The 71,056-nt window shown below is 38.2% G+C and overlaps 7 protein-coding genes and 1 long non-coding RNA gene across 13 annotated transcripts in view; 5 read left to right on the top strand and 3 right to left on the bottom strand.

Annotated features, from left to right (window-relative positions):
* LOC102710419 (adenine phosphoribosyltransferase 3-like) overlaps window positions 1–5,321 on the top strand; it is a 14,599-nt gene extending 9,278 nt beyond the window's left edge. Inside the window, exon 5 of one of the 3 annotated variants that reach the window (XM_015839499.2) lies at window positions 4,882–5,321. In XM_015839499.2, the coding sequence (XP_015694985.2) occupies window positions 4,882–4,938 (57 nt within the window). In that variant the 3' untranslated portion in view covers window positions 4,939–5,321. The remainder of the gene's footprint in view (window positions 1–4,881) is intronic. The other 2 variants (XM_015839498.2, XM_006657639.3) reach the window with 2 other exon arrangements.
* A 1,371-nt stretch (window positions 5,322–6,692) lies between these two features.
* Window positions 6,693–10,622, bottom strand: LOC102719031 (spindle and kinetochore-associated protein 1 homolog). Its single transcript, XM_040526241.1, has 9 exons — window positions 10,399–10,622; window positions 10,178–10,302; window positions 9,588–9,703; window positions 9,421–9,514; window positions 9,253–9,314; window positions 8,327–8,432; window positions 7,935–7,964; window positions 7,748–7,861; window positions 6,693–7,185 (listed from the first exon to the last, which is right to left on the bottom strand). Exons 1-9 carry the CDS (start codon window positions 10,502–10,504, stop codon window positions 7,108–7,110), a joined length of 831 nt encoding a protein of 276 aa, XP_040382175.1. The 5' UTR covers window positions 10,505–10,622; the 3' UTR covers window positions 6,693–7,107.
* A 5,086-nt stretch (window positions 10,623–15,708) lies between these two features.
* LOC102718757 (E3 ubiquitin protein ligase RIN2-like) lies at window positions 15,709–24,318 on the top strand. Its single transcript, XM_006658496.3, has 12 exons — window positions 15,709–16,143; window positions 17,374–17,451; window positions 18,353–18,439; window positions 18,509–18,630; window positions 19,006–19,102; window positions 19,325–19,430; window positions 19,979–20,136; window positions 20,234–20,371; window positions 20,458–20,525; window positions 21,156–21,365; window positions 23,484–23,844; window positions 23,931–24,318. The coding sequence occupies exons 1-12, from the start codon at window positions 15,934–15,936 to the stop codon at window positions 23,988–23,990; spliced, it is 1,695 nt and encodes a 564-aa protein (XP_006658559.3). The 5' UTR covers window positions 15,709–15,933; the 3' UTR covers window positions 23,991–24,318.
* A 706-nt stretch (window positions 24,319–25,024) lies between these two features.
* On the bottom strand, window positions 25,025–26,199 carry LOC102710135 (actin-depolymerizing factor 9). The gene is made up of 3 exons (XM_015839409.2): window positions 26,096–26,199; window positions 25,697–25,962; window positions 25,025–25,619 (listed from the first exon to the last, which is right to left on the bottom strand). Exons 1-3 carry the CDS (start codon window positions 26,096–26,098, stop codon window positions 25,469–25,471), a joined length of 420 nt encoding a protein of 139 aa, XP_015694895.1. The 5' UTR covers window positions 26,099–26,199; the 3' UTR covers window positions 25,025–25,468.
* A 217-nt stretch (window positions 26,200–26,416) lies between these two features.
* LOC107304587 lies at window positions 26,417–27,424 on the top strand. 2 transcript variants are annotated; one of them, XR_001550654.1, is made up of 3 exons: window positions 26,417–26,556; window positions 26,671–26,763; window positions 27,053–27,424. It is a non-coding gene; the product is annotated as an uncharacterized LOC107304587 (long non-coding RNA). The 2 variants fall into 2 exon arrangements; XR_001550655.1 differs by having other exon boundaries at window positions 27,049–27,424.
* A 17,285-nt stretch (window positions 27,425–44,709) lies between these two features.
* On the top strand, window positions 44,710–50,214 carry LOC102709856 (FT-interacting protein 3-like). The gene is made up of 2 exons (XM_006657637.3): window positions 44,710–45,158; window positions 46,959–50,214. Exon 2 carries the CDS (start codon window positions 47,006–47,008, stop codon window positions 50,045–50,047), a length of 3,042 nt encoding a protein of 1,013 aa, XP_006657700.1. The 5' UTR covers window positions 44,710–45,158; window positions 46,959–47,005; the 3' UTR covers window positions 50,048–50,214.
* Window positions 50,215–56,142: 5,928 nt separating this feature from the next.
* Window positions 56,143–58,484, bottom strand: LOC102709576 (predicted GPI-anchored protein 58). 2 transcript variants are annotated; one of them, XM_015839477.2, is made up of 6 exons: window positions 58,167–58,484; window positions 57,976–58,042; window positions 57,561–57,609; window positions 57,276–57,320; window positions 57,030–57,134; window positions 56,143–56,435 (listed from the first exon to the last, which is right to left on the bottom strand). In XM_015839477.2, exons 1-5 carry the CDS (start codon window positions 58,401–58,403, stop codon window positions 57,068–57,070), a joined length of 465 nt encoding a protein of 154 aa, XP_015694963.1. In that variant the 5' UTR covers window positions 58,404–58,484; the 3' UTR covers window positions 56,143–56,435; window positions 57,030–57,067. The 2 variants fall into 2 exon arrangements, with proteins under 2 accessions (XP_015694963.1, XP_006657699.1); XM_006657636.3 differs by having other exon boundaries at window positions 56,149–56,486; window positions 58,167–58,477.
* Window positions 58,485–61,659: 3,175 nt separating this feature from the next.
* On the top strand, window positions 61,660–70,745 carry LOC102709291 (putative disease resistance protein RGA3). Of its 2 annotated transcripts, XM_040526021.1 has the most exons (3): window positions 61,660–61,950; window positions 65,922–66,228; window positions 67,562–70,745. In XM_040526021.1, exons 2-3 carry the CDS (start codon window positions 65,944–65,946, stop codon window positions 70,505–70,507), a joined length of 3,231 nt encoding a protein of 1,076 aa, XP_040381955.1. In that variant the 5' UTR covers window positions 61,660–61,950; window positions 65,922–65,943; the 3' UTR covers window positions 70,508–70,745. The 2 variants fall into 2 exon arrangements, with proteins under 2 accessions (XP_040381955.1, XP_006657698.1); XM_006657635.3 differs by lacking the exon at window positions 61,660–61,950 and having other exon boundaries at window positions 65,890–66,228.
* Window positions 70,746–71,056: the final 311 nt, after the last annotated feature.

Raw genomic sequence — 71,056 nt, 5'->3', positions numbered from 1 at the left:
TTAACCATTTTTCAATAATATAGTTCTTTTTAACGTCTGCTAAGAAAAAAGTTACGACCTATTACAACAACAGAGTCGCATTGAATTATAAAATCATAGCTAGATTGAAAAAATATATTAACCATTAAAGCACCGATGTTGAGACATCTATTATTAAACGACTTACATCGGCGGTTGATGAGCCATATTTCTATGCAATAGCTTGCAAGATTTTGTCCCCCTCAATTAAGAAATAAAATCTCTATCTAAATCCAATTGTACGTTCGATCGTCATGTCGATTGCGTGTCGCTCGTATCACCGCTAGCGACTGACTTTGAACCAAAGTAGAAGATAACGGTAGACTAATTAATTAAGCTGTAAAACAGTAGTTCATCCGAATCTTACCACGGCCGCGTTCGGTAGCCGCGCTGCTAACCGAGATTTATCTCTTTTTTCCGTACACATGTTTCTCAAACAACTAAACGGTATATTTTTTAAGAAAATTTTCTATAAAAAATATTTTAAAAACCATATTGATCTATTTTATAATTTTTATAATTAATAATTAATTAATCATATACTTAATATATCGCTACGTTTTCCACGCTACGCCGAACACGACCTACCACTACTCTGTACTACCAAGCCGTCGAAGCTAATCCCCCGGATGATCGCCACAAGGAAACGCGGGGTAGGTCACCACCTAACACACGCACAACCCACGATGCCACCATCTCAACGTGTGATACCCTGCGCGTAGGGTGGACTGAAAGCTCGTGGCTCGTTACCTCGCTCGACTCGTAACAAACTCGGCTCGACTCGACTCGCCTCGTTTCATTTTTCTAATGAGCCGAGCTAGCATTTTAGCTCGTTAGAGATAACGAGCCAGCTCAAGCTAGCTCGTGAGCTGCTCGCGAGCCTAACGAGCCAGACCAAATACATGTAATTCGTCGGCGTTTATTGATTCCACCCCGGAATGTATGTGTTCAGTACTTCATAGGTTCACTATGTGATTTGTTGGTTTAAACTTTAATATTTAGATACAATTTCATATGATTTGTATATTTGAACTAAAAATTTGCTTGTATAATTTATTGAAAGATTCTTTAGATTCATTCTTCATCCATGGCTCACGAGCCTAACGAGTCAGCTCGAGCTTTGTAACGAGCCATGCCAAGCTGGGTTTTTAGCTTGTTACGATAACGAACTGAGCTTGCTTGTTATCCACCCCTACCCGTACGCTAAGGTTTCGCTTGCACCATGACCTGTGCCCAACATACAGCCAGAGAGAGCATCTACCATGCACCACCCAAAAAAAACTGAAGGCATAACCAAGCTCGGTATTTTGCTTGAAACAAAGTGGCCCCCTTGCTGCCCCTTAGCTAGGCGTTTTATGGCCAAGCAAAGGCTGCCTGCAAAACAACGAGGTTGGAGGACGCTCTCTCTCTAGTGGAGAGGATGGAATGCACATTTTTATTTTTTTTTCTGATATTTTCTATTTACCTAGGAGCACATGAGAACCAACCCTAAAAAAAAGTTGAGCTGAAGCGGACAAACTATATGACCCGTAGACTTTTTAAAGTTCTATCAAATGGATTTTCGAAGCTTATCGCCTAAACAATACAATCTTGCAAGTAGAATTTCATGATCTGATTGCACCAAAACCAACAAAGCGGGGAGGGAGAAACGGATGTAACTTTTTCTACAAATGTCCGTGGGTATAAATTTTTCCCCAATCTAAATCCGTATGTAAAAATTCTCGTCGTTTTAACAAAGGATACTCGAATCATGATTTTATGCCTCTCAGGTGGTTTTGCAGGTGCCCCCTACTTAGGCTTAAAACGTATCTACTAGGCGGCAAGGGCCACCTACAAAATAGCCCGACCCCCAAACACTCTAGGCTGGCTTTGTACATTTGCAGGCGGCCCTTTGCCAAAGGATAAAACACCAAGCTATATGGTGGTAAGGGGACCACCTACAAATATGCCACCATCGGTCTGACGGTCGTCACCCTTTCTAGTAAATGTTTGCCACGTCAGATTTCACACTTAGCTAGTGGGCATTTTCTATTTCGTGCCCACGAGCTGAGCGTTGGAGGCTAGATTTGTGATATTTTAAAACAAAACCTATTGTTGAAAGTTTTTAATAAAGTAACATATATATAAAACAAAAAAAATTCCGATAGTAAACTACTCTCGGCTTGTTCAAGGTTGTTCGCATGGCCGGTCCCGCATTCGATCCCAGGGATCAATGCCGAGCCTCACCATGAGGGAACTTTAGTTTTATATCTTTACCTATATTTGGTGCATTTATAGTCTCTAGTATTTATCAAAATAAGTTTATTTTCATCTCTTTACCTACATTTGGTTAGTAAGTTGGGTAGTTTACCCCTTGCACCCACCCAATAATAGTATTTTCATATTAATAAAGGATACTTTTATCTTAGTCCAACTACTAATTTGAATCTTAAAAATGAATTTATTCTCTTGACGAAGAGAGTAAATTTAAATGTTAGCGTGGCACAATAAATTTCATAAATTAAGCATTCCCCAATTAAAATTATCTTATCATCAGCTGCCGCCACTCTCAAAGATGGTTAATTAGTCCATCTAATACATCTTTCATGACGACCTAATTTACCCTACCTAGTTTTAAATTACTTGTTTCTTTCAAAAATATGCTTCTTGTTTTCCTAAGTCAAACATTTGTATTTATGACCATCAATTTCTAAAGATTGGTATATTTAACAACATGCAAAATATATATTACAAAAGTATTTCTCGTGTAAATCTAAAAGCACAGATCATATGATGTTAAAGTATAGGAATTTTTAGAAATTAATGATCAAAAGATAGAAATATACAGTCATGAGCATAAGAGACATGAGGTCTAACAAAAGACACAAGTTTTCATCAACTTTGGATGGAGATTTACTAATAAAAATAATGTATAAACTAAATGTATCGATCTCATTTTCAGTTAGTGTGCTTCAAACTTGTTTTCATGTCATCTTTTAGTTTTACCTTCTTTAAGTAAAGCCCTGTCTATCCATTATCTTAAAACACCGTCATCTTTTGAAGATTACGAAAGAATGCAAGGAGTTGATTGTTTGGTTTTTAAATAAAAAAACTAACTGATTTATTTGCAAATAAAAAATAATTTGTAAATAAAATTTTATATACATATTCTTAACGATCTAAAAGCTAAGGCTAAAAAATAAAATTCAATAAAAAATCCTGCTAAAATTTAAATGTTAGCTTATAAGCATAACCATAAGAAAAAGATACGAGTACATGCTTTATCACGAGACGCCAACTTAATAAGCATACTTGTGGTGAGGCATACCCACTCGTTGCTAGATCTGTTTGAGGGGCCATCAGATCGGGTATCCCAGCCGGTCTCCCTACTGGTGGATCTGGGAGTAGCTTTTCTTGTAGTGCACAGTCAACCCAAATGTCTATATCATATCAATGGCCGCTTGACCACCGGTATCTCTCAATCAAAACAGCACACAAGTTTGTAAGCATGATTTCAATAGTGACAATCGTAAAGTTTATGCTTGGACATATCTTATGCCCAGTACCAAATGATAGGAAATATAAATCATTTCACTTGTAGTCAGGTGTCATGTTGTCAATAAACCGTGATATAAACTCTTCCGCATTTGTCTAGAAGCTAGGGTCTCTATATAGATCCCATATGGCAATGGGTAAATATTCATCGGGTATTGCTATCCCATACCTATATCCACTAGTAAAATTTTGTACTATTAAAATACCCATACCCGTTACGGGTAAGAAAATTTCTCCATACCCATACCCGCTTATGTAAATCTTACCTATCGGGTTACCCATATACCCACAAAAGTTCAAAACAATCTAAATATCATATTTTTCATATAGTATATGCATAGACGCTAGATACTTAGGGCATCATACATTTATATAGTGTGGTGAAAAATGTATGGATGGTTTAAATACCTATGATTTTGGTTAATTAGACTAGGCTAATATGATATTAGGCCATGACATGCATTTAAATTTACGGGTATTTATTACCCATGGGTAACGGGTATAGAGATCATAAGAACGTTTTCATACCCGCGTACCCATCGAGTGAAAGTATTGCCCAATTACTTACCCACGGGTAATATATTTAGCTCATACTCATACCCTAATAGAGTAAATACCTATCGGGTCTCGGGTCGCAGGTCCCTGTTGCCATCTCTAGATCCCACACATTGACGAAGACACAAGTGCCGAAGGGCGACATATAGTCCCAATTTCACCATCAGCGATAAAGAGGTGGGGACATAAGAAGTGGTACTGTGAGGTTTAGCTGAAGCATCTCCTTGATCATTGCTTTCAAGTAGGGCATCCTATTGAGTTTCTCTTTGATAAGTGACTCCTACTCTCTTGGTACCACTCTCCTAACATTAGCATGTAGTTTGGCTATCAATTGGGGCTTCTGCATCAACTCGGCCATGGAGTATTCCAGCTCCATGTACAACCAATATTGATTACATTAAGTGTATTAACATATGCCTTTTTTTAGCAAAAAATAAATAAATATTAAGTTTTATAGTCTGATCTTTGAGAATGGCCCGAGAGCATAAGGTGATGTACTAGTCAAGCCTCAACTTTTAATAAATTTCGATATCACACATCTCCAAACAAACATGTGCACGTCGCGCATTTTCTGCTTCCTCTCGACAATGTCACATCGAGATCGCTCCCTGGTTAATCAGTCTCTCTCCGGCTATGTACTATTTTGTGCAAGAAAAAGTATTATTGAGAGTCCTGTACATTGGTTCCTTTCATGAAAAAAGAAAAAAAGAGGGAAAACGAAGCTGTCGCCGACGACAGATTTGGAGCTGATCGATGGAAGCCTTTTGTTTGCAGGGTCGCGAGAGGCTCAAGGGGAAGCCGCTGTACATACTGGTGGAGTCTCACTCCTAGCTTAATTAGCTACTGCCACTCTAGCTGCAGATTTTGATCTTCTTCTTCAGTTCTTCTTCTTGGGTGTATGTGTAGTTTTTGTGTCTCTGATTAATAAATGTTCAGCACTTCTGTTTATGGAATTAATGGGTCGACCTGCTGCTAATCTTTTCTTCAGTTGATCTGTTTCTCTTTCGGTCGCTTTAATTAGGTTAGGTGTGTGTGGTTTGCTTCCGTTTTGTGTCACCTGGAATTTCTTTCTGGTGTATCCCTTGAAGCTGCACCACAAATTGCTCTATGACACGGAGTAGGTCAGCTCAGTTTTGGAGACTGGAGTTACGAAAAATAAATTTTCTCACATCCTTTCCCCCATGTAAACAGGGTATCTTTTAGGTCAGAAGTTTCAGTTCTGACCAAAGCAACTTAAAAGGTAAACCACTTTAATTGGTCTCACTCTTACGATCTCGATTTATTAGCTAGCCTAGACATCTACCGTATACTCACTCTATCACAAAATAAATAAATTTCAGGAATTCAAACTTTGTCCTAAAATTAACCAACTTCAACATATTTACCTACTGTTGGTCTACGAATCAAAAAAAACAATTATCCCTTCAATACATCCTGAGTACCACCAACCAATACTACTTTATATTAATAAGACATATTTTAGTCTTTTATCCTCTCTACTAATACTACATTAGAATTCTAGGAATTCCCCTTTTACGGACAGAGGGGTATAGCCCTATTTGTAGATATTCCCGGTGATTATTTATCCCACCTGAGAAACCAACACCAAATCGAATTCTTTTTGAGAAATATTATTAATTTAATGGAAAATCGTAAAATTAGAGGTTGTCCGTGGAAAATCACAAATTTAGCACCCTGTTAAATAGTGGGTAATCGATTGGCCCTGTTGAACTGCTGTTATGGACAAGACCCCTATCAAACCATCAACATTTGACTAGGCCCACCACCTGGCGCCACGAGACCTATTGAACTGCTGCCGGTTGATAGGGCCCTCCCACTGCCCCTGTAGAACTGCTGCAGACCAATTGGGCCCTCCCACCGCCCCTGTCAATCAACCAGCACTTCGATAGGCACCTATCCAGGGCCTATCAAATATGTGAAGTTCGATAGAAGGCCTGTCGAACTCGCAGTTGTTTGATCGTCTCCCAGTCGACTGCTGGTTGTTCGATATAAGGCCTATCGAACTACGACAGTTCGATATGAAACTAAATTTGCGATTTTCCATGGATGGCCTATAATTTTACGATTTTTATTAAAATAATAATATTTCTCAAAAGAATTCCACCAAATCGATCCACAAGTAAGAACAGCATGTTCACCCAATCCCGCTATACGTAGGACCCAATTATACTATCTGTGTACAGCTAAAATACTATAACTATTAATTAAATAAGATATCAAGTAAGTGACATTACAGCTGTTGATCAATTAAGCGTACTTAAGTCCAAAGGTTAAGTCGTCAGCGGAGCGAATTCTTATTCGCCTGGACGACCGCCTAGTGTCGCGCGCCCACACGATGAGCCGGCAGGTCTGGAAAACACGTGTACGCAGACATGATGGCAAAAAGTATAGAGAAAACCCATAATGATTCTGCTAACCGCAGTTTCTCCTGTAATCTCTAGCTTCGTCTGATAGTCTACAGCAAAAGGATGGGCATGTGTCGCCATCAGAAACCATCTCATCCCATTCAACCAGACAGGTGTATCTCGTATACTGCTAATTGCAGCTCCAGCATCTAGAGAAACGGTACAAAGACAAAGGGGAATGCAGAGCAGCTCTGACCAAGGTGACCTTTGAACAAGTAAACATGCAAGCAAGATCAGTAAACGAAAGCACACATCAATCCCGGACCATACGGTATGATGATGCGACATGCTTTCAGTTCCAGCCTCGTACTGGAAAAGGAGGCTATGCAATACATAGAAGCAAAATGTACAAAGAGGTCAGACCAAACGAGGGACACTGAGTAATGTTTTCTTCTTCGAGAACACGCAAAAGGTTTGCATGATCGAACTATTTTCAGCATTGACCTGTAGGCAACAAAATACAACCTAGCAAACAAGCTGAATGCATGCGTATCTTATCTCCAGCCTAACACCACATTAAACTTGATGCCAGATATTCTCCAGCACATAAATAACGGTCAAAAGAGACCTTCATTCAGTGTTGTTTTGAAAGTATAAAAACACGATGATGCCCAATCCGGGTCTCATGGATACGACCAAGGTGACGAAGGACCTGGAAAACACAAGTAGATGAATGCAGCAGAAAAGGAAATTCTAATTGGCAGGAGCAAAACAATAATATGGCATTGTTTCATATTTTTAAAGATGTTTTTGTGTATCATATGCCTATTTTCATTCTAGCAGATATTCATCACTACTGGTGCTAAGTAAATGGCTTTACTAGTAGAAACCATAACACCAGCTGTTATACATGCAAGCAGACTGGAATTTATTATAAGTATGGTTGTAGCATGAGTTAACAAAACTTAATGAATTTTGTTAAACAGGGCAAAACGCCAAAACATATGAATGGAAATATTTGACTGCTTAACTTCAATAACACAGTTAATGTTTAATTCAACATACCATGTTCTTTCTCTACCTCGTTCAAGTTTTAGAAATGCAAATTATGCTACCAATTTTTAAAAAAGGTGACAACTGCAAATGGAATAACTAGAATATCATTTTTATTCTCTATAAAATATGAATATTATTAAAATCATCTTGACAATATGAAAGTAAGTATCATTAAAATAATCATTTGAACACAAGGGGTAAAAGCTGCATATACTCACAGTAAGGATAGCTTTCCCTGTATTATCAAGTTTTAAGCCAGGCCCCTTTATATCAGTTTCGAGAAAGAAATGTTTCCCCTTCACTGATTCTGTTGCTGCAATGTCCCTTAATTCCTAAACAGAAAAAAATAGTGACTTTTTCATTTAAATATGGAAATTAAATCAGCAGCATAATTCCAGAACTTACCAGTGCCTTCTCCCATGTGTCTTCTGATAGCTGCAACAGCATTAAGAATGGTCAACAATCAATCATACCATACAAATGGGCATGGCTATTTACAGTTTAAACTTCCACTCAATTGAAACTTTCACAAAATGTAGGTTTCTGTTATCTGAACAGTTTAATTGTTTCGTCAACGTTTAGTAGTTTTATTATATTCAAGTTTTCTCCAAAGTCTCCACATAAGAATGGAAATTTCTACGTTATATCGAAGGATGCCTCTCAGTAAAATTGGAAAATGATTTTTTTGTGTGTGCAAAAATGGTTAATGTGCAGAAAACAGCTAGCTCCCACTGTTTTTCTAATAATCCTGGTTGTTTATCAATAAAAAGTGGAGTAAAATTATTCAGAGGAATAACCTTTTTCTTTGTACAAGCAACAAGGTGAGCATTGCCATCCGCATATGAAGCCACTTCATTAATGGCGATGTTAACCTTCTCCAGAGTTAGCCTCCCTCTCATGTATCTGTAGTAACGAAATTGGATAACTTGTTTAGTTTGAAGGCATGACACCAGTTTGCATGTCTCCTGTTAATATTACTCGTATCGAATATGATGAGAAAATAAAAATTGCAAACTAACTCTGATGAAAAATAAACACTCCAGCTTCCATGTGATCTCTTCTAAACTGTAATGTAGAACCATTTATTTAAGACAACTCAGTGTAGAACCAAGAATTATAAGAAACTTAGAGAAGTTGACAATGCCAGCTATGTTGCATTATTTGTCTCTTGAATTTTGATTTTTCAAGTTCTGTACTGATTAAACTTGACGTATAATGAAATAGATGAGTTACAAAACGAATGGACAGCGCTTTAACTGCTCAAAAAAAAGACTTAAAACCAAAAGTGAAACCCACATAGGTAAAAAAGCGCATGTATTGAAGCTCAGTAGTGCTGAATTGATAATATAAACCTCATGACAGCCTTCATTGGCTATTGACTGTGAGACCCACGCAGCGAAAAGATGATACAAAAGGCTTAGAAAGCAGATGTGCTGACAGTATGTCCTGTCTAGGCTCAATTCTGGGTAAATCACAAAACATTCGCCTAGCGATTCTTACTATTTGTCCAGAAAAGAAAAGATGAGCATGCAGAAAAGAACAGTGTAGGAAGAAGTAGCGGTGTAGCACATTCATACAGAACGCATCACAATAGCTCAAACAGACAGATGTAGACACACAAAAGAACCACATAATCCAATATTGGATGCAGATAAAAAGGAATTTGATTTCTATATAAAGTCAATAGAACGAAATGAAACTATGAGTGCAACTGAGAACTCACGATGACAATGAATCAAGCTCCTCAGTGGATATGTACCAACGAGGTGCAGGTCCTTTTCCTTTCTTCTCGGCAATAAAGAAGAAATTAGTTGAGGACACAATTATAACTTCAATCTGAAATAAATGCAGAAAAAGTCAGACAATGCTACACAAGATTGTATATGTTTACCTTGGGTGCTGCAGTTGGCTCCTCCTTAATCTTTAAATCACGGTCCATGACTTCAGGAACAGCCGAGCTGAAATTGAGGGAGTCAGGCAACATCCTGCAACGCACATAACATGATATCACAAAATGAAGGTGGAAACAGAGTGCATATTCATAACATTCAAAAATACGTTGATGAGTTATGTTCCATAGGAGTAGCAAAGACATCTTCGCGCATCCCAGTTGGCATGTTTGCAAGCATATGCTGCAGCCTCCGCTGTTGCTTCAAGGCCTGATTTACTTGTTTCTACATCATTGTTCGAGAAATTCACTAGTTAGAACCAGTTTATTTCACGAGTAGATTGAACAAAATTAAGATTTCAGTCAGGAGCAGGAGCAAAAATTATTGATAGGTAAGCATGTAAATTTTTCCCCAGAAAGACAGCACCTCATTTAATTCTACAAAATAACCAAAGCACGGTAAACTACAGATCCATCACGCTACAGCAACAGACAATATTTATCCATTTCTACCCAATGTACACCACAGATCCCCAGATTCAGGGCACAGAAAATAAAATAAAAATATTAGCCGGCATCAAATCCCTCCGATTGTTGAGGATTCCTGGTTAATTTTATCATATCCCTAATCAAAATGTTCTGTCGCTTCCCTTTCCATGTTTATCAATCACCCCAAAACCAGCACCCAAAGAGCACCAATTCTGCCAATTCCACAGTGCGTTGAGAAAATTTCTACAGCGTGGTGACAAGCGGACGATACCTTGGCCTTGGGGATGATTTCGAGTTCCTCCTGGAGTCGGCGGCGGATCGCCTGCACCTGCGCCTCCATGGCCGTGAGCGACACGTCGACGGCGGCAAGGTCAGGCACCGCCGTCACCGGGTACACTGCGAACGTGGCGAGCGCAGGCGGGGTCAGACCTAGGGTTTTGGGGGAGAGAGAATGAGAGAAGGGATTGGGGAGGTCGCGGACGGAAGCTTTACTGTTGCGGGCGAGGACGAGCTCCTGGAGCTCCGTGACGCGGGACCGGAGGGCGGCGGAGACGTCGTCCAGCAACGCCCCCGCGCTGCTCGCGTCGCCGCCGTCCATGGGGTGGCGGCGGCGGGTGGCGGGCCTCGAGATCGCTCGACCGCGGCGGCGAGTTTGGGCGGGAAAGTGAAATGGAGCGTTGGTTATTGGAATTTTTGGGGAGCGGTCGGTGCTTGCTCACTCGAGTTGCCTTCAATACCGATGGAGTGATACGTAGCACAAATACATGCTGCCTCCGGATTTTTTTTTATTTGACGTATTTGATTTTTATAGATTTATTTGATTGTTTGTTTTATTTAAATTGGTTTATCTTATTTAAATTTTCTGTCTAATAAGAGATGCTTAAAGTTTATTTACTAATAAATAAAATCATAACAAAAATCTACGGCTAAAAAAAAAGGCAAGCATATTGCCGACTTTAATTTAAACTTTAAACGATAAGTCATTTTTCTGAATTTTTAACTGTACTTCCAGTTAAATGATTTTGACTCAACGAACACGAAAACACACGTTCACACCTTTGGGTCGAATTAATTAAATATTTTTTTACTTGATCAATTATTGGCTAAACAACATGTTTTCTTTTATTTCCGTTTAGAATTTTGGTTTCTTGGGTCAAGGAAAAAACTTGGGCTGTTACAATTTTTAAAACAAAACAAATATACTATGAACATTTATTGATTTTTTAAAACCATTTATTGAATTGTAGATTCAATAAAACTACAACGGTACAACAGCTATTAGTACGCTTTTTTTATAAATTTTGTTAAACTTACAAACAAACCCAAAATGTCGTGAACAGAGAGAATAATTCTAGTCCTACCGACCAGAGTTCAATGATCAGGATTGGCTGGTGTTTTAAATCGAGATGATAATTGATACGCCTCTCACTTCATACGGTAAATGTTGGCCGTTTTGGCGAGAAAATTGATATTCTACCGCTCTTAAAATGTGTTGCACTATAATGTCACTTCTAGTTTTAGGTTCGCTAAAATGCTATTCTCAAACTAGTGCAGTATGCTTAAATGACATTTGTCTCGTTTTCTTGCAAAAAGTTCAATCTGACGGTGTTTTTTGTGAAATGTCATTTGCGCTCTTAGTCCATTTACTTAAATAAACTTGATTCACTTTGTAAATTTAAGTGTGGAAGAAAAAAAACCTAAATTTTATAATTGTGGGTGCTTCATTGAAATGTTAATTAAGTTAACTACTCAAATATTATTAGAACACTTAGAATTATGCTTGAATGGTGTGTTGGTGCATATATATTTTTATTTATTTTGTATGTATTTTAGTTTGTAATAAATATATGGCTTGTCCCACCGCCTTATTTAATATTATATGCTTAATTTTTTTATTTTCAAAAAAAAATCTCTAATTGCCCGTACCATTTGGTCAACTGAACTAGCTTATTAACTACAATCTTAGGGATAATTTGGTAAACTCAGGAGAGAATAAAAGGTAAAAGCATTTTTCTTTTGTACCATGAAAATCGTATTCCAACGTGTTGTAGCGAAACCAAAACTAGAAATGTTATTCTAGCCAAAGTACATTATGGTGATGCCAAACTAGCAATTTTATCCGTTTTGGCAGACCCTGGAACAGAATTGATCGAAAAAAAAATCTGAAATGGATTACCAAATTTGTTGTAGCTTGATGTATCAAATATTCATATTCACATGCATGGAAAGCCACATATTGCTACAGGCAGTTTTCATGGCAAAAAAAAAAACTAGTACTACAAATTTAAGGGTGTATGTTCTCTGTTAGTAACACTTTTGGTTTGCTGTGATACTTGGATCAAGCAATAATTATAATAGATGGGGTCAGTTGCATTAATATATAAGATTAACTGTACCGTACTATTCTTATGGTATTGTGCAATAGTTAGGTGCTCATGGTCCAGTCCATGTGTCGCCATTCCTTGCTCCATCCGTTCCATTACTATAAAATATTTTGGTTTTATTATATTATATATCTACAAATTAATGAATATGTATATATATATATATATGTTAGATTTACTAAGTATCCATATGAATATAAATAGAGACAGTACATCGTATGAATAAAAAGTCATATTTAAAAGACATTTTTTGGTTGGCATCCACACTTAGCCACTATAAGTCAATAAAAATTACTACACTTGTCTAAATTGAGATATTAAATCGTTAACCACACAATGACAAAATTAAAGATCTTACCACACTGTTTAAGTTGTTGACATACGAGACCTAGTTATAATCTTGATACAAATACGGATTCAACCAAACCACTTCTAACTAAATTTGTATAAAGTTGGTAAGTGTAGCAAGCAATCAAATATCCCCTTTGAAGTTTGACCTTCTGCTCCTGCGTATAAGTGTTAAAAGATAATTAGTTGTCTAAAAAGTAACTTGTTGTAGTGAATGTCAACAGATTAGGGTAGGTACATCACTGACACAAAGATTGTCTATAATAACTGATTAATCATTCTACGTGACATAATTTACTAAAGAAAAACTTAATCACTGTCTCTTTGTTCATCGACTAATAAGCACATGCTCCTATCCTACGTGCAACCTATTTTAAAAAAGTTTCATGCGTCGGTCTGCATTGATATATACATATAAAAGACGGTGCGAGTGTTTATATACATATAAATCGCGATATTATATTGCCGTGCCACCTCCTTTTGTCCCATCCCATGTGGTGTGGGTGGCATCCTCAAACGGATAAGATGGGACGCGTGGAAATTAGCCCAGCCGAGAGAAGATTATTAAACTTTGAAAGCCTCCGTCTAATCGCGGCTTTGACCCGGGCGCGGCGCCGAACCGACCGAGCCGCTCCGCGCGCCGTCTGCTGCGTCAACCATCCCATTCTCATCTATGCAAAGCACGGGCTCCCCCCCCCCCCCCCCCCCCCCACCTTCCCTCACCACACGCACCTACCGAACCGGGGCCCACCCCTCTCGCTTTTCCGGTACCCACCGACGCGCGGGGCCCACCTGCCAACCGCCCCACGCCTCTCTCTCTCGCTGCTGCTGCTGCTCCGTTGGGGGGTGGGGGCACGCGGCCGTACGCTACCCCGCACTTGATTTTACTCTAATCCCTTCCAGAAACTCCCGTTTTTGCACCAGCGCACCTAGAGTGTGTTTGGTTTTTGCACCAGCGCCCTAGAGTGTGTTTGGTTGGCGGTACGGTGATCCAGATTTATGTTTGGTTGGATGGATGGGATGATTCAATGTTTTGTTTGGTTCGATGGATGATGATAGATAGGACGAGCATATTTAATTACTAATAAATAATAATATTAATTAATCAACATAAATAGTATACTAATTAGTACAAATTAACAATGAAATATATTTATCATCACTAATTAACACTAATTTAAACTTGTTAGTTACTAATTAATAACGAAACACGATAATTATCACTAAACAATCATGAATAAACACCATTGGTAAAGGTGGATGAGCTCATCCAGCCAATTTAGTCAGATACATCCATCCAACATCTTTATGGAATATTCCTCTCCTGGACCACCCTATCCAATTTTGCCCACGAACTAAACACATCAAAAAAAACTAGGCGACCATCTCCTATCCAGAAAAATCCAGCCAACCAAACACACCCCTAGACTCCTATACAGAAAAGTCCAGCCAACCAAACACACCCCTAGATACGCCAAAATACTATCAGACTTTTCTGCTCTACGAGCTTTTTTCTATATAGTACATACACCACTATATTGTACAGTAGATGGTAGTACATGACTTAGGTCCGAGTCCTAATTTGACAAATTAACATGTACTATTATTTATGTGATGTGTTTCACAAAGCCAAATGATTTTTAAACGTGTACACGCACAGGCAAATATTAGAGTTCCATAAATCCACATTACTGGTTAATTGTTTTTCTAGTCCGCTATATTCATGAGTCATAAAGTTACATGTAAAAATTATATGTTAGAGTTATAAGTTATGGCCATCTAAAAATTAAGTGAAGTTGAAGTTACGGCCATCTAAAAAGTTAAGCATACAAATTATTTACATCGATCAATATATAAGTCTAAACGGAAAGAGTATTTAACCATACACTTGTTATCCATCTTGTTTGGATCTGTAGCTTTAACAGCTCTACTCCCCCGTTGTTTTTTTTTTGAAAAATGACAAAACATCATATTTGCAAATAGAAAATAACTTATGAATAAAATTTGTATGTACACTTTCAAAGCAATCTAAAATCAAATACTAAACAATAAACTATGATGAAAATAAATCCTAAAAACAACTTTAAATTTTAACTTATAATGACGAGGCCCAAGAACTATAGTGGTAAAGCAGGATTGGAGCCATTTTAATCGAGGAGTTAAATTTAGGAGCAAAAGTGTTTAATTAAATGGCAAAATTTGCTACGGGGCGTCGAAAAAAACGCGTAATTAGTCGGTGAACACCATAAGATCACGAATTTACTGCAGGACATCATAAAAATATGGTAATTAGCTGGTAAACACTCTAGCCATTATTTTATTAATTTTGGAGTAAAAAAATTAAATATGGCGAGATTACCCTCGGTGCTTGGGTCACTACCGCCCTCGCCGCAGTTGGGTCACTGCCGCCGCCGCCTGCTCAGACGCGTTGTAGGTTGGGGTCTGGGTGCGGGTGTGGTGCAGTGTTGACCGATTGGGTTTGGATTGACCGGACCAAGTCGGTATAACAGGTTGACCACTGAGGACAATCTCGTCATTTTTAAAATTTTAAAATAATGGCCGGAGTGTCTACATACTAATTACCATATTTTTGTGGTGCCCCTACAGCAAATTCATGATCTTACAGTGTCCACCAGCTAATTACGTATTTTTTCAATGCCCTTTGCAAAATTTTGCCTAATTAATATCCAGCTAATGTCTCTGTAGGGTACTTTAAAAGATAACATCATTTAATTTTTATTATATATTTGACTATCGTCTTATTAAAAATATAAATATAATTTATTTTATTATGATTAGATTTATAACTAACTATATTTTAAATATAGCTTAACTTTTTAAATAATGTTTTTAATAAATCAACGACGCCCTCCAAAGGGAGTACTATGCATGATTCCAGGACAGGCTAGAACCATATTACCGTTAGCTCCCAAGGATCGAAACGCATAAATTGTCCCGTATTAAACCCCGTCAAATATCTAGACTTTTAATTAACATAATCAATTCCAATCTATCCATCCCCGTCGTCAATAATTTTGTCCCCTCACCCTGGTTCCCCCACCTTCCTCCTCTCCTCCCTCCCTCCTCCGCTCACGCCGTCGCGGCTTCCTCCTCCTCCTCCTCGAAAAAAATAAAAATAAAGCCGTCGCCCTCGCCGCACCCGCATCCCCACGGCAAGCAACCCCACGATTCCCCCCTCCGCCGGATCGCGCGCCTAGGGTTAGGAGAGAGAGAGATAGAGAGGGAGGGGGGGGGGGGTGTGGTGGAGAGGGCCTTGGGCGATGCGCGGAGGCGCATGGCGGCGGTGAACAGCCTCTACGTCGCCGCGGCATCCACCGCGGCCAGCGCCGCGGCGCTGCAGTGGTGGGCGGGGTCCCTCGTCGACGGGGCGACCGACGCCGCGGGCGGGGACTGGCTCGGCATCGTGCTGGGCTCGCACGTGACCGTCGCGCTCCTCGCGAATCTGGCGGCGCACGTGTTCCTCGTCCTCATCCTCGCGCTCAAGGTGATCGATCGATCGATCGCCTCCTTGTTCATCTCTCTCTCTCTCTGTGTTTTGCTTAGGATGGGGTGGGGAGGGCTTGTTGGTGTGTAATTGTTTCTGCTCTGGGCCACGCGGTCACTCTGTTAGATTGTTCTGTTTGGGGAAAAACCTTTGTCGGTTGACCACTCGCCAGTAATATATGCAACTATTAATATATTAATATACATGAAAGAGGAGAGTTGGGAAGCTGGAACTGTTTTTCTGGTCAATTTGTTCATTCAGGTTGCGTGCTTAAGATTTCCAGCTTGATGCTTTATTATAAATAACCTTAATCTGTTTAGTTAAAGGGGGCATGTTCATTAAATCAGCGAAATACCTTTTGCTTATTTGTTGTTGTGGAATTTTATGTAAGATGATAGAGTTATTTAGTAGGAATATATGTCTGTAGCTGATTGCGAAGACTCGTGAGTTGTCAGGAGTTCCATTTCAGTTGAGTAGCTTCATGTTTTCGTTGCTGGTACTGGTATGATGGTCGTAGGTACCTATCCAAATGGTGGCAATTGGAACTCAATGGGGAGTAGCAATACCACTAGGCACTAGCAGCTATAGCTCATCAGACCTGAATGTTGCAGTTCTTGACAACTTGAATATTTTATATACGGTACTTTTGTCTTGCAGTGCTAGAGAATTTTTTACCTCTCCGAGTGGGTGCTATATTCTGCTTAGGTTGTGTGGCTTTGACAGAGCAAAGATCTACTTCATGTAGTAATCTGGCGATACTTAATTATTTTACTTTTGTAGGAATTGTTGAAAGGGCGCATTAGAGTTTGATCCAATCTTGTAGTTCAACCAAAGTGTTTTCTATGTTGGAAAATCTCTTACATGTATGGATACATTTTGCAATGCAAACATGGTAACTGTATTCTAAAATTTTATTTTAAAAAGGAGGCTAAACTTCTAGTCTTCAATACTAGAAGACCATGAATTTAAATTCTGGTTTATATACAAGAGAGAAAGGGTTCATACTTCATACTATTACAAAGCCAGGTGCCCAAGCTACTTTGTTAAAGGCATCGAAAGCACAAGACATGGCATCATTTTTCCGTGCATGTTTCAATCCATGAGTTCCAGACATTTTTCCTAATGATATTCAGTAAAAAGGATGTTGCAGGCTTGCAGCTCAGATATATATTCAACTGATGACTGCCATATTAGCAACAGTGGTGTTAATGTTGTTTTTCTTTTATGCAGACACTATTTTTTGTTCAATTGACCTCTTCTGAGACTAGAAAGGTGTTGGAACACATTATTAACTATGTACTTTACAAGGTAAGTGCTCTCTCTGTCTCTATTTGAATTTTTATGCCCTTCTCCATGTGTATATTTCTACTGCTCCGGACTCCTGACTTTCTGCTGATAAACTTGTAGTCTTCAACTCAAGGGTCTAGCATGATGTTTGCAGTTTTATGTTTGTTAACATGATATATGCTCTAGTGATTTTCAAGCAGCTTGATAATGAGCTTGTTTTTTTTTTTTAAAATAGATAATATGCAGCCTTACACTTTGTTTAATGACTATCAGCCATAATACATATACAGTCTAGTTTACATCTAGTGACTTGTAGAGAATCTTACACAAGTTCAATACATGTACTCCCTGTCCTAAAATATATCTACCTTTTAGGTCCAAATATTGTCCCAAATATAGTTACCTAGGACATGTAGAAGGTGACTTCCCCCCATTACCCCCCATGCTAGCCCTGGTGGGTCCCACCTCCCCACCAGTCCTCAATACCCGCACCCCACCCATTCTATCCTTAATCCAATCACCTCACCATGCATTAATGAGGGCCATTTTAGACCTTCCACCCCAATCCTTAATTCCCCAAAACACTCTAGGTATTTTGGGACAGAAGGATTATACTCCAATCTTTCATAGAATCTTCCATGCCCTATTGAAAAAGTTAAGACTGCGGTTTACTAACTTAGAAAAGTAAACCCAGTGATTTGATTATATACCCTCCTTTCAAATAAAAATTGTGGATTTACCCTTCTATGACACTGACATGTGGGGTCATCTAAGGTCACTTAGATGTGGGCTAGGAGGGTACGGTACATCCTCAATTTCAAATTTCAGTCTAAAGGGAGTATGGTCAATTTACAGTTATTTATTTATGTGCTTGTGTCTCCTTCCATTGGAATAAATGACAATAATCTCTCTTGTATTGCAGGGAACTTTCCTCCCATTGGTCGTTCCTCCTAATTCTCAACAAATAATTCTTTGGTCATGTTGGTTGGGTCTTCTTTGTTCATTGAAGGTAATGTTTGGCAACTTCTACTAGTTGAAATTATACCCATATATTAACTGAAATTTCTCTTACATTCAGATGTTTCAATCATTGGCTAGAGAACGCCTTGAACAGCTCAATGCTTCACCCTCTGCAACTCCATCAAAATATTTTCGTGTATATTCTGCGCTGTTGCTGGTTCTATCTGCTGATCTACTATGGTAATACTTCCTGGTCAGTCTGCATTTGACTGTTGTCTGTTTAGAAACATTATTTACACATACTCATTTCTTTGCTTACCAGATTATAATAGGTATCTTACACTTGAATTTGTTTTGATAGTATAGATGTCAGAGATGCATGATGTCACTTCCAGCAATCAATGTCCCTTAAAATTTCTAGCTAGTTGCAATTTCTGTTATAATGGAATGATTTATCGTATTGATGCTCAAGTTTACTATAATTACTTTTGTTATGGTATCTTCCAATACATTGGTAGCATGTAATACCTTTAAAAGCTCTGGTGCAATTTATCTAAGAATAGTTTTGCTTCTTTTCAACAAACTCACAAGTACTTAATTGTCTATATTCTCCAGGATAAAGCTTTGTGTTGGGTTCTGCAAGTCATGTAATTCTAAACTATTTTGGCTTCTGTTTTTTGAGCCACTTAGTATTGGCTTTGAGACACTGCAGGTACTTCAACCCAGACTGTGGGAAGTTCCACCTCCTTACCTTTTATCTTACTGCTATAACAACCTTGCACTATTAAAGAAATCACATGCTATTTAATCTCGAAAGGAGGTGGTGCTTATAAATGGCAACTAGAGATGTTAAAAGCATTACGAGTGTTTATCCGCATGCAATTATTACTTCTGAGTATCGTCAACCTTTTCTCACATAGCATTTTCCTAGCAGTCAATCATGGTGCATGGATTTCAGTTGTTTGACATATGGCAGCGACATCAAATGGACAGTGGTGCAGATTATCTTGATTTCCAAAAAACTTATAAGCAAGCAGCAGGTGATAAGCTACTTTTTTTTTGATGCTCAGAGACTCATTTGATACAGTTTTGCGAAACCTCTCAGGCTGAGCATGCAGGATAGTGCTGTACAAGTTCCATTGTTAACCGATTATTACCAACCTAGACAAGAAAGCAAACACTAGATTCATTGAATGAAAAAGAAACATCCTAGAATGCATACAATAAACTGTTTTCTTTTTGACCGATAGGATATCTACGAACATTTAGATTGTCCAGAAAGAAAATACAAGTATGTTGGTCTCGATAACCAGATTCATATAAATTGGTGATCAAAGTTTATTTCCCCCAAAGACCATGCAGATATATAACAGTTGTTGCTTCCATGCATCTGACATTGGTTATGTTGGTTTGATCTGTTTGTAATAATGTAAATTTTGCTCTATGATCTGTTGGAGCATCATGTCAGTTCAGGTTGTACAATGCTCTATGATAACATATCTATAGTCCACGTTTCAGTCCTTGTACATGCGTCTCTTGAATTATATCAACTTTACTACCAGGGTCCAATCATGCTTTTTAACTGCAGGATCTTTTTCTGAGTGGAGAGGCAGACTTATCAGAAATTTTGGTTTTGTCATTGACTTGATAAGCTTATTGATGTCACTTGGTCATTATTCAATGATCTTCTGGCTCCGTGGTATGGCGTTTCATCTGGTTGACGCTGTTCTCCTATTGAACCTGCGTGTAAGTTTGAAATTCACTCGTTGACTTCTGTCGATGAGCCGTGAATCTAATACATATCTATGATGCACTGACTGGACTTTGTTGAAAATGTTTACAGACTCTTGTAGCTTCATTTTTGAAGCGGATAAAAACATACACCAAGTTACGGAAGGCACTTAGTTCACTTGATGAAGCACTCCCAGATGCCACATCCGATGAAATCTGTGCATTCGATGATGAGTGTGCCATCTGTAGGGTAAACAACTTTCTAGATTTTCACAAGCTTATTGGTGTTTTGATTGCTTCTATATGTGATTTTCGTTTGACATCTGCAACTCCTAGGGACCAATGGCTCGAGCTAAAAAGTTGTCCTGCAACCATCTATTTCATCTAGCTTGCTTACGATCATGGTATGACAAGTTCCTTTTACTGTTTTGCAATTGATGGTCTGTGGTACAATTTTATAGTTCATAATGTCTGACAAAGAAAACCTTTTAGCAAATTCATTTTCATTTTCTGGATAGTTTGCTCCCAGTATTTGCATAAGTGCAGGTTATAGCTATGAACAAACTCCATATGCCGTTATAGTTGTCTGTTTGATACTTATTATAAGTCTGGGATGAACATTCTTATTTTATGCTGGCTTAAATTTTTCTGTCCAATCTCTTCATAAGGAAATTTTTGGCGGGGAGTCCTTCTGTTGACCCTAGCAAATTATTAGTCAGATTCTCACAAAGATCTTGATGAATAAGCTGATGCAAATAAGTTGCATTTGTTAGTCATCAGTGACAAGTCATAGTATTACTAGTATTTTAGCATAGACTCTGCTGTTCAGCTCCCTTTGTTGCTCTCTTGTACAACTGTACTGAGTACTGACTTCTGCTTCACACTTAATACAAAAATATTCAAAGCTTTTGCACCCACAAAACTAGATCTCGTTAGCAATCATGTATAGCTTCACAAGTCTTCCCATCAAACTTGACCACAGCAAATTGCACCCTATGTTTGATTTTTCCCTCAAGGATTGCTGCTATGTGTAGGTTGGACCAAGGATTAATGGATGGTTATTCATGTCCAACTTGCCGAAGACCTCTCTTTCTGTCACCCCAAGGTCATACAAGATCTACAGCAGCAGAGGTAGGAAACGTTCAGCTAATTGCAGAACAACTTAATATGGGGTTGAATCAGCAGAGGGTTCCTGGTCAGGAACATCCTACTGAACATCAGAATCCTGCCGATGCAGTTTGGAGGTGTGTATAACAAACTCGGATTGTCTTATTTCCATATTCTTTACAATGCTCATCGCATTCATGTTATTCTGATGTGGATGGAAGCGTTTTGGCTTAGAAGTTACCTTGCTGTAGTACCATTAATGTAACAATTGATGTGATTTGGGAAATCTTATCTTCATACACCCTGTTTTAATACCTTCTGTCAAGTGCCTGGGCTAATTCCACTATGTTCTTGGTAATCAGTCACTGTAGAGTGTAGGCTAGACTACTAGAGTGTGGGAAAGTTGTAGAGTTCCCCAACTATCTTGTTTCAACTGCAATTCAGTAGTTTACAACTGCCTAAGCAAATATAATTTATGACAAAAGCCTTGACATCCACCTCACCCCCAGTGGCCGACTCCACTGTGTACTAGATCTAAATTGAACACATCCTGACCAGAAAAGGAAGAGGAAGATATGCCCTTTTTGGAGGAACGAGGAGAAAAATATGCTCTTTTCAGCAAAGAGGAAGGAGAAGATGGCTCATAGAAAGCATGATGGGACTTGCAGGAGGGAGAGATCCTAAATTGGCCACATCCATCATGCTACCACTTCTATGTGAAACTCAGGATACATCAGTGTCCCTTTGTTGCTGGCTACCATTGCCTTGCTTAAGCACCATATCTCTGCAGCTCATCTGTCAAATAGGTTTTCCCCAGCCCATACTCTGCTGGCCTTCTGGGGTGAACATAACCAAGATAAGCATTCTGCTACTCTTTGCCCTTGGTGTTTGTTGCCCCAATTCAAGTTCATTTTAAAAAGACATTGGGACAATTTCTGACACTATCTTTATTTGAAACTAGACCTAGATAGACCACCTCAGCGAATATATTTGAGGGTATTTTTAAATTCCTGTTCTCTTTCAAGTTAGTACCCCCCACAAAGATTTTTCTGCACTAATGGCATGCACATTTTATATCCAGATATTGTGGAATTTTTTAATGGGATGAAACTCTTGTTTGTTGTAGTGTTAATGGTGCTCTGTGCTCCTAGTCTGTTGTTCAATTGAAGTTTTGAATGGGTTGGCCAACAAGATGAAACCTGTTTAGTCAGCCCTAATCATAACTCGATATGAAAAGGAAAGAATAATACCCATAGTTTCATATCCTAATGGACTTCTATGTTCATAACTGATGTACCAGTCTTACAATGCATCTTTTGGTATCTTATTTACTCTATGTGAAACAAAGTAGGTTTAGTACATAAGACTGATCTTTCTCACCAGCCTTTTTACCATTATGCTTTTGAATATTTTGTTCCAGTCAGGTTGATTGAACACTGAAATTGGAATCTTGCAAAGGAAAGAAAACTTTGAAAACTTGGGCAAATAAGTGATCGCCAAAGATTACTAAAATTCATACTCAAAAATACCATATGATATGTTTCATCTGCGTACTTATCACCTATACATCAACAAAATGCCAATCCTCTTGTGCAATACATATATCCAATAGCTGGATACAGGGAACATGGTATGGCCAAATATTAATGTTTTTTTAAATTTCCGAAACAATTTAAATAAAGTGACAATTTCCTGGTACTTTTGTAATATACCTTTGATATGGTGTGCATGTGCTCCTAACCATGAAAACAATATCTCCTGGCCGCTTGCTACCACCTCTTCTGCATCTCAACCATGGAATGTAATGGAGGATTCTACCATGATTCTTTGGTAGTGAGGTAGCAGAGGTAGGTCCAAGATGGAGCATAGAAGTGAAGCTGCTGCTTTGCTGCATACACATGGAGGCAGAGAGAATGGGCTAGGTTATAGAGCACATCTGTGCAGGTGGGTCAGTTGGGCTGGTTAGGGCCGAAAGAGACATATACTCGTGCATGCAGGTGGGATGGATGGGGCAAACTGGCCCATCTCTTTCCTCCATTCCTTTTTCTCTTATAGTTGACTGATGGCTCTTCTGTGCCTACTTATATGTGATGACTTAATTCTCAGATGCTATTATAATTTAGAATGCATATACTTGCCATATCAACGTATCCTCATTTTTGGATTTTTTTTTGTTATCACAGTAACAGCGTAACCCTATAGTTGTAATCGCATAGGAGTTTGCAGCACTGATGCATTGGTGTTGGGTGGTGCAGAGGAGCTGGCCTTGATTCTAGCTGGGCACCACCATGGTCGAGTCCTGGGATTGACAATCCTAGTTCTTCCAGCGCCGTGACATCAGTGGGGCTTAGTGGAGTTCAGATGATGATGAGGCAGCTGACTTCTGTGACTGAAAATTATGGGCATACAGATGCCACCTGGAGTCTATGGCCTGATCCAGTTGCAGGATCCTCAATTATTCCATCCTCTTCCTCGAGGTCTGAAGGTGCTTCAGTTGCTGGCTTGCGGCTGAGAGGCACTGCAAGAACCGTGAATGGTAGTATGTCGGAGGTTCTCTCCATGGTAGATAGAGTACGAGAAGTTTTACCACATATCCCTGACGAGCTAATTATTGAGGTACGCTTCTGTTTCCTCTCAACTCTAGTTGTAGTTGTTTACCTTACACGCTGATATGCACTAATGTTTTTTCAACCAATTTGTAGGATCTGATGAGAACGAATAATATAAATGCTACTGTAAATAATCTTCTGCTGATGCAATAATAGATAAACGAGCAATACAACATATAAGCATGACGTTTACCGGCATAAGTTTATATATGATAATATGAAAGGCTACATGTATAGTTAAAGGTGAACCTAGGTGTCGAAGCACCTATCGGTTCTTGTAATAAGTGTTTTTTTTCATTCAGTTCATTTTGTTCCCAATGGACGGACATGTCCCGGCTCTGTATAGTAATCACAGCTGTATAATATGATGCTCAATATGGTGTACTTTAGTATGTGTAGAAGATGTCATCCAAATAGACGTGTGTTTATGATCCGAATAAAATTATTTATCGATGATAATTACTTAAGGGTGAAAACTCTAGATAAGCTGCTGTGCATTTCCTTCATTGGATATGCAAGGTAGACAGCACTTTGATGGACACCTGATGTGCATTACTGTGTAATCTTCATTTTATGCATATCATGTTTTATCCTTTTGTAATACTCCCCACGTCTCAAAATATAAGTATTTTTATCATTTGAATCTTGTCCTAACATATAGGTTTTTCTAACATTGTTCACAATAACACTTATCCCATCAATCACTTATTATTCAATTTCTATTTTATGCTCACATACCTTCTCACTCCTATCCAATCCTCATTGAAGGACATGTACAGATGTTTATATTTTGGGATGGAAATAGTATGTTATTGGTTTGTTAACTGCATAGTAGCATGTCCTTGATATTTGAGTCTTCCAGACATGTTGGTTTTTTCTTTTTCTTGGACGAACTGAAATGATTCCTGGTCATCTAGTCACCCAGAATAAAACAAGATCGATACAATACAGTCGCAAGTGTATTCAAGTGACCTAGAGTGTCATCATAGTCTCTCCTACATCGTGTCCACAATTAATTAGGCACCAGATACCAAATATAAGAGAGGTTCTTGTCCTGAACCTCAGACAGTCAGACCCCATCATGATATAAAACAGGAACCATGACATTGACAAGTCAACTTAAAACCCGAATAACCATCCACTGTATGTCTGGACATGGTAAATATAGAGCACAGATAACATCAACATGTAACGGAAGGATTTGTTGTTTCTTAATACATGAATAAAAGAAGTGTATTCTTCTTGCCAGCAAATTGCATCAATACAAATTACAAATTACAAATTACAGAAATGAAAAGCAGGAAAGGTATAAGAAGAAAAAAAAAGATTGGTATTAACGGATTGCCATAAAGTATACTCTTGGATGACACACACGTCGGAATAACGTATGTATAGTCGATCAAAATGGTAGTTTGTTTTCCCTTGTTGCGAGGATCAAAATGTAGGGTAAATTAAGCGAACAGAAAACTCCAAAAATAAATGAATGTGGTATATTAATCAATGTGCATATATATATATATATATATATATGTATATGGTATATATATGCATGGACGGTTCTGAGGCGAATAAGATGTGACGTCGGTCGGAAATAACAAGGCGGTGGGTGTTGGCGCTGTCCGATAGATCGATCAGTGAGCTCTGGCTCTGATGATGTCGAGGCTCATCTCGCTGGGGTCAGTGGCCTGAATCTCGCACTGGATCCCGTCCAGCTCCCTCCTGAACCTGTCCTTTGAGCTCGCGTACAGCATCTTGCTCCTTGTCCTCGCCGTGTCAGGCGACCTACGTACGCACATGTTGTGTATGGTAATTTTGGTACTTTGAAAATGGATGGATGGTATCTGTAGCAGTTTAATTACCAGGAGAAGAAGAAGATCTTGCTCTTCTGGCAGTTCTCGTCGGTGACGAAGTCGAGGTCGTAGACGGCGTAGCGGCACTCGTCGGCGGGGAGGGAGGCGGCGAAGTCCTCGTAGCCCTCGGCGGTCTCCCCGAGCCTCTCCACCTTGATCTCCATGGCCTTGTCGTCGATCTTGAACACGATGAACCTGAACCCCCTCCGCGCCTTCAGCTCCCGGAACTTGAACTTGCACTCGTCGTTCACCGCCAGCCCTGACGCCGAATTCGCCTGCCATTATTTATACATTCATTTCATCCTACTTTTGTTTATCTCCTCATCATCTCATTCATCATCTCGATCGATCAGCAAATCGATATATACTAAGAGGGAGAAAGAAGAAATTAAAAAACAAAGAAATCACCATCGGAGAAGAGCAGAGCAGAGAGAGAGAGAGAGAGACAAGAGCTCCTGTTCTTCTTCCTTGTGCAGCAATGCGGAGGAGGAGGAGGAGAGGATGCAATGGCAGATAGGTAGGAAGCAGGGTAGGGATCGGTGGAGCGAGCAACGCGTTTGCGTCTGGGAGAGAAACGCGGAGATAAAGGCGGCGTGGTGTACGTAGCCTGCAATCGCATGCGAAGGCCGGGTTGATGCCATGCACGTCTGTCTATGTTTAGGCAGGCCGAGAGAACACCAAAAGACATGCTCCCCACAAACCCACCCCCTCTACTGCTCCTGCATGTATGCATGCATGGTTGCTTGCCTCCCCCCACAAAGATGACAATGGTACGGGGCAGAGGTGATCATTGGTTTGATTGATTCTCTACGGATGCATGTCCTACCTACGGGGGAGAATCGCCAGGGTCTTCCGGCTAGCTCTACGAGGTGGTGTGGTCTATCTGGCTTGGGTTAATGGAAGCCTTCTATCTATTTAATTGATATTATATCCTTCTCTAATATTTAAGTTCTTATTATAATCACTAGCACGTTGGTCTGTAGGAGGGAGAGATCCACATGTCAGTGACGATAATGATAATGACGTAATGATAGTGGATCTATAAGCGTTCTTTACCTGATCAGATGGTAATCATGGTATGATTGATTCCATGACTTCCCATCCTGGCTTTGTTTTTCCTCAGTTTTCTCTGCCCCCATCATCTTACAATAAAACACCAATTTAGATTAAAAATCTATGCCAAAATAAGTGGCTTTTCTACTGTTTTACTTGTTAAGTTAATCATCTCATATTTAAATTTATTTTTCAACTTACCCCTACTTGCCCTCACACTCTCGCCCACAAATTAGTCATTTAAGGGCACGTATAAATGGCTCGATCTTATTGTCGTCTTTATTGCTGCATGCTCGCTGACGTGGAAGAAAGAGAGCATAGGAGAGAGAAAAATGGTTGTTTTGCATGGAGTCAGAAAAATATCGACTATTGGCGCATAAAACGAGGAGACAACTAGAAAATCTGTTTTGTACGTGTGCTGACTCTAACCAGAGATGTTGATCAGATGAAATGTGAATAAGAAATTATTAGCCTGTAATTATGAAAAGTAAGCTTAAAAAACTGTACTTTGTGTGAGTTTTTTTTGCTAACGTAGCTTGAGATAGAGCCCATAATAGGCTCTACCATTGAACATGCTCTAATAAAGATAATCTAAGTCATTTTTCTCCTCTCGTAATTTGGCTTATAAATGGTAGAATGATTTGTTTTTTTGGATGGAAAGTAAAATTGAACTTTTATAGTAGTGAACAGGCTTATAGTGAACTTGTGTGCATGATTTATTTTTGCATCAGGTATTGTGCTCATCTTTAGGCTTAGTGGAAGAATAAACAAAATGAAATATTTGCAAACAAAAAATAATTTTTGAATAAAATTTTTATATACGTATTTTTAGCGATCTAAAAGTTTTTCAATAAACTATAATGAAAAAAATCTTAAAATAAACTTCAAATTTAAATTTAAAATTTAAAATTTTAGATTATAAACATAACCAAAAACACAAGGGTGAATATTGGTTGCCAGGGAGCACTGACTTACAGGTCTCTCGGCCTTTAAAAAATCGAGTTGTTTTCAGGAAAAAATATTTCTCTTACATCGAGTTGGGCCAAGATTCTATTTGCACTCCATATTGGGCCTGAAAACTTACTTTTTGATAATTTTCTTGGGCCTAAATAAAGTTTGTTGTTCTATCTGACTGTTCTGGCTGATCACAACTTGGGGTCATCAGGTGCCCAGCACTTGTTAGGTAAAACTAGGCTTCAGCTTGTCTCTTCCTTGTGCACATGCATTTTTTGTTTTTCTTTTATGGTTTCTTTCGAGGGGGCTGTGCAGATGACTACACAAAAGGTGGTGTTGTTTCATGGGTTTCTATCTTAATAAAATCTAAATTTTCCATTCCCAATATTAATAGTAATTTTTAGACAAATATTAGCAGTGAAGACAAATAACGGTGCGGACCGTTATTAATACTATTGGCTCTATTTTCTAGGGTCGAATTAAATATGCATGCTTTTATATTGCTGGTCTACGACCTAAGGACATGTTTAAAGGTAGAGTCTAAAATTGACTTTTCTCCCATCCATATCAATAACACTAACTTAGATTGTATATATATATATATACAAATATAGAGTTAGATATACTTTTCTTCATTAATACTATAAAATGTTTTTTATTAATTTTCCTTCCTTTTTATCTACCCATGCAATAAAATTCTCTTAAATAAATGTCGAGAGTCGACTCTAGACTGTTGTTATGCATAATAATCATTTTTCTCTTTCCTCCATGTCATTATATTTTTTCACGTGGCTATGGAGAGAGTCAGTTAATTAGAGCATGTCCAGAGGTAGAGCCAGTATTCACTTTTCTCTTATCCACGTCAGTAATACCAACTTATTTATAAGCATATGGACAAAATGTAAAGTTGGGTATAGTTTCTTTATTAATACTATAAAATACATTTTTATTACTTTTTTCTTTTAAGCTACTAGATGCAACAATATTTTCTCAAATTAATGCTAAGAGTCGATTATAAGCCGTTTACATGCATAAGAACCAATTTTCTCTTTCCTCAATGTCATCGTATGTGCTCACATGGTAAGAGAATTAGATAATAATTGCTAGAGAAAATCTAAAAAAATGCCATTGACAAACATCTAAGTATAAAAAATATCATTGACAAATGCGAGTTCTAATAAATGCCATCGTACAAACGAATTTGTCTGAGAAATATCATCGCCGTTAGGGTTCCGTCCATTTTCGCCGTTAAAAACACTGTTCATACTATAACACTTAACGGAAAAAAGTTGACGGAACCCTAACGGCGATGATATTTTTTAGACAAATTTATTTGTACGATGGTGTTTTTTAAACTCACACTCGTCAATGTATTTTTTATAATTAAGTGTTTGTCAATGACATTTGTTAGATTTTCTCTAATTGGTATTGTACGTACCCTAATAACCTTTGTATATGCTTAAAAATAAGCCTTTGCGGGACTAAGTTTTTAGCACTAAAAATTAAGTATTTATGGAATGGGAAAGAATATATCTTATTTATGATGGGCGTAGTAACATCTTAGGTTAGATTTGGTTTAAAGCAAACATTCGCATTAGTAAAATATTTTGAGACAGGTGTAATAGCATTCTTATCTAGGTTGGTAGCAAAAAAAGCTGAAATTTTTGAGATAGGTTGAAGTAGCTTTCTTAGGGATCACGCTTTCTTATGGCATCTTTAAAAGAAAAGTAAATAAGCTTCCCTGTTGCGTATGTCATTATCAACCCGTACTGAGGCCTAGTAGCTTGGTGATATGATTGGTTGTTTTATGAAAAAAATCAAATGACATATTTGTAAATAGAAAATAACTTATGAGTAAAAAGATTATATACGTATTCTTAGTAAACAATACCATAAAATCAACTCCAAATTTAATGTTAAAAACTTAATTTTTAACTTATAGTTATAAGCGAAAAGATTGGCCGGGTCAAGAAACAACAACATATATATCGTATTGTTGCGCCATTTAAAATACTACTCCTGTCTGTTCTCTATCAAGGATGTGATGACGTTCGCGCCCTGTTTAGTTTTAAAAACTTTTTCTAAAAACATCACATCGAATTCTTGAGCACTTAAATGAAGCATTAAATATACATGAACACTAAAAGTAATTACACAGTTACGGGAGAAATCGTGAGACGAATCTTTTGAGCCTAATTACACCATAATTAGCCATAAGTGTTACAGTAACCAACATATGCTAATAATGGATTAATTAAATTCAAAAGATTCGTCTCGCAGTTTATAGGTGGAATCTGAAATTTGTTTTTTGATTTGTGTCCAAAAACCTCACCCGATATCCAGTCAAATGTTTGACGTGACCTTTTTCGAACTAAACACCACCTTTGAAAAACAAAAAGGTGATTTGTCACTTATCTTCTTTAATATAAGTACTATCCATAGAGTCCTGTCAAATTAAACTGCTCATGAAGGTACTGCGAGTTTTCTCTTTAGTTTAAACTCGACCTTAATTACTTAATTAGACCAACATGGAAATCCTAATATTTGTAGTTAGCACTAAAGAGATATATATAGTCTTCAGCAGATGGTGTCGTGGTAATTGTTCTTTATTATTTGATCTCTTTTAGAATGGTCTTTACTGGTAATATAAAATTATACTTAGTATTCACTCCGTTTCATAGTGTAAGACTTTCTAGCCTTGTCTATCTATTTAAATCTCGACAAGACTAGAAAGTCTTACGTACTAGTACTAGCTAAATATCCATACACGATCACTGCTAAAAACACGTTTTTCATGTTAGATGCCCCACCTATGGTTAGAAACACGTGAAAAAATCGACAATTTTCATAGCAAACAGGGGCGGATCTAGCTCAAAAATTGAATGGGTGCGCCTTATTAAAATTGTTAGTGCACTGAAGTTTTTTTTACTTAATTACACATTAATAATACACTAAGCATTAAATTCGAGTGGGGTCCGTGGATCCCACTCGTTCCACCGTGGATCTGCCCATGATAGCAAACACACGCGAAGAGACTCGTATGCGAAAATTAATTTTCACATGCATCACTTCTCCTGCTTGCAAAAAGATTGGAGAAGAGGGGAGGAGAAGATGGGAGCCGGGGAGATAAGTTGCGAAGAGAGAGAGAGATCTAGAGAGAGAGAAAGAGAGAGAGCGGGGTAGACGTAGGCTGAGCGTTCGATCTTCGGATCGGTCTCGGTCTTCGGTCTCTGGAGAAAATTCGGTCTTTCAGAACTCGAGCCTGATCGGTCTTGAAAAAACGCAAGACCGAGAAATACAGTCTCGGTCTCAGTCCCGACCGAAGTGCCCGAAATTTCGGTTACCCGGAGGCCGGCGGGAGGAGGCGGGGAGGCGGGAGGAGGCGGGCAGGCGGGTGGGAGGAGGCGGCGGAGGGGAGGCAGCGGAATTCGGTCTTTTTCGGGTATTTCGAGTACCCGAAGACCGGGCCAAATTTTTCGGTTTTTCACCTCCTTCACCCCGAGACCAGGACCGAATTTCTCGGTCTCGGTCTTTTCGGTCTCGGTCTCAGTCTATTCGATTCGGTCTCTCGGTCTCGATCTTTTTGTGCCCACGCCTAGATAGACGTGGAGAGAGATTGTTAGCGATTTTCACATGCAATTTAATATCGCATATAGTTTTTTGCAGGCAGTTGCATGCATATATGCGTCAAAAAGGACCGCCTGAAAAAAAAACATTCGTAAGTGGGCACTCGTGAAAATCGATTTTCTCGTGCGGAACTTAACGTCGTATGAATTTACACAAATGTTCCTTCTTTTCGGTCGATTCTAAATTTAAAGAGGGTGTATACAAAAGTATATTTTTCTAGTGGCTTTTCTATGATAAAAATACACCTATTTAATTTTTTTTAGAAAAATCGTCTTAGTTTGAATTTATATGTGACTATATATTTGATTTATTTGCTTCTTAATGTTAAAAATATTATGAAGTTAAAAAATGCAATTTGTACTATTTATGGTAGAAGTAGGTGGGGTGACGAATTCTTTTAAAGGAGCAGCCTCATTGTTTTTCTTTTTTTATCGATTAAAAATAATTTATGAGTAAAACTTTTATATACACATTCTTGTGACATAAAACATTTTTAGTTACATAAAAGGAAAGGCTGTAGAATAAATTATAATAAAAACCCTTAAAATCAACTTAAAATTTAAGTTTTCAAACTAAATTTTGGATTACAACATAAGAGAAAAAATGAGGGCCATAAACGCTTTACCTTCCTGTGTGTTTCTGTTACGTCATATATCAGTTCAGAGTCACATATAACATGCCTGTATGTTGTAAGGTCTATTTGCCACTGAGGCCACGTTCGCCGCACCCACTAGTTAACTTATCCCCTCTCGTTTTCCACACGCACGTTTCTCGAACTACTAAACGGTGTATTTTTTACAAAATTTTTCTTTAGGAAAAGTTGTTTTAAAAAATCATATTAATCTATTTTAAATTTTTTAATAATTAATAATTAATTAATCATGTACTAATCTATTATTATATTTTCCATGCCAGAGTATAAGTTAACTTAGTGCTACCAGCCGGACGCGGCCTGACTCTACATCCTAGATATATACTGATTTTGAAATTTGTAAGTTAAATTAAACTGATTTAAACTTTTATTTTTTATCAAAAATAGAAAAAAGATTCATCCATATGTTATTTATGTAAATATTGAATAAGAAATGTGCTCCCTCCGCTTCTTTTTTACCATGATATTTGAATTTATATTTAACCCTATGTCTTATTCAAAATTTTTTAAATATAAAAGTTATAAGTCATGCTTAACGTTTATATAGTAATAGATTAAATCACAACAAAAATAATTAATAATATATAATATTTGGATAAGATGAAAGGTATAAAACTATCAGTGATATTTTAAATAAAAAAAGTACGGTGGGAGTATTAAACGCAGCCGTACTATTGTACACACACTTGTAGCTCACACATTGTCGGAGATCGATCAAGCGTGTTGTAGGTGTACTTATATACGATGTCATTGATTTTTTATATATGTTTGACTATTAATCTTATTTAAATTATTTTGTAAATATGTAGAGTTATATACATAATATATTTAACAATAAATAAAATGATATAAAAATAATTAATAATTAGATAAAATTTTTAAACAAAATAAATAGTCAAACGTTTATAAAAAAAAGTAAACGACGTGAAACGAATTACTACCCACCAAACCATCTGATCATCACGGATCAATTAGCTCGCGGTGGAGCATTACTGACACTAGTACATGTGTTAGGAATTAACGAAGGTTTGGTGTGTGTGATCGTCGGTGCGATTTATATCATTATGTCACACGTTCTCCTTTTTTTCTCTCTCTCAATAGAGTATTACATTACACCAATGCAAGGTCCTTCTGTTGGTGACTGCACATATTATTGGGAGTTGGGACCCTCCAACTCCATGTCGATCCTTCAGGACGACGTGTCTGTCAAGAGAGAGCACTTTTCTTGATTTTCTTATATAACGTTGTTAACTTAGATTATTTAAATTTTTTTATATATATATAACATGATTAAAGTTTACTTTATAATAAAATAAAACATAATAAATAGATAATAATTATGTATTTTTTAAATAAAATGAGTAGTAAAAACCATATACTACCTTCGTCCCTAATTATTTGACGCCGTTGACTTTTTGATACCGTTCTTTTTACTCAAATTCTTTTGTAAAATATGTAAAGTTATATATATGCATAAAATTATATTGAACAATAAATGAAATGATACCAGGATAATTAATAATTATGTAAATTTTTTGAATAAGATGAATAATCAAACGTGTATAAAAAAGTCAATGGCGTCAAATATTTAGGGATGGAGGGAGTAGTATTTAACATTATATTGTGTCAAATATAGAAAATCAAAGAGAGTATATTGGTACGAAGATCAAGATGAAGCTGTAAATAAATAATTATCTGGACGTTGCGTAATCATGTCTTAAGCAAACTGGATTATATATGACGACGACTCGACTAGCCAACGACCAAGAAATGTCCTAAGTGTGACGTCAAATATTTGACTGGGCGTCAGAAGAAGTTTTCGGATATAAATGAAAAAAAACGAATTTCATGGCTAGCCTAGAAACCGCGAGACGAATCTTTTAAGCCTAATTAATCCATCATTAGCACATGTTGGTTACTGTAGCACTTATGGCTAATCATGGGCTAATTAGGCTCAAAAGATTCGTCTCAAGATTTCTTCTATAACTGTGCAATTAGTTTTTTTGGTTTATCTATGTTTAAAGCTTTATTTAGGTGTTCAAAAATTCGATGTGATGTTTTTGGAAAAAAAAATTGTAAACTAAGGTGGTGTTTAGATTGAGAAAATTTTTAGGAGAAGTGTCACGTCAAAATGTTTGACTGTATGTCGGAAGATGTTTTCGGACACGAATGAAAAAATGAATTTCATGGCTAGCCTGGAAACTACGGGACGAATCTTTTAAGCCTAATTAATCCGTCATTAGCACAGGTTGGTTACTATAGCACTTATGGCTAATCATGAACTAATTAGGCTCAAAAGATTCATCTCAAGATTTCTTTCATAACTGTGCAATTAGTTTTTTGTTTATCTATATTTAATGCTTTATTTAGATGTCTAAAGTTTCGATGTGATGTTTTTGAAAAAAATTTTGGAAACTAAACAAAGCCTAAACAAGGCCTAAGTAAATGATATATCTTGAGTTTAATCTTAATCACTGGACATGACCAGAGTAATAATCGCGCGTGCTGATAAGTCAGCGTCAGCCGAATCACACTGACGCGGCCGGCCGGTCACCGTCCGGCAGACGTGGCCGTTCGGGCCAAGAAATCCACCAACCCCGTCTTTTCGTTTTCTGTTACGTTTATAAATCAAAACTTAAAATTTTAATCCTAAAATTTAGAGTTGATTTTAAGTGTTTTTATTAAAATTTAGTTTACGTCATTGGTTTTTTCATCCAAATTTATCAGCCATATGCAAAAACAAGAAACTAGTAGCATATTATTAATAAGTATTAACTATTATAAATTAAAAAAATAAATTTATTTTATTTCCAAAATAACTCCCATAATTATTTTTTACGAAACACACGGTTTAGCGGGTTCAAAAAAACATGCTAATGGAAACAACGAAATTATAAGCTTTAAAAGCTCATAAGAATGGGGGCCTAAGATTGTAACACAGCTAAAAGACACTCCAAAATTCAGCTGATGTACTGCTAGACGCTTTTGTTATTTTTTTATTCGTAGGGCTAATGAAGAGGGAAACAAATAAAAATGACCGGTTTGCCCATGCCAGTGGCCACAAGCCAACCGCTCGCGGAGGGTAGCCACTGTTAATGCTCGCGATCTCGATAACCTTCGACGAAATTTATTATTATAGTTAAGATAATATTAAAAATTATATAAAAATAATATATTCTGACAGCGATGAACTAATTTTCTAGCTCCGTCCCTGAATACAGGTCGTGGCCGCCGTTGCTCTTGCTAGCGGCAGCTATGGTCGGTGTCCTTACCGCCCGTGGTCATGGCTTCTCCACTAGTAGGAGAAAATTGCATATCTATGCTGATTTCCTAAAAATAGCATCGCTCACATAGACTACTTTAAAATACCACATGTAAGCGTGCTGAAATGTCAATTTAACCTATTATACAATCTAAAAATTCATTGTGTTTTTTCAGATTTTTTGGGACAAACATGCCCCTGGCGTCGCTCGCAAGACAGAAAGAAAGAAGAGAGAACAGAAGAGAAGAGAAAGAACAAAGAATAGAGGAACTCACGTGAGCTAGGGTCTGGAGAGCAGTCGCCGGCGGCCGCCACCCCACGCCAGCCCGTGCCCTCCCCGTCGGCGGCCGCCCTCCCCGTGCCCTCCCCGCCGGCGGCTGCGGTCCTGCGCCCCTCCCCGCGCCCTCCTCTGCCGCCTTCGCCCTTTTGTAGATGATGCAGGGTGCTGCCACTTTGTAGATGATGCAGGGTGCTGCTGGCATTTTTTTTTTTGGAAATGCGCACTGCTGTTGCCACTTTTAAATGATGTAGGCTGCCATTTGTTAGCTGATTTAGGCTGATGCTGCAATTTTTAGATGAAGCAGGCTTGGGCTGCTATTTCTTGGATGATGCAACCTGCCATTTTTTTCCTGAAATTTTGTAGATGCAGTACGCAGCTGCTGCCATTTTATGGATGACATCCGGACAGAACCACACCTGAATTTTTTAGCATTTGGTGCATCAACAATTGTTCTATATAATAAGTACTGCCATGTACTACTATTCCTTACAGTCACACACTTGTTCTATATAAGTACTGCAATTGTTCTGTACAAGAACTGAAAATACACTCTCTCATACTGTCAGTCACACAAATTGCAGAAAAATTTCACTCATTTCTTCAATTCACCAAATGCAATCAAAAACTAAACAATAGCTCCACTTTTCATTTTAACTCAATTCCTATTTTGTAGGGTACTGCACATGGAAGATAGAGCAGACATATTGTTTCTTCAACACAATGACTTGTTCCCATGAAGACGCTCACGACCAGATATACTAGCATACTACGATCCAAGATACTACCATCTGGATTCTGGACCACTAATCAACCGCGGCCGGGAGGGGAAGGCTTGGCGTGGCAGGACCGCGGCCGCCGGCGGGGAGGGCGCAGGCTGGCGCGGGGTGGCGGCCGCCGGTAACTGCTCTCCAGACCCTAGCTGCCGTGAGTCTCTCTGTCCTTTGTTCTTTCTCTTCTCTTCTTTCTGTCTTGCAACTTCCGGTTCTGTGCGTGCTTTAAACAATTTTGTCTTCTTCATATTACCATATCTCTAGAGTCAATAATTTTCTATGTTTCTCTTCTCTTCTTTCTGTCTTGCGAGTGATGCCAGGGGCATGTTTATCCAAAAAACCTAAAAAAACACAAAATAAATTCTTAGATTGCATAATAAGCTAAATTGACATTCCAGCATATTGACATCACTTGGCATTTTAAAGTAATCCATTTGAGCATGGTATTTTTTGCGAAATCATAAGTTGTGATACATATGCAATTTTCTCCACTAGTAGCCGGTTCCAGCCATTAGCATGGAAGTCGCCGCCACTCCTGCCTCCGGTCCACGGCTGCATCATTAACTTCCCCCGTACGTCAAAAGTTGCATCAATGGTGTGAGCAATCCACCTATAGGAGAGATTAGATAGCAAAAGAATAAGCTATAAACGGAAAAATAGACATTTCTCGATCTCCCAACTCAATGGGAAATAATATTTTATTAGTGAAAGTGTCCTATAGAAAATTACATATTTTTGGGTGTATTTCAGCCGTGTCACCATCCTGGGATGTCTTTAAGCTAATTACATATTTTTTTAATATCCTGTAACAAATTGTGTCTTTGGCTTAAAACTTGTGTTGTAAGGAAGTGGACCTGCTCCATAATATTAGGAATGAACATACATGCTATATGCAAATAAAACATTGGATTGTTACGTGATTACACATTTATTTGCATGGTATGGAAATGTGGGACCACATGCTACGGGTATGTTGGGAGGAGGGGGTGGAATTACAATGACTCTGCTCTGATATGTCCCCTTTAACAATATATATACACATATCTCTTAATCCAATCTTAATCCAATCGTAGATATATGTAGTAATCTAAACTCTGATTAGCGACACGGCTCTATGTTTTGTTATGGCTGGCTTCGCACTTGCATTGGTCCTAAAGCTACGTCGCAAGCATATTAGAAAAAAAAGCTACCATGTGAGCGTGGTACGTAGTGGTGATGTAAGCAAACGCTCACTATTGTGGCTAGAAAGCTGGTCTAATAGCCTCATCAACAGTTGACAAAAACACAGTTATCAAAGTTCTTCCACTAGATATTTAGGCGTGGTATATGTTTCTCTTTCTAACATATAATTAATATTTGACTCCTAATATATAGTAAAAAAAGTGGATTCAACCCAAACTATACTAACACCAAAAAAAAAATCATAAATCGTTCTCCCTCCTTCGGCAATTGGTGGTGGTAGTTGGAGGAAATCGTTGGGGTCAATTTTTAGTTACGAGTCATTAATTTTATGATTTTAGATCTATTTTGGGTTACTTGCTGCTGTCCATGCTTTTTTGGGACGCTTTGCCTCAACACCATAATAACGTTGTTTTTTTTTAAAAAAAACACAGGAACTAAAAACACTCACATACACCTACGTGCAGATGTTCATCCTATTCGTATGAGTAATTCTGAAGACTGGACCAATATATCATGATCAATGTTTAATTTGGATTAATGGTAAAATATGCATTTAAGAAATAGATGAACCTTGGATGATCTTTTTTTTTGTTTTTTTCACTAGCTAAACTTGTCTTAATAGATAAATGTGTATTATCTGGGCTGAAAACATAACTTAGGATGTGTTGTATAAAAATTCCTCAGCTTGCCACGCTTAGGCTTAGCCATGTCATAGTTTTTTAATTACTCTTTTGGTCTATGCTGTAATCATTGGTAGCCGGACTTTTCAACTGTATGATCCATGTCAAAGATTTATATCTTATTGTTTCAGTTATGCTTATATATATATATGGCAAATTAACAACCAAAAAATGATTTATGAGCAAAATTTTACATATGTTCTTAGCGATTTAAAGAAAACACTATAGACTATGATGAAATTTTTTTTTCACAAAATCAACTCTAAAACTAATTGAATTTTAAAATTTAAAATTTTAGCTTATGTGCGTTGTTATAAGCAAAAACGATTGATATATTAATATTTTTTTTGTCCAAACTTATCTAGTATGCTGCTAACAAAATACTGGCCATACTCCCTGTGGCCATCTAAGATGTGGCTTGGGCTTGCCATTAACGAAACATCCCGCTGTGCCCATCTCATTTTGTGACGCCTAACAGTACAGCTTAGTTTTCCACCAAAGGCATATCTTGCACTTGCTAGGGATGTATCTATGTTTATCTTCTCTTGTCTCTTTTGGGCCCTTCCAAGGAAAACCAAAATTAGAGAAATTAAACTGTTTCATGTAAAGATACCATAAAAGTTTCGTGTTGCACAGAAATCCTTAATACTAGCTAAGCTACATAAGGCTTCATGATCTGTCCATTATGAGCACACTAATCATTCATATGCTCTAACATTCGTCTGCAAATATCTTCACCATTATCTTTTAATTTCTGCTTATGCTAATAAGCCAAAATTTAACTTTTCAACATCAAATTTAGAGTTGATTTTAGGATATTTTTTATCGTAGTTTATATTTCAACCTTTACTTTTATATCGCTAAGAACACATATATAAAAATTTTATTCATATATTATTTTTATTTATAAATGTACCGTTTGACTATTTCACTGAAATAGCAAAAGAATGACCCTCTTTGTACTAGAGTATGATTTATCAAAGTTTATATGGTTTAAGTAACTAGTACCCCGTTAGTTTGAAATATAAGTATTTTAACATTTAAATATTGTACCAAGATATAAACATTTATGATCATACAATATTACTTCTTACATCAATTATTTTTCATCCAAATTATTCATATTTTATCCATAGCTATCGTCCATGCATGTTTATTCTTCATTTATCAAGTATAATATAGGCTTTTCTTTTTAACCTTGATTTCTATTAAACACAATAAAAATGATTATTTTGCAAGATACTCCCTTGGTCCCAAAATAAATTTATTTTCAGTTTTTGGATACAATGTTTCACTATTTGTCTTATTTAAAAAAATATGATTAATATTTTATTGTTATTAGATGATAAGATATGGGTATTAGTGACTAATTTTTTTGATTTTTTAAATAAAATTTTCAAATAAGATGATGGTCAAATGCTGTGCTGGACAGAGATTTCAAAAAATCAAGTTTTTTGGATGAAGGTAGTATGCAGTACTACAAACAAGAAGAGTACTACACGTTTTTTATTTTGTTGACTTGTAGTCTAGCTAGCTATAGTTCATGTCAACGTCAAGTCAGTCAACCACAAGGTTAACGTAGGAGTATCTCTCAAGTCTGGACCCATATTTCTATTCCTTCGTGCTGTACCCAACATTATTTTCTCAGCAATCAAGCCACGCCGCATTGAATTTTCAGTGCAGTGTACCAGTAAACTAGACAACCACCGCAAAACTTGTCCATCGAACAAGGCAGACCGCATGTTTAGCTAATGAAAAGAAAATATTTGGATATCATTTTAAAATGTTTGATCGGATGTTAGAAATAGTTTTTGAATATGAATTAAAAAAATAATTTTATAGATTACCCAGAAACCGTGAGGCGAATCTTTTGAGCCTAATAAATCCATCATTACCATACATGGATTACTGTAGCACTTATGACTAATTATGGACTAATTAGATTCAAAAGATTCGTCTTATGATTTCTCCCTAACTATGTAATTATTTTTCTTTTTTATCTACGTTAAATGCTTATTAGGATGTACAAAGATTATTCGATGTGATGTTTTTTTTTTAAAAAAAACTAAACGGCCGAAGCCAACGAGAGATCTCATAGCCCTCCCCATGCTCTATATTAAAATCTAGTCTTAGTTCTTTCAGTGATGATTTTATTTTTAATGATTATTTAATGATAGGAACAATTGAATTAGTTATTATAAAGCTGAAAACCTAAAACTTACTTTAGAACGTGAGATGATAAACTTTCTATATAGAAACATTTTCATTTTGCAAAATGCGTACTACTTAGTAGTTTAAAAAGAGTGTACGCAAAAGTCTGAGAAAAACTCAGAATAATTAGGCTCTGTTCTTTTGGTGAGGAAGGATCATCTAATTCTTTAATAGTTATTTAATGGTATAAATGATGAACTTCTATATAGAAAATTTTTGTAAAAGATAAAACGTTTAGCAGCGCAGGCAGTGTGTGTGCAAAAGCCTAGGAAAAAAAAAGTGAAAGTAATCTAGTTAAAAGAGCACAATTTAGTGTAAAAGAACCAACCATACTATATCTGTCCTCAAAAGAATTTATCTTTTTGCTTATGCCACACATACCAATATACAGTTAAAAGACTATATAATATTCACCTTTTTAAACTCTAATAAATTTGTCATCCACTTTCCTAAACTCTAATAAATGTGTTTCCTACTTTCTAAAACTCTAGTATACTTATAACATAATTTCTTAGACTCCACTGTAATACTTACTCCAAAAGTTAAAGATGTGTTTGGTTCATGGATAAAAGTGGGATGAGTTGAATCTAGGAATAGCAATGTATTGGGTCAGGTCAGGTTTGGACGGAGCAGGAATATGCCTGACGTGATACCCGTCTATACATATCTAACCCGTATACGAATTGCCTAGCGGGCAAAATATTATGCCCATACACATGCTCGACGAGCGCCCGGGTACCCAATATGTATTTTGAAATAAACACAATCCTTAATTCCTTGTCAATATCCATACGAAAAATAGTAAAATAAACAATGAACTCAAAATTACAAAAAAAGAACAATGACATCAAAATCATAGTATCACACTTAAAAATAGTGAACTACCAATCAACCAAAGTATCGCAATGATATATATATATATATATGGGCCAATTATGTCAAAACAAAAATCTATTGATCATTCTATATATATATTTGGGTCGGATGCGGGTTACCCACAGGTAAAATTTAAAACTCGACTGCTCCCATTAGGTAGCCGGTCGCAAAGGGGTACGCCCATGGTCAAAAAAATTATGCCCATACACGTACCCGTTGGGTTGGGTACTCATACCCGTGGGCAAAATTGTCATCCCTAGTCGGATCCATCCCTGGATTGCGGGATGGATTGGTTCTATTTTTCTGTTTGGTTAGATGGAGTGAACCTGTCACATGTTTTCTGTTGGCGAGGTTACCTCTCATTTCTCAAATAAAATTAAGAGGTATTAGGATTAATATGTGAATAACCTAAAATATTTTTATGCATATTTATACAAGTAATATATTTAAAATAAATTTAATAAATGGAATAGATATTCTACAATTAATAAATGGAATAGAAAATTCACCATTAAATATCGACACGTAAATCTTTTACGTATTTCCAACAACAAAAATATATCACAACCAACTAGCCCTATCCATACGACCCGGTAGCACATGCTACTTAACGCACCCCTAGGATGAGTTGAACCCTCCGATTTAGAGGGATATATTGGATCTTAGAGAGGAATATTCCTGTCTAGGATACAACCCATCTTATCCAATCCCAAGCCAAACAGAGTCAGAAATAAGTTGGTTCTATCCCAACCCATCTCATTCTTGGAACCAAACACATCTAAGTTCTTGTGGGGAGAAATAAAGTTGGCAAAAATAAAATTATTTTGGGATGGAGAAAATGCTATAGCGTGATAAGAAATTATATTATTGACAAAAGGAATGAATTGTGGATGTTTGCGTGTGGCTAGTGTGCACGAATGTTTGCGCGTTAACCCTTTCAAGTTTATTCATGAGACAAATTACACTACTACACAATCTCTTATATTTATAGACAAAAAAGAAATGGCAATCTATAGCATGTAACAAGAATTTTTATTCTACCGTCATGTATTTTAGTACTACCTTTTCATATCAAAAAATTATATTCTCGGTTTACCAGTGGTAGAATAATAGAACTAAAAATTATTCGATTTAAAGCGATGGATAACTCATAATCATCAGTCCGTGCGGATGATAAGTCCTGTAAAGTGTCTTATATATGTGTACAAAGAGGGAGGACAGTATACCATGCAACAAGCATATTTATTCTAATACCACCTCGGTTCCACAATATTTGACCTTTTAGCAGTGTTTGAATTCATATGAATATTAATGGACCTAAATCTAAACATAAACGATATAAATTGATCAATATATGAATCTAGGCATAGTCAAAATGTTTTATAATATAAAATAGAGGAAGCACCATGTATTTTATTCTAGTTTTTACCTCTTAAATTATATTTTCATTTTACAAAGTGTACTAGGGCCGCGTTCGGCACCACGGCTAGTTATCTAAGCCCCCCACGTTTTCCGCGCGTACGTTTCTCGAACAGCTAAGCGGTGTATTTTTTATAAAAATTTTCTATAGAAAAGTTATTTTAAAAAATCATATTAATCTATTTTATATTTTTTAATAATTAATAATTAATTAATCATATACTAATCTAATACTATGTTTTCCATGCCGGGGCATAAGTTAACTTATGCCCATCTATCGAACACGGCCTAGGTATAATATATAGAACTAAAAACTATTGGATCCAAAGTGATGGATATATAGCTCATAATCACCAATCAATGCAAAACCATTTTTTTTTCCAGGAGACCATAGTGATGGTTTCTTAGAAAATATAATGGATTAAAACGCGGACTCTACCTCCAAGCAGATGTACAAAACCATACTAGTTAGCTAACCCACATGACACGGGTCAATGACAATGTTGCTGGTGCTCATTGACTTGACGAAAACTTACCAACAAATTAAATCAAATCAATCAAAGCCAAGAAATTGCTCAGAAATTTTCAAAAGAAGAGGTGGTCCTTCAAACCAAAAAAAAAACCCCGTAAATGTAAGTGAGCAAAAAAGATACTACGCGTGTTATTACTCTATTGGTTAGTGCATGTCGAGTCAAGCAAGAAAACGAGAGCTGATCTGCAATTATCAGGTGATGATATGATGATTAATCAATTGATAAAATCCAAACTATAAACTAGCAGCCGCATACAGGTGTCCAATGTTCATCACGAGTAGTATGAGAAGAAAATAAATCAGAATCAGAATAGGAACAAATTTTAAAAAAAAGAACACTGCAACTGACGGTTGACTATCTAGTACCACAATGATAGGCAAAGGACGGCTTAGAAGGAAATAAGAGCTTGTTTAGATGGGGATTCAGCGCGATAATTATTACAAAAGGACCACAAGTAAGGCCCATTCAGTTCCTAATCTTTTTTTCTAAAAACATCATATCGAATCTTTAGATATCAAAATAAAGCATTAAACATATATGAACATTAAAACTAATTACACAGTTATGGGGGAAATCGTGAGGTGAATCTTTTGAGCATAATTAGGGCATGATTCGCCATAATTGCTACATTAACCAACATATGCTAATGACGAATTAATTAGACTCAAAAGATTCGTGTCATGGTTTCTAGGCGAAATCTGAAATTTGTCTTTTCATTTGTATTTGAAAACCCCTTTCAACATCCGATCAGTGATGTTTTTGTCAAAAAAATTTTGGCAACTAAATGCTGCCTAAATGGGGATTAGTGTACAAGAAAGCAAGCAGGAAAAAGAAAACGGGGAATAATAATTGAGCAAGCAAAGAACAAGAAATAAACGGACAAACAGTAGTGGCCAGCCAGAGTACTGAAGGGTCAGCGTCGGAAGGCGACAGAAATGACAGCCTAATCCATCGTCGCCCGCTTCTGATCCGCGTATATTCTTTAAGATAAAACTAATCGTGCATTTTCTTAATAACTTTAATGATGAAAATAGAATATTCGATGATAGTTTTATGTTGAAGAATTTTCGTCAATTACTTTCATTACTGAAAAAGTTGTATTTCCGGCATGCACACAACCGAGAATAATCCATGATCTGTTACACTTAGAGCCTTATTTTTTTCGTTTCCGTTGGTGTTTATAAATAAAAATTTAGAAATTTAATATAAAATTGACTTTGAAGTTATTTTAATTGTATTTTTTTTCTCTACTTTTAAATCACTAAAAATACATATATATATATATACATTTTTTATTCATAAATTATTTTTTGTTTGTAAATAGATTTTTGAGTCCTTAGAGATGATGGGGTGGAGAAGAAGACTTTTTATCATCGTAGTTTTTGGCATGTTTTTTTTCTGTAATGGTTCTTGTTTTCTTCAATACAAATCAGGTAGCATAAAGAACCTAGGGCTTACCTATTAAAAAAAGGAAATAATTATTGACTAATTAATTACTGGCCCGTTCTGTTTCAAGTTAACCCGTTTTCACACGCTGGCTTCGGCTCTCCCAGCTATAATATTATCTATCCAACCATATGATATGCATGTGTTTCTCGCTCTATAGGCTAACATATATCTACCTCTCTCTCTCTCTGTCTCTGTCGATCTCTCTCTCTTACGTCTTTGGTGTCGTCGTCGTCTTCCTCTTCCTCGCTCGCTGCCGTTTTCCCTTCCCTACCTTGGAGTTTTCTCCTCCTCCTCCTCTCTGTGGCGACTTGTCCACCATCTCCTCCTCATCTTCCTTCTTCTCCTTCTCTTCTCTTCTTGCTGCAGCGACAAGGATAACCCGTGCGTCTGTTCTTTGTTCGTTCGTTTCTTTCTTCTGTCTGAAAGAAATCAATCAATCAATCAATCAAACGGAGGAGGAGGAGGAGAAGAAACCAAGAACAAACGTGAAGAGCAGGCTGCAGCTCTCCAAGGTTTCTGCAAGGTCAGCCTGCGTCTGGTTCTTGCTTTCTGTGAGCCTGAATTTTAATGAAGTTTGTTTTTTTTTTCTTCTGTTGGTCTCTGTGTCTATCTGTCTTGTGTGATTCAGTATGTTTGAATGGTTGATTTAGTCTTCTGTTTGGGTGAATTTTGCCATGTTCTGTTTTGTACTCTTCTCTCTTCCTCTTCTTGGTTGCCTAGGGGTGTATGGTGATGAACTTTGCGATGATTTGTGGCTACACAACATTTTCTTGTGTATTCAATTGTGTGAGCCATGGTAGTTGCTGTAATTAGGGAAGGGAGTAAGATTTCTTTAGATTGTTTTACCATGAGGGTTGCAAATCTGTTTATCCTACTCTGTTCAGTTTTGTGAAATTTTCATAGCATATGAGGTAAGGAGATGAAATTTCAATTCACATACATATCCCACAAAGTTCATATGTTCCTAAGGAGGCAGAAATATGTGAAAACAGATCTTATTTTCTTGTTGAGGTCTCCAAATTTAATTCCCTTGGTCCATGCTCCATCTATCTATTTAATGAAGTGCTGATCTTCCTAGAAAAGAATCACACAAATAACCTTGATCCTGATATCTGATGGATGGATGGATGCAACATCATGGAGCACTTCACTTAACTCCAATGGTGACACCCCCCATCTCTTAGCCCTCACCTGCCAACCTTTTCTAATAAAGGAGCAAGAATGGTCCACCTCACCATGAAGTCCATCCATCAACCTTTCTTCTTTGTTTTCCCCTTTCTGAACTCCATGCCCATCTGTGCTTTTAATTGAACAATTCAAATGCTACCTTTCAGACTCTAAGAATCCTGTTTCTTCATTTATGTCATCTGACCACATATCACTGTTAAGCAAGCGTTTTCCAGGAAACCAATTAGCTGTAACAATACTAAAGCAGACATCGTATTCATGCCGGCTTATGCTTTCTTGTTCTTCTTGTTTTCAATAAAATTGATGTTTCTGTTATGTTTATAATAATATCTTTTGATCAATAGTTTGTGTGGTTACAATGGATGTCCCAATCAGAAAAGGAGGTGGCCGGTGGCCTCTCCCTTTCCCTACCCTCACATCTGGTCCACCAAATGCTGCTGAAGGTTTTACTTAAATCAGCGCATTTTATACGATATGCATGCAAATATCTGGACTGAATTTAATATGTGTTTAGAGTCCAAATGTTGATTGATGTCTCTGTACACCAACAAAATGTTATCATCTCTGTAGCACTGCATTTTTAGTGATATTTTAGAAGTAATAAAGATACCTTTAAGATAGTTAAAAACAGGGATAACAAGCGTACACGTTGTATCAACCCTCCAAAGATTTGAAACATAGCCACAATGCTCCCATCTGGATAAGTAGCTTCCAGCTGTAAGATTGTAAAAAAAATGTAAGAAAGGGAGTACAAAACACAAGTTTCGTATCGAACTGACCTGAATACAAAGATCTGCAGAAAGGAAACGTACTTTTTCTTTATACTTTCATGTTGTTGCGAAAACTTTTCTTGTGGAACTTTCTGTACCTGATATGCTTCAAACAACCTGCGGTTCCTACCACCTATCTTTGATTCCTTGGGACAAAGTAAATCTTGTGGGCATCTGGTATTCCTCAACAGAGCTTTCCCAACCAACTTTAGCTGGCACAACTCCCTTCTGAAATAACCTTCATTCTTTTCTCTTCATCTCTTGTTGCAGCCAAGAACATTTGTCAAAGTGGCAGTTACATTACTAGCTACCTTTGGAGTTTCAGCAATGGCAGATTTCTAATTACATACTCTTCTAATTTCCAGGATAGCGAAAATTTGTAGCAAGGTACCACCAGATCTAGTGGCAAACCATGATGAGCAATCTTAAGCTTGGGGTCGAGGTTACCAGTGCCCATGACCTCCTCCCGAAAGAGCAGGGCACATCCAACCCCTTTGTCGAGATCGAATTTGATGACCAGAAGTTCCGCACAGCCATCAAAGACAGGGACATCAACCCCGTCTGGAACGAGCAGTTCTACTTCAACATATCTGATCCATCCCGCCTCCAAGAGAAAGACCTCGAAGCATATGTGTACCATGTAAACCGCACCAGCAATTCCAAGACTTGTCTTGGCAAGGTTCGGATCTCTGGCACATCCTTCGTCAGCCAATCAGATGCCACACCTCTTCACTACCCTCTGGAGAAGCGCACCATCATATCCCGTGCTCGCGGTGAGCTCGGTCTCAGGGTGTTCCTTACAGATGACCCATCAGTGAGAGTGTCTGCACCAGGTCAGGAGTTTGATTTCATAAGCACGCCTACCACTGCCCAGGAGCAGGCAGCCACCAATGTCATTCCAAATCCTTTCCAGGAGACCAGAGCAGACCAAGTGAGGCAATTCCAACACTTGCCAAAAGAACAGCACCGGCCACAGCCAATGACTGCCCAGCCATACTACCCTGAAAGCTCATACGCACAACAACAGCAGCAGCAGCAGCAACAGAAAAGCTACTCTGCTGTCGGGAACAAAGCCGAAGGCCCTCCACCTCCGGTCATGAGGATGTTTGCTCAAGGTTCACAGCAGCCTGTAGACTTCCAGCTGAAGGAAACAAGCCCAACACTTGGTGGCGGACGTGTTATCGGAGGCCGGGTGATCCCCGGTGAAAAGGCTGGGGGTGCATACGACCTTGTTGAGAAGATGCAGTACCTATTTGTGCGTGTGGTTAAGGCTCGTGACCTGCCCAACATGGACATCACCGGGAGCCTCGATCCTTACGTTGAGGTGCACCTCGGAAACTACAAAATGAAAACAAGGTACTTTGAGAAGAACCAGAGGCCTGAGTGGGATGAGGTGTTTGCATTCCCTAGGGAAGTCATGCAGTCAACGTCGCTTGAAGTTGTCGTCAAGGACAAGGATATTCTTCGAGATGACTATGTTGGCAGGGTGATGATTGATCTGAATGAGGTACCAGTAAGGGTCCCTCCTGACAGCCCATTGGCACCAGAATGGTATCGACTTGTAGGGAAGGATGGGCACAGGGACAGAGGGGAGCTGATGCTGGCTGTCTGGTACGGAACTCAAGCAGATGAGTGCTTCCCCAGTTCCATCCATGCAGGATCAACACCAGTTGATTCACATCTTCACAATTACATCCGCGGGAAGGTCTACCCTGTGCCCAGGATGTGGTATGTGAGGGTCCATGTAATCGAGGCACAAGATATAATTCCAATGGAGAACCACATACCTGATGTATTTGTTAAGGTGAGGCTGGGACACCAGATGCTGAAAACAAGGCCAGCTCGTTCACCAACCAGAAACTTCATGTGGAACGAGGAGATGATTTTTGTCGCAGCAGAGCCTTTCGAGGAGGACTTGATCATATCAATAGAAGATCGAGTTGCACCGAACAAGGATCAAGCGATTGGTGAACTTTTGTTACCTCTCGCAAGGCTTCCAAGGAGAGCTGACCACAAACCAATACGGCCAGCATGGTTTGATCTCAGAAGGCCAGGACTGATTGATCTGAACCAACTAAAGGAGGATAAGTTCTATGCAAAGGTGCACCTTCGTATTTGCCTTGAAGGTGGGTACCATGTGCTCGATGAGTCAACACAGTACTGCAGTGATCTCCGGCCAACAATGAAGCAGCTGTGGAAGCCACCAATCGGGCTGCTTGAAGTTGGCATCCTCAGTGCAAACGGACTCATCCCAACAAAGACCAGGCATGAACGGGGGTCATGCGATGCATATTGTGTTGCCAAGTATGGTCAGAAATGGGTGCGAACACGCACTATTGTTGACAATTTGAACCCTAGATTCAATGAGCAGTACACATGGGATGTCTTTGACCATGGGACAGTGCTCACCATTGGTTTATTTGACAACTGCATACACATGGACAGCAACCACAGTAGTTCCCATGGCAATATGGATAAGCCCATCGGGAAAGTGAGAATCCGGCTTTCAACTCTTGAGACTGGGAGGGTGTACACACATACATATCCGTTGCTTGTCCTCCACCCATCAGGAGTTAAGAAAATGGGTGAACTCCACCTTGCTATCAGGTTCTCAGCCACATCCCTTCTCAATGTGTTCTTCACATACTCCCGGCCTCTCTTGCCCAAGATGCACTATGCGCAACCACTGTCAATAGTGCAGCAGGAAATGCTGCGCCACCAAGCTGTGCAGCTTGTTGCACAGCGTCTAGGGCGCATGGAGCCACCAGTTCGCCGGGAGGTTGTTGAGTACATGTCGGATGCCCGGTCACACCTGTGGAGTATGCGGAGAAGCAAGGCTAACTTCTTCCGTCTTATGCAAGTCTTCTCTGGACTCATTGCTGCAGGAAAGTGGTTTGGTGATGTTTGTCAATGGAAAAACCCAGTCACAACAGTTCTAGTCCATGTGCTGTTTATCATGCTTGTCTTCTATCCAGACCTTATCCTCCCAACGATCTTCCTCTACATGTTCTTGATAGGGTTGTGGAATTACCGGTTCCGGCCACGTTTCCCACCTCATATGAACACAAGGATATCCCATGCTGATATGACGAACCCAGATGAGCTTGATGAAGAATTTGACACATTCCCAACTTCAAAGAGTCCAGACCTGGTTAGGATGAGGTATGACAGGCTACGGCATGTTGCTGGGAGGATACAGACAGTTGTTGGGGATATCGCAACTCAAGGAGAGAGACTGCAGTCACTGCTGAGCTGGAGGGATCCAAGGGCAACATCCATGTTCCTATTGTTTTGCCTGCTTACTGCAGTTATCTTGTATGTGACACCATTTCCAGTGATTGCACTCTGTCTTGTTTTCTTCTTCATGAGGCATCCGCGGTTTCGTCATAAGGTGCCATCAGCACCTGTGAACTTCTTCAGGAGGTTACCTGCAAAGACAGATTCTTTGCTGTAAAGACCTTCAGAGATCAACTTCAATGGTGTATTTATTTTTTGTTTTCAGTATATTGTTGTACGATAGCATTAAGGAAAATACCTTAATATTTGTAATTGTTGCTTTCCGTGAGAGAGCAAAATAAGCTCAGAGTTCATCAGATAGTTTTCTTAACTTGATATTCAAAATTCATGAGTTGTTTACATGTCAGTATCAACAGTAGTTTGTCCAACTGAACATTGTCATGCTCAAGGAGTGCTAAGTATGATATGTCTTGAATATCTGCACTGCAATCATAATGTAGAGACTTTTTTTAGTTCTTTTAATGTGAATATTTTTCTATCCTATGTTGAATGAAAATTAACACTTGTATCGGAATAAACTCTTTTCGTATCTGAGCATAAGAAATCTGATTATGTGATGAACATGAGCCTCTGAAAAACAAATGCAAATCAGGAAATTCATTCTGTGAGCTTCATTTGAAGAGAGCCTTTGCCCTCCTATGACCTGCAGAACCAAAAGGAATATATGGCATCAACCAACAATACTGAATAGCTCATCCAAAAAAGCCGGCTTCGCTGGCCCAGCAAAAAATAGCTCATCCAAAAAATGTTCACAAAGTAACAAACTCACTATTGCCTTTACTCCAAGCAATATGTAGAATAATTCCTAAATATATTTCTGCAGAAATTTAACAGTTATGATGCTTGTATGATCGGATTGATACGAAGATTGGGTAACTATTTAAATACTAGGATGGCTTTTTGGTTAGTATACTTGTCATCAGTAGTTCAGTACTACAAAATATTTGATGTCGATATCGCAACAGTTTTTCTGTGGAGTGACAGAATTAAATGGCTGTCTAAAAACAGATGGTAATTATGTTTCACATTTGCAAATAAATGCTCATGCCAAAGCCATTCATGGCAATTGGGAGCAGGCAAAATACTATAAAAGCCTTAAAAATCTGAAAGTAGCAGAGCTTCATCTTTTCTAGGTCCATCAGGCAAGGTAAGGACATGGAATCTGATTAGCTTCATACTCTTCTTTCTCCAATGGCCAACAATCAATTGATCACACAAACCATGCATGGATTCAAGCCTTAATTGAGCTTGCCTTCCCTAGTTAACCTGAAGCATGCACCTGAAAGCATTGCAACTTTATCTGCTACTACAGCCTGGCCTTCCTCAGCAATCTGCATTGAGAACTCTGAAGAAGTGATTCTCGTCCAAGGATACATCCTTCATAAAAATTACCTGTGGAAGTTTTCAGCTCTTCAAAGCTAAATATATTTGTCCACTCAGCTGCACTCCATGATTATGCTTGAAGCGTTTCTCCCAGAGAATTTTGCCTACCTTCTTAATCTGATACTACCTCCATCCCAAAAAGAGTTCATTTTTAGCCTCTATTGTTTGTCCCACAAATCTTTCATTTTTCAGCAATTATTGCATTGCAATTAAGTAAGGAATATATGCATTGGGATTTGAAAAAGTTGGAGACAAATGCATTGGTGTTTGAAAAAAATCAAGGACATTCTAGTCTTTGTAGCTTTATATAGATATATGTACGGTGGACAAAAAAATGAAGTCATTTTTGGGCAGAGAGAATATATTTGGCAAGTTACACATACTTTATAACAAGGGCAATAAACACTGGTGCTTATTGCTACTCGAAATCCAATGACTATACCTTTATGGACACAATATATCATGCTATAAAGTTAAGCACCTGATCGAAACTACTCAGCACTATCTTTGCACTGTTTTTTTTCTTTTTCTTTTTTTTTTGGTGCAGCTTCACGGATCAGGGGACACGCCTGACCTGTGTGCTCAAGGCGATCTTTTGAGTGCTTAATAGCAGTCGGTGTGGTGTCGTCCAAAAGGGCTATTTAGCGAACGTTCGCGGGCCCCAGTTCCACGCGAACACTCATTATTTCTCTTTTTTTCCTATGAATCCTTTCCCTTTTTGGAAAGTTTATACGTGTAAAGTTTGTACCATCAATGTTTATAGATAAGTTTACGTATTCAACTCCAATTCGAACTAGAATTCGATGTCTAATTTGAAATCCACATGTTTATATATCTATATTAAAAAAATTATAGGTGCAAAGTTTATATATGTAAAATTTATATGCATAACAAGTTTCAGCTTGTAAAGTTTATATGTAAGTTAAATAGGGCGCCCTCCGCGCGAACGTTCGTAAATAGAGCTACCCGGTGTGGCCTGGGGAGGCAATGCTACTGCAACAAGTTGAGTGTCTCGCAATCTCAGAATTGGCGAGGTGGTACTAATCTCGAATTCTCAATCTGCCCCCGCCGACGCGAATCGCTAGTCTGAGCTGTGGCACGGAGGCAAGCGGCCTCGTCGCTGCAGAGGAGGGAGCAGACCGGCCTAGGGTTAGGGTTAGGGCTAGAGGGGGGATGCATACTCTACCTGGGATGGTCTCCTCCCCGGAGCCGCCGCCGATTCGTTCGCACACGGACACACGGATCTTTCCGCCGCCCCACTGCGTCCGCCGGAACCAGCTCCGGCCGGCTGCTCCAGCTGCGCCTTTGCCGTGGACCCGGCGCTGACGGCACCTCACTGGGCTCGCCGCTGGATGACATGGATGATGGATGGGCGGCCGGCGCCGGAGCGGTACGGTGCGACGAAGAGCGGCCCACGGAGGAGTCGAGCACACAGACTGGAGGGGCAAGTGGGGAGGAGAGGGATGCACGGATGCACCATCTGATCATCCAAATGCCGCTCCGAGATTCGTGCTAGATATATAGCCCAATTACCTAAAATAGCATTTCCATGTTTTGCACCGCATGATAAATTCATTAGTATCTATATAAATGTTAACAATGCTAAAAAGTCTTGCTCCGAGATTCGTGCTAGATACACAGCCCAATTGCCTAAAATAGCACTTCCATGTTTTGCACTGCATGATAAATTCATTAGCATCTATATAAATTTTACCAATGCTAAAAAGTCTTGCTCCGAGATTCGTGCTAGATACACAGCCCAATTACCTAAAATAGCATTTCCATGTTTTGCACTACATGATAAATTCATTAGCATCTATATAAATTTTACCAATGCTAAAAAGTCTTACATTCTTCTACGGAAGCAATATCGTTAGAAGGTCAGTGCGATGCTCCCTATGTCTTCTAAAAACTTTAACTTAAGTCCATTTCACATATATCTCTCTAAAGTTATAAAGTAAAATTTCTTAATTTGAACTCTAATAATTTTCTCTTTTTTTAATTATAATGTATTTTCTCTAGATATTTGGATATTAACCAATTTTGAGTGTATGGGGTTGAGGATATAAACGGTGCATTCATGTTTTCTCAAAAAATCATCACGTCACAAAGAAGGTGAAGTTAATATCCAGTAATCACCTAAGCAACAACCCAACCCGCACATCACAAAGAAGTTGAGGTTTTGCAGTGTCTTCCTCCACAACACCACTTTAGAAAAAACATGATAGTTGTTCGGTTCAATAGTATTCCTATATCGAGTTTGACCCGCTATGCACCATGAAAAAGTAATCGGTGTGTGATAAGTAACATGTTAAAAATATAAGCGTGTAGATATTGAAAAGTAACAGAATTATCTGATGCGATCTAGACATGTAAAGGCAGTACACATGGATAAATTAAATATAACAAACATCATTGAAATGTAGGTTTTGAACCAGGGCGTTCACAACAGGTGTAGCATGAACATTGCGCATGAGCACACGTTGATGACGTAGCGCTACAGCCAAAGAAGGAAATTGTGTCGTGGTGGATGAACAGCGAGTTGTTGCACGTAGGCCGTAGCACTTCTCAAAAACCTTATTCGCCCTCTTCCGATGTAAGACGTCGGGAGACCTGCTCTCCTAGTCTATCGATGCACGCCGGTGAGCGGGACGAAGTAAACGACTTGCGACGTGCAATATAGAGGACATACCAAACTCTAGATGTTTTTCTCATATGCTGCATGGAGGGGTTGACTCGGTATTTATAGGGTCAGGACGTGTGATCATGATGTTTGAATTATATGAACAACTCGTAACTAAAGTTGGATAAGTCACACGTAAGATATTCGGACTCCACGCGAACTGGATAAACAAAAGTCCCAAAACAGACTATACATAAATCCAGTAAGCAACAAAACAAATTACAAAAGACAGTCATATCTGCAAGCACGAGAAGTCTATTTTGATGGACCATTCACATAGATGTCACATACGGTGCCACCCGTGCCTGGCAGGATGAGCGAGCATGCTCGTGTGGCTCTCTAGTTCTCTCATACTATTGCTCAAATGGGTAAGGATAGTACTCTCCCTTATAAGGAGGTCTTCATCTCCTAAAACAAGCAAGATGAGACTAAAGTTCAAATACATACCTTACACGATGTGGACTTTTAAGATTTTTATTATAAATTATTTATCACATAAGCCAAGGCCCACGATCCAATTCCAATCCAACGAACGGCGGGGACAAGTGGCAGTGCAAACAGGAGCAAGGTGGCGTTTAGGGGGTGTACACAGCGAGCAGCTCCAATGTGTGTTTTAAGAAGGTGCATAGAGTAGAAAAGAAATATATGGCATGGATGCTATACACTGGAATAAGGGTGCTAAGCAAAATTTTTTAAGCACCAATTGCTTATTTAGGTAACTAGTGTTTAGATTAAAAAATATTGCATGCTGCGGAAATGTGAGAAGGATGACATATTTTTATATTAATGGACCCCACCTTATTCTAAGCTATATGAATCTAAGCATTGGAGCACATTTGACTAAATTAGCACTTTATGATATGTCTATCCTTAAAACTTACCAAAGAAATATACACTAAGGTCTTGTTTAGTTGGTAAAAAATTTTGGTAAAAAGTCACGTCGAATATTTGATCGGATGTTGGAAGGGGTTTTCGGACACGAATGAAAAAACAAATTTCAGATTCCGCCTAGAAACCACGAGACGAATCTTTTGAGTCTAATTAATCCGTCATTAGCACATATTGGTTACTGTAACACATATGATTAATTATATCATAATTAGGCTCAAAAGATTCATCTCACGATTTCTACCATAATTATATAATTAGTTTTAGTGTTCATATATATTTAATATTTTATTTATGTGTCAAAAACTCGATGCGATGTTTTTTAGAAAATGATTTGGAAGGCCTAAACATGCCATAGGACGAGACGGCACGTGCTGGTTGGGATAGCGTGGGTAGCTTGTGGAGGTGCTGTGGAGCAGCAACAGTGGATCCAGCTGACCACCGCTATCCTCTTCCAACCTCCTCATCGTGGATCCATCGTTGTTCACTCTATCCTTGCGGCTTGCGTTTGCGTCTATGTGAGCATGCGGCAAGCATCTTGGCTACCGACCATGTTCACCAAGCTTCTTTTCATCTCTTTTTGTTTTCCACCGGTTTCGTGACTTTAAATATGGTATAATAAAAAAAGTAAGGCTAGATATACAAAGGTAAACACATGTGTTTTATACCAATGAATTAACACATGTGTTACAGAACAGTAGCAAATCACAACAGTTTCTGATATGATTACCTATTTTCAAATTACACTGCAGAGATCAAATACACTAACACTACAAGTCGGACTGCCGCTGGCTTGACTAATGGATTGGGAATGTGCATCCTGACTGAGTCCTGCTAAAGTACAAACATAAGCATGAAGCAGCTTCTAAGGTAATGTAACATACAGCGAAACTCATCTATGGTTTTTCCGTGAAAAAGTTAAACAACATATTTACAAATGAAAAAAAAATATAAATAAAACTTTTATAAATGTGTCTGAGTAATCTAATAACAAAGACTGAAAAATAAACCATAATAAAATTATTTAAAATCAACCCTAAATTTAAGATTAAAAATTTAAATTTTAACTTATAAGCATAAGGAAAAGCAAAAAGACGAGGGTGTACAAAAACTTACAAAAAAAAGTACTATTTGCACGTCCAATAAACAACCATGTCATCATGATGAGACAATAATCTTCAAGTTCACTTCATAATGCAACTAGCCAAGCTACTGAATGCAGACATATTCTTATGAGAATGTTAAATCTTTAAAATGGTATGGAGACAAAGGAATGATAAAAGTATGAATAGTAAAAGTAGAACAAAGGAATGATAAAAGATAACTTTATTGCCTTTTTTCCTAATGATGTTAAGGTAAAAGTATAACAAACAGAGGAAGAAAGTCTTTAGAATTAATTGTCCTGCCCCTTGCAGAGAATGTTGTCACCATGGGTTGAAATGAACAATTAGCTTTACAAATATGGCACACATATAGGAGAGGAAATGAAGTGAAACACTGAATGCACTATTGCATAATGTCACGGAAGGATAATCTTCTCCTTTGCTCGCGCATGCCTTTTCAGATTTAATGCATTTTGCCGTCTTGGAGCCTGAGTCGTGATGCTTAGAGTTAGATACTGAAACAATTTCATTACATGTTCCTGCAGGACATGATTTAAAAATAAATCAGTACATAACACACCGTACCGGAATATAAACTACCCACTCCATTTCATATTGTATGACGTTTTGGTTATACCTAGATTTATCTATATATCAATGTACATTTTTATATGTATGTCTAGTTCATTAGTATTCATATGAATTTAGAAAATACTAGAAAGTCTTGTATCGTGAAACAAAGGATAGTACCAGTATACCAATATAACACATAAGCACATATTCAGGAAGTCAACTCATGAGGCCATGGGTAAACACCATCTGTTAACAATTAATTTAGCTCTTTTCAATAAACATGTCGATCTCTCCCCAATAGTCAAAAATGGTGCATTTATAGAAGAAATATAGCAACAATGGGTCCATCATCAGATAGGCCACATGTGGTTGCGACGTGCCCATGCTTTGCAGAATCAAATTGCAGAAAATCTTGAAAACATTTTTTGCTAAAGCAATAAACACTACCTGCAGATATAAAAAGAATTAAAAGCATTTTGTCGAAAAAAACATATAGCAGTGGTAATTACCTTGTATTAGTTATTGCCTACTGGGTAATAGTAATTGACTAGGGGAGGCGGAGCAACTGGTTGACAGCCAAGTCTAGTGAATCAACATTCTTCCGTAATATCTTTCTTATACATATATTAAGGCCTCCAAAATGAATACCAGAGAACTACTGCAGAACTAATAAAACGGCAGAACAAAATAGTGTTTGATTAATTGTACGACATAAATCCAGAAGAACATATTCATAAAAACTATCAAAAGGATACAATTGCATGGCTAGGCTTTCCAGGCCTCTCATTTCCTCATTCAACCTGCAACATAGGCCATTAAGAAGAATGCTTCAAGGAACAGAAAGTGAGCTAACTATTTCAAATATAAACAGTCCACGGTTTCAAGGATGAATGCTTTTGCAGTTACACCTGAAACTGGAAAGTGAACATCCATATAATAAGCTACAAAACCACTAGAATTAGACCATCTACATCCATACAGAAAAATCACACGTAGCAAAGAAGGGGAAGATAAGGAAAGAAATAGCTGAAAGTGATCACCTGAGACAAGAATTGATGTACTTATTTCCTTTAGAAGAAGCTTCCAGTGCTGCAGGAGGAACAAAGCACAATGTAAAAATCACCACATGGTTGAATCTAATAACCAATGCCGTTATTGCCGTAGACAAAATAAATCAACCACCGATACAATCAACATTTAGACACCCCAACTGTACAAAGTCTGATGCACAAGCAAAACTCCCAAAAATGATACTGATCTGCCCAATCGATATGTTGCCAGTTATCGTAGTAAACGAAGGACGTTGTGCACGAGTGCAATCACCATACAGAATCAGATATTCAGAGGCAAATGCCGCACAATCTTAACGCCTATCGTTCCTTTCTTTTTCTTTTTGGTTTAGCAATTGCCAAAAACTCTTAGGGAATTGAGAGAGCTTCGCAGATACATCCTCACCCGATTCTTGGAGGCGGCCGACGACATCTCCCAAGCAGTCCATGTTCTCCGCCGATGTCGAGGTGACCTTTCAAAAAAAAAATTGCGTGGGGGAGAACAGCGGCAGGGTTAGGCGAGCAGCAACGACGACGGGAAGAGAAAGCGAAGGGGACGCTGCAAGGGAACCGGCGGAGCTTAATCAGTGCACGTACGTTGGAGAGGGCGACGCGGAGAGAGGCGAAGAGGGAGGCGTAGCTGTCGGCGATGGCGGCGGCATCCCGCTCCACGGCCTCCATCGCCGCCGCCAGCTCCCTCGGCCCGGGACCGGGAGGCGCCGCTGCGGCCGGAGAAGGCGCGGAGGGGGAGGAGTGCGACGGGGATTGGTTGTCCGGTGGCGCCGGCGGATCGGGGGACGGGGACGGGGTTGAAGCGGCGGCGGGGTCTTCCATCCGTCGGGTTTTCCGGTGTTGTTCCCCGTGGAACCGGATCCTCTGCAGTAGAGAAACTAACGCAGACGGTGGCGTTAGCTCTAATCCAATCCATCAATCTTCATCCAACGGCTATAGCTAGCTCTATTATACTCCTTCACTCCCTTAATAAACCAAACTTTCGGTCTCCGTGCCCAGCATTTGATCATCTGTTTTATTTGAAAATTTTTTAAGAAAATAAAAAAATTAGTCACATGTAAAGTACTATTTATGATTTATCACTTAATAAAAATAAAAATATTAATCGCAAAATTTTTTCATCTTACTCTTCACCTAATAAGATGAAGAGTAAAAAATGAAAGATTGATTTATTTTAGGATGAAGGGAGTACTGGTTATTTCATCGTGGTGTAGTATACAACTTTTGCATTTTAAGTTGTTGTATTAAAGTTTTATACGTAAATTATTTTCTTTGTAAAATTATGGTTTTTTTTAAAAAAAATCAAAACGATGGGAGCCCATATTTGAGCTAAGGTCTTAAAGCTTATACCGTAATCTTCCTCCTAAGATGCATTTTGTATTTAATACCTTGATATCAAGGTTATACTGTGCTATTTTTAAATGCAAATTACCTTATTGACTTAGTGTACTTAGTACACGTTCAGCTGTTCATTTTGGCTCGTAAGATGTACACAGAACAGGCAACATGATTGACATACGGTTAATTGAGTAATAATTATTAAAAACTTAATAAATGGATTTATTTGATTTTTAAATCAATTTCTTTGTAGAGGTTTTCACACATAACACACTGTTTTACATGAAATACGTGTTAGTAAAATACAAGGAGTAAGCAAGCCATTTTAGACCCCCTTTGATTCAAAGAAAATTTATAGGAATTTTAGAGGATTTTATTCCTATAAAAATTTTTCCTACAAAGCCCTTTGAATCAAAGAAATGAATCCTATAAAATTCTTATGAAATGCCTCTTTCCATACAAGTTTTAAAGAAAATTTAGCAAGAGATAAAACCTCATGGAAAAAATCCTTTGAGTCTTTATCTCTCCTCAAATTCCTGTGTTTTTCCTGTGGTCCAATCAAACGGTCATTCCTACATTTATCCTTTTGCAATCCTCTATTTTATACTTATATTCCTGTCAAAATTCTATGTTTTTTCTATTTCTCTTTTTTTTTCATTCCTGTTATTTAAAGGGGGCCCTTAGGCTAAAAAGGACCAACTCTTGGGATTATTTTGATGAACAAACAAAATGCATAACACAACCATAATACCATGATTTTTGGTGGACCAAACGGAATACAAACTAGATGATACCCCGCACGTTGTTGCGGGCATATTAGAAAAAAGTTAAAAAAAATTGAAAAAATAGGACTTCAATCGTGGTGTTTCGCAGATTTGCCATTGGGCCCACATTTCATAAATACACATGTCATACACTCCGAGTGTTAAATTTACAAATGTCACATGTTTGGAGTCTCATTTTTACAAATCTCCCATTAGAAATTCCCAAAAACTAAATATTAGTTTAAACGGTTGGTATGTGTGTAGTTTTAGATTTGTAATGAGAATCATAACATCAACTAAGAATTTAAATTTGTAATGGATTGCAAGAATAATGAACAAATACATATCATACCAAATGAAGGATGTACAAAAGATATGAAGGACGTACAAAAGACAGTGCAAAGACACAATTTCAAAGTAACATACAAATATATAATATATAAGGTGTATTATTTTATTGATCATATTAAATAGTAGAAATGCAGTGATTACATCAAACAATAGTTGGTAAAGAATCATATACAACCTTAACCTTAACCCATGTTAGGTTACATCATGAAATGAACAATGCTTCGACTTTACATACACTAATTATTGTCATTCGTCAAAACATGGATACATTGAATTGCTAGGCAAAGAAGAGAGTATAAAACTACCACTACTGTTATCACTAAAACGGAGGAAACAGAGAGGAGTCCCTAGTGAAGTTTTTTACTTCAAAATTTTATCGTACACTCTTTTTTTCTTTTTAAAATCAAAACTTCCATACTGTTAGGCAATATCTAGATTAAAACTTCCATATGATTCCATATCTAAATTAAAATAGCTAGGCAATATCTAAATCAAAACTTCTATTCTGCTAATTTCAGCATGATATTTATAGTTAAACACATAAACATACAAACTTGCAAAGTGAACCAATTTAAACATACAGAAGTGGCAATAAAACGAAAATAGTACTAATATTTATTTCAGGCAAATTTCTCTACTTTTATCTCAGGCATACTTAATCTAATTAGTAATTATTTGAATGTCATTTTATTAATTGATATTTTTCATCTGCAAAAGGTTGAAATGTTTTCGATCAGTTCAGTTGTCATTCAGCATTATTTTAACTACGTTGCAGATTGTAATATTTGGGGATAAAGTTATTCTCGAGGATCCTATTGAGATGTATGTAATGACAACTCAGGTTATTGATAACTTAAATCATGGTTCTTTTCAAGTATAGGTTTATCCATATTACTTCTGTAGTATATTTTATGGCTTAAATATATTGCATGCTTGGTTGTAAGTTTAGAGTATTGTCTCACTTATGTGCATTTTATTTTCTGTTGGCCAAAATGCGATTGCTTAATCGCAAATATATCGTTTGCTTTTTTCACCACACCCCTAAAGTCATTTTGGACAGAGGGAGTGAGCATCTCTAATAGATGTCTAAAATTAATCTTCAAACTAAAATTTGGGATTTACAAAAATTATATCTCTAATATGTCTAGTAATCTATTTCCAATATTTACACATATGGTCTAAGATCTGCTCTCATATCCTAGATTTGAGGCAGGCATATAGGTTCATAATATAGGATAATTCAGCTTTAGGCTTCTTTCGATGATCGGAGTAATTTTTAGGTATATTTTTTGTTGGATGAATCCAATAACAGGTTTTAGGAAGTTAAGTATTAGTATTTTTTCCGGAGATACTCTTATTTTAGGCACATCCTGTTCAACAAACTCCATCCTATCCTATTATCTTAAACAAGGAGAAGAATTCTTCACATTAATTTTATTATAATTTCCTCCCTTTTAGATTACACCCATTTTTTTGTTATTTAAGAAAAGGTGCAAACAGAGGGGGTGGACTGTAATTTGCACTAATTAAGCAAGTCAACCGTGACCCGCACAGAAACTTAATTAAAAGAAAGCAACAGCCAGCAAAAGAATGCTCTGACAGCCTTGCTCCGCCGGCGACGCCCCCTCCACGAAGAATTTTCCCAAGCATTAAAGAATTTCGCCGAGGCGACGCGATCGAATGGAAGTTGCGGAGGAGGAGGAGAAGAAGAAGCCGGCACCTCCCCTGCTCGCCGCGTCGCGCGGCGATAGCCCCGAGGTCCGCCGGCCGCGCCATTCCTCCGGCTCCGGATGCGGATGCGCCTCCCGTTTTGTTTTTTTCTCCGAAGGTTTGATCTTGCTGCGAATGCTCCCGCTTTTCTTGTTCCAAAATCCAGCCTCTCTCCGCTTGCAGCTTGGGCTTCGAGATTCAGAAAGGTGCTCCCCCGAATCTCTCTCTCTCCCTCTCCCTCTCCCTTTTGGCTTGTTTCTGGGCTCCTATCCCTAGCTCTGTGTTGTTATGGATTACTGGCTATGCTAACGCTATGGTGTCAGAATATATTTGATAATAGATTATAGAATAGCAACATTCAAAGTATCATTTTTAAATATGAAGTGCTCAATCATAAAATATAATTTAGCATGAGTAATTGCATAGTAGTACATGATCGATTAGCAAGAGTAATACAAAGAACAATCTAGACGTAATAATAATAAAAAAAAGAGACCTATCGTCTTTTTCAGCAAAACAATATATGTCAAGAGGTGCCACAAGTAATTCTATTGCACCATATTCGATATGTCAACGATCATTACATAGTACCCACCATCGGCTCAGACTTGTTCTATAAAAATAAATGATAGCGGTTAGTTCCAAATTGATAAACAACTTTTTTTGCATTATAAATTTAAAAAAATCCATTCCCAACGTACAAATAAAATCCCTAGGGGCACCCAGAAAGGGCAACAAGAAAGGGGATACAACATTGGCAGTAACTTCTTTTTCAATAATTAACATGCTAACCGAACAAAATGCTAACCGAATTTCAGGTGTACAGCTTGGATTCATCTACTTCTCTAAAACTATCTTTCATGCCAGCAAGCTCTAAGCAGAAAGGACATACTTTATATCTCTTAGGAGAACAAATCAATGAGAACTGCATTGATATTTAACACGCTGATTCATCTAATCTTAATTTAAAGTTAGCTGCCAAGAGAAAGGACAATTCAGTCAACATGCTTATCTAAGCTTAATTTGTACTAAGCTTACTTATAATCGCTAGCTGCCAAGAAAAAGAAGAGAAATAAATATGGGTAAAATGTAGATATACATGAAGAACATTACCAGCTAAATTCACTGCAACTACCTGAGTTTTCAGTCCACAGAAGGCACATATAATTGCCTACTACTGCTGACAATTTTGATAGTTCACTAAATACCTCTCTAAATTAGGACCCTCCATATATACTTCCATGATTAGATAAGGTTTGTGGTCCCTCAACAGAACTCTGATAAAATAAACCACGCCCCACATGAGAGATGGTACGAAAACTGGAAAATGTACTGAATATACTTAGCAAAGACATTTCAAATTTCAGACCTGCACTCTCCTTTACAATACAAAGCTGCCATAATTGTTCTTAAGAAACAACTTTGCAGAAATGTCATTTTTGCTATTGACAAATCATTAATAACAGGAAAAAAAGAGACAACATTCAACAAGCAATACTTGCATAGAGACTACAGAAAGCAATTTGATCCCTGGATGAACTATAGTAGAATTCAAGTTGCCTTTGGATTCTGAGATATGGTGATTTTAAGCCCGAAACAAAGATTACTTAAACAAAGTTGCAGTAGGTACAAATAAATGATTTTTAATTTATTACGCCGAGCAAAGTTCAGAAAGAAGAATATGTAGTACTACTTAAAACACATGTTATATAAATGTTAGTAAATTGTATGCACGTAAGCAAAATAGAAAATGTGTCATGGCAACCAAACTTTTGATCCAATAAGGTTATCATTCATATAAGCTTTGTAACATCCCTGCCCTCGAAGAATCAATGATAGGGTCACTTGATCCATTAATAATAATAAAAGAACATGCTCTAATGCAAAATCATGAAAACCACTTGTTCTTCCATGATACTTTTAAAGTTGAAAATCAATTAAACAACCAGAATGAGTGTCACCCTTTGGGAAGCTAAACACAAGTGAACCTTTATCTGTCATACCATGTAGTAGTTGATAAAAGAACCACCCTTCAACTGGTCTTTGACGGATGGTTCCTCCAAATTCAGAAACCTGAAATTTTTTTGCATATTAAAGCAATTCTATACCACTGTAAACCAACAATATATATCATGGATATGCATACAGTGATTATTTGCTTGATCACAATGATAAGAACCACACATCTATTATTCTGGTTAGAGCTGTTTTTCATGAAAGCTAACCTCTCCTTTGCAAAGCTCTCCATAATTCTCTCAAGGCCTTAATAATAAGGGTAAACACTGAAATCAATTCTTATTTTAATTGCTTGGGTGATTTGGAGGGAAGCAAACAAACATGCTCCTTTTTTTCCAAATTAGGGAATCATAGCTCATAAGTGATTAATCACATAATTGAAGAAATGGGGTGGTGGAGAGCAGATGTGCCAAAAATAATGCAAAATTATTGCCTTAGATCACCAGTAGTGTTGAGTGTTATATAGATATGTCCGCCCTCATCTATCATGTAGTGCACATCTTTTTTCTATTTTTAGCCTTTGGCCGTTTATTTTAATTAATCTTCTATCATCTATCCTTTTGGGAAAAGATATATTGGGTCATAGACTTAAATAAGTTAGTAAAAAACCCCATGTGAGACAGGCCTAGCAAAGTGGCAAAATTATTTCCCCAATTATAATAATCATCTACTTTCATGCCTTTGCATGTTTATGGGTGTTGTGTACATCGACATAGACTTAAGTAAGATTGCTTAAAAAAGCCTCAACTCATAAAAGCATAGCAAAGTGCCAAATCTTTTTATTACCTACCACGTTTAGTTCATAGATTTTTCTCAACAAGTGAAGGATATTCTGAAGATTGGTTAAGAAGTGCACTATGAAAAATACAGGTGCCAATTTGGTCATTTTAAACCTAGCATCTAACAGAACAATATTACAAAGATTGGTTCATGAGCAACCAATTAATTTGTTTAAATACCCACATGTATTGCAATCACATAGATGGTGTTGAAAGTAATCATTGCAAAACAAACAAATTGGACATGGTAATTAACAGATCACATACTGTACAAAGAAATATACATCCATATGACACCAACCAGTAAAAAAGAATGCACAACATCTATAGTTATAGTAACCTAGAATACAGAAAGTCAATGCACTAATTTTCAAAGAAGCAAGCAGATGGCAATTTTGTTGGTAGTTGAACAGGATTAGTAGTGTACCTCAACAAATCCTGGAGGCAAGCTGAAGACGTTGGCGGGGATTCCGCAGCGACGTCGCGGCGGGGATGGCGGGGGTGGCTCGCCGTTAGTGGGTATGGCCAGGCCACGTCGGGGATGGCAAGCCGACGGCGGCAGCAAGGATTCAGCAGCGACGTCGCGCCGAGGATGGCGAGGAAACGGCGGTGGCGGGGATGGTGCGGCGATGGCGGTACTCACCGGTGGGGATGGCGTGGGCGATAGGCTGCGCTCGGGGGAGCACTTTCGCGACAGCGTCCGGGAGGGCGTGGGGCGATTTTGGTGGACGGCGACGTCGCTGAGGCACAGTTAGGGGTGTGGGAGCACTTTCGCGACAGCATCTGTGTAGTAAGGATTGCAAGAGAGTTATGTTTTGGATCATTCTGGGCCATTGGATATGTACATCTAATGATAGAAAATGGATGGAGTATATCCTGTGTACACTTATTGGTGTGGCTATAAAAAATTACAACTCTTTCTTTTTATATTAGTATAGATATAGATGGATTCGTCGAACTCGCTTGAGAAATTTGTGGGTTATATTTGAGTTTTTCTTGCATACTAAATAGTACTCACTCTATTCCTAAATATTTAACGTCGTTAACTTTTTTTATATACGTTTGAGTATTTGTCGTATTAAAAAAATTATAAAATATGTAAAACTATATATATACATAAAAGTATATTTAACAATAAATTAAATGATATAAAAATAATTAATAATTATGTAATTTTTTTGATAAGACGAATAGTATAAAAAAGTGTTAACGGCGTTAAACATTTGGGGCCGAAGGTAGTAAGATCTTGCAATGTGGCCGTGACTCTGCTCCTACTTTGATGTGTTATTAATGCTCATGTAGCTTGTTTAATTGTTATGTATCAATTTTGCTGGTTCCTCAGCTAAAAGAAAATTGATGCAAGAATGGTTGACTCTCTGCAGAGAAAGCCTCAGGTGAGTTCTGATGGAGACAATTCTAGCTGGTTACACGAAGGATGTCGTCATGTCGCTTGGTAACTTGGCTGCTAACGAGATTGCCAAGGTGCTGTGCGTCAAAAATGAGATCAACAAGCTGAAGAGGAAGCTTGAGACCATGACGGCGATCATCCGGGATGCGGAGCAGACGGTCGTGCAGTACGAAACCACAAGGGATTGGTTGAAGCGGTTGAGAGGAATAGCTTATGAGGCAGAGAACATCATTGACCGCTGCAGGATTGAACAGGAGAGGCTCCAAATGTTCCAACCACAGGTTATATCTCTTGAATCTTCATCAATTTTCTTCTAACCCCCAGAACATGTTATGAATTATTATTTTCCTTTATGTTTTCGTTGATAATTATTTTTAGCTTAGTTTGATTTGTATTTTCATTGAAGACCAAATTGCCAATGCCTGTCCAAAAAGCTTTACTTGCAGACAATGTGTTTGAGTATTTTGAATTTTGCGGGCTCACTGAAATACGCCAACATAATGTGTATAGCTTCAACTTTTAGATGGGGTTGGAGGCAATGGGCACTTTTCAGCCCCTCTCAGTTCTTCAAGGAATGCTCCAATCAATAGTGACAAATGTGAAAGTTGAAACAATATGGTGGACTTTTGAACACATCTCAGGCTCTCAGTCCAGGTTCTTGTTGCAGATACACAGGAAACCAGTGTGTTATTTGTGCTGAAATTTTAACGGATATTAGTATCAGTACACCAATTTTCTTGAGCTCTCTGAATGACCAATATGGAATGTAAGGTCATTAACTGTGTACTGAATATGCATGCCTCTAGCAGAAACAACCATTCATTCTTTGTCCTATCTAACAATCTGTCCAACTAATGCTTAATGTGGACCAAATGTAATCAAAGGCAATTTGCGATTAATCCTGGGCCTCATATCCTAAATATACCTTAACACATATATATGTGTACTAGTAGCGTCTGCTTCTGTGCCACATGTTGTTAACATCTTGATAGCAGAAAGATTATTTGAAATATTTACATATCTTAGCTGTTAGAGTGGTAGTTCACGTTTGCTATTTCAGTTCATTCATTTTTCTTTTTTTTCTTTTTTTTTGGGGTAAAACTACTGTCTTTTTTTTTTAAGGAATATAACTATTGTGTTTGGTATGACACATACAACTACTGTATTTTTTATTTAAGGGGTGAAACTACTGTATTTTTTATTGAAGGGGTGAAACTACTGTACTTTTTATTGAAGGGGTGAATCATTAGCATTAATTCACATAAAAATGAAAGAGTTAAATCACTTCATAATTGGTATGACATCTACTAGTCCTAGTCAGTAGAACTGGTAATGCTAGATTGTCAGTTACTGTGCTTTTCGTATTTCTTGTCAAGTGGCCAAGATCACTGGAATTGGCATGTATGCACTGTGAGTAGTGTTAGTACCTAATCTTAATTTGCATTGGACAAACATATACATTATCTACCATGAAATGGTCTAATGTGCTTATCTTGCTGATTCCAGTCTTACGGAGAAAATTCTGTAGTACATTTTCACATCTATATCTACATTCATATTTTATTGTACTGTTTAGCTATTCACACATGAATTAAAATTACTGTTTCTGTGTAGGAATGCAATCCTTCATCACTTTTTAAGTGCTGCAGAGATGTTGCTGTTGACTACATGATAGCAAATGATATACACGAACTAAATCAGGAACTGGAGAGCATTAAGTCAGAGAGTACAGTGCTCCATCTAAATCCAGTGACAGAAGACCAAATCAGATTAGATCTTGATGTTGCTCCAGATCTTGAGCCTGATATTGTAGGCAGAGAGGTTGAGAATGACTGTGATACTCTCATACAGCTGCTAAAGAGAGACTATATTACTACTTGTCCTTTGTTTGCTATTGTTGGAACTATTGGAGTAGGCAAGACCACCCTAGCCCGAAAGGTATACCATAGGGCGGCAACAATGTTTGAGACCAGACTATGGGTACACATGTCCAAAGACTTGCAGCACTTAACAATGTGGTATGATGGGATGTTCAAAAAAGCAGAGACTGCAGAACAACAAGCACTGTTGCTATCATATTTACAAGGTAAGAAGTTCCTCCTGGTCATTGATGATGTATGGGGAGAGAATGTTTGGGATGGGCGGCTAGAGATTCAAGCCCAACATGGCGCCCCTGGCAGTAGAGTCCTTGTGACATCCCGGGATGAGCGTGTTGCTAGGAGGATGGGGGCCATCCATCTTCACACGGTGAAGATGCTGAATGAGGATGATGCTTGGTGGTTGCTTCGTACAAGGGCCTTCCTTGATGAAAGCGCTGGCAACATGCAGGATATCGGAAGACGAATCGTGCAAAAGTGCAATGGCCTTCCAATGGCGATAAGGAGAATTGGATGCCATCTAAGGGACGTGGACCCTAAGGAAGATGACTGGCGAAGAGTCTGCTCGAGTGATTTCTGTGGCATTTCTGCGAGGATACGGAGCACCATTAACATGAGTTACCTAGAGCTTCCATATTACCTGAAGAGGTGTTTTCTGTATTGTGCATTGTACCCAGAGGGATTTGTTATTGACAGGCAGTGTATCACCCGTCAGTGGATCGCAGAGGGATTCATTGTGAGCCAGACAAACTCTACAACAGTTGAAGAAGAAGCTCAAAGATGCTACGATGAATTGTTAGGACGGGGTCTTCTTCTCCCAGAGATTGAAGACTATGATGTGGTGGGATCAAAGATGCCTCATCTTTTCAGATCATTTGCACTTCTTCAGTCGCAAGATGAAAACTTTACCGGCAACCCTCAAGATATAGGTGATGTTTTCAAACCATGCCGTTTGTCTGTTACGCATGGAGGTGTAGAAGCCATTAGAAATGGCATCAAAAAGCTCAAGAACTTGAGGACACTTCTCCTATCTGGGAGTGCAGTAAATGACAGGGCCTTGAGTGATATTTTCCTAAAGTTCACACACCTAAGAGTTCTAGACCTTGGAAATACACGGATCGAGTGTGTTACTGTGAGTTTAGGACGGATGGCACACCTTAGATATCTTAGTTTTGCTAATACTCAAGTTAGAGAAATTCCTGGTACTATTGAGAATCTGAGGATGTTGCACTTCTTAATACTCAGGAACTGCATTTGTCTTAATGCTCTCCCAGAATCTGTGGGCCGACTAAAAAACCTGAGAAGCCTTGACATATCAGGTGCAGGACTAAATATTGTATCATTTAGATTCTCCCAGATGAGAGAACTCAACTGCCTACAAGGTTTCCTTGTGAGCCCAAGTGGTGCGCAACACAGAAGTGGTTGGCCATTTCAAGAGCTGAGTTCCTTATCTAAGCTGACAAGCCTTCAGATGTTAAGGATAGAGAGGGAATTAAATGCAGAAAGTGCAAAACAATCAGCGTTGCGGGAGAAGTGTCACCTCAAAGAGCTTGAGTTGTGCTGCAGCCTTGATGAGCAAACCACACAGATGGGTAAAGCCGAGAATGTCAAAGATGTTTTCGAGGAACTGGCGCCAGCACCTTCTGTTTTGTCTATCAAGATGGAAAATTATTATGGGCATGAATTTCCATCTTGGCTATCCTCACCTGCTCTATCAAAGTTGCAGAGGCTAACCCTAGCTGGCTGCTCACATTGCTCGCATCTGCCATCTCTGGGCCAGATGAGTAATCTAAAATACCTTGCAATAATCGATTCCAATTTGTCAGCTACCATTGGTCCTGAGCTTCGTGGAAATCCCGATAATGGGGTAGCATTTCCTAAGCTGCAGCAGTTGCTCATCAGCGAGATGAGCAACTTGAAGTCATGGCGGGGCATCGAAGAAGGAGATATGCCTTCACTAGTGAATCTCAGGCTTGAAAGATGCCCCAAGCTGGAATCACTTCCCCGCTGGCTTGAGCATTGTACTGCTTTGAGAAGCTTTCGCATAGATCGCGCCGATAGCCTGAAAACAATTGAGAATCTGCCTGCAGTTAGAGAACTTGAAGTTCACAGGAACAAAAAGCTGAAAAGGATCTTAAACCTCGGAAGTCTCGAAGGTTTGAAAGTTGTGCATTGCTTGGTCTTGAAAGTGGTACAAGGTGTTCCTTCGTTGCGCACCGTGCATTCAGATGACAGAAATTCAACTGAACTCCCGCCATGGTTGCAGCCGCAAGAACCGTTCATTCTCAAGAGACTGGAGATAATTGGGACTGAGGAGCTACTGGATAAGTGCTCATCTGCTAGTAGCCCATATTGGTCTTCCATTCAGCATGCTGATCATGTCTTCGCGCATCTGCCCGATGATACCTTCTACTTCTCCTACACCAAAAGTAACGGCAGCTTCCATAGAAGCGCAAGATCCCTTGCACGATCTTCTTTGTATAGTTCTCCGAGCTTCGTTATGCCTTCTGTTACACAGGGCAGTGATGTTATTGCACCAGAAGAAGATGCAGGGAGAAACATGCAGATAGAAATAGGTCGATCCAGGAGTCAGTCATGGGTGAGGACCGAACTTTTCGCAGTTCTCCTGTTTGTTGCTGCCCACTTGTTTTTCTTGTCAACCGCACCTGCTTCTGCACATTGAATTCGGGCAGTTCAGGCAGTGTAAAAATTGGCGATTATTCCATTGACCTTTTGATGTTCACATTTTGTTGGCACAAAATTCATTGAGAACATGTGCTTCTTGTTGTGGTCTGTATGATTTTTTTTTTCAATAGTTTCTACTGCTTCGTGCTAGTATATAGGCAAACAGTGCATGGGGTAATATTTAATTGCACAGAGAACACTGTGGTTAGTACCGCTTGTCTACAATAATACATGAATACTTTTCTTTTTTGCCATGATATGCAACATGAGTGGAATATTCCATAAAGATTAGAGCATGTGCAGAACAATATTTTTTATGTAGATGGCAGACGCATTAGAAGATGAACTGAATGGAGTAAATAATGCTGAATGGACATATGAGAATACTAGAATAGTTCGTGAGTTGTTTGCACAAAAAGTTAGGGAAGGAAAGCGTCCTAGTACACATTTGAATAAGGCCGGATATGATAATATAGTTGTTAAACTTGAAGAGAACACTGACTAAGTATGAAAAACTTAAGTTCAAGAATAAATGGGCCAAGTTAAA

The sequence above is a fragment of the Oryza brachyantha genome, chromosome 7 (genome assembly GCF_000231095.2).
Source record: "Oryza brachyantha chromosome 7, ObraRS2, whole genome shotgun sequence".
NCBI lineage: Eukaryota > Viridiplantae > Streptophyta > Magnoliopsida > Poales > Poaceae > Oryza > Oryza brachyantha.
The sequence above is the reverse complement of the archived record's forward strand: the minus strand, read 5'-3'. Positions and strand labels throughout refer to the sequence as shown.

Coding starts and splice junctions, on each gene's coding strand:
- LOC102719031 (XM_040526241.1), bottom strand. CDS start 10,504: ATGGACGGCGGCGACGCGAGCAGCGCGGGGGCGTTGCTGGACGACGTC. Junction 8,433..9,252: donor GAGCTTGATTCATTGTCATC/GTGAGTTCTCAG, acceptor TCGTTACTACAG/ATACATGAGAGGGAGGCTAA. Junction 7,862..7,934: donor ACACATGGGAGAAGGCACTG/GTAAGTTCTGGA, acceptor TTTTCTGTTTAG/GAATTAAGGGACATTGCAGC.
- LOC102718757 (XM_006658496.3), top strand. CDS start 15,934: ATGGCGGCGGTGAACAGCCTCTACGTCGCCGCGGCATCCACCGCGGCC. Junction 18,631..19,005: donor CTATCTGCTGATCTACTATG/GTAATACTTCCT, acceptor TATATTCTCCAG/GATAAAGCTTTGTGTTGGGT. Junction 20,137..20,233: donor TTCTCCTATTGAACCTGCGT/GTAAGTTTGAAA, acceptor AAATGTTTACAG/ACTCTTGTAGCTTCATTTTT.
- LOC102710135 (XM_015839409.2), bottom strand. Junction 25,620..25,696: donor AAGATCTTCTTCTTCTCCTG/GTAATTAAACTG, acceptor GTGCGTACGTAG/GTCGCCTGACACGGCGAGGA.
- LOC102709856 (XM_006657637.3), top strand. CDS start 47,006: ATGATGAGCAATCTTAAGCTTGGGGTCGAGGTTACCAGTGCCCATGAC.
- LOC102709576 (XM_015839477.2), bottom strand. CDS start 58,403: ATGGAAGACCCCGCCGCCGCTTCAACCCCGTCCCCGTCCCCCGATCCG. Junction 58,043..58,166: donor TCCGCGTCGCCCTCTCCAAC/GTACGTGCACTG, acceptor TTTTTTTGAAAG/GTCACCTCGACATCGGCGGA. Junction 57,610..57,975: donor CGGCCGCCTCCAAGAATCGG/GTGAGGATGTAT, acceptor TTCCTCCTGCAG/CACTGGAAGCTTCTTCTAAA.
- LOC102709291 (XM_040526021.1), top strand. CDS start 65,944: ATGGAGACAATTCTAGCTGGTTACACGAAGGATGTCGTCATGTCGCTT. Junction 66,229..67,561: donor TCCAAATGTTCCAACCACAG/GTTATATCTCTT, acceptor GTTTCTGTGTAG/GAATGCAATCCTTCATCACT.